Raw genomic sequence first — 70,412 nt, 5'->3', positions numbered from 1 at the left:
TCTTTTGATTCGAGACGTTTGTTACGATTTCTCCGATAAAGTTAAGTTTCTGCGGTTTCATTGTAAATCGAACGGACGATCCCACTTGATCGAGAAATCAAGAAATGGTTAGCCGTGGCTTGCGGAGGATTGTTATAAGGATAGTCGAGAGTGCATAGTTTTACGTCGTATCGTCGTTTTGGAAGACTTTGGACGTTTCGGAAAATGGTTGATGCATGTAGCGACCGAGCTTCGTAAGGAGCTCATGTGTTGGAAAGAAGAGATCTAGTTTGGGAACGTCTTACGCGTTACTCATTAGATAAAGATGGTCCTTGGTTTATGATTGGAGATTTTTATGAAATCACAGGTCATCATGAGAAAGAAGGAGGGAGATAACGATCAGATACATCATTCCTTTAGTTCAATCAAATGATATCTGATTGCGGGATGCTCGAGTTCCCATTTACTGGAAACCAACTCTCATGGGTTGGCAAACGTCCAAATGGCACCGTCCGCTGCCAATTAGATCGCGCCCTAGGAAATGAAAATTGGCATGAAAAATTTCCACATTCAAAAGTGAAATACTTAAGACTATGGGGATCAGATCATCGTCCAGTCATGGCTGAGATACTTTCCAAACCAACCAGGAAAAAAAGTCGTTCAAATTTGATAAGCGTTGGTTAGAATGTGAAGAAATACAAGAAGTTATTATGAATGGCTTGAATTCATCTGACCTTCCCCAAGATGCTGATACAATGGATCATATCACAAGCTGTAGGAAAGTACTTGGACAATGGAAGAGAGATCGAGATTTGAACTCTGCAAAATTGATCGAGGATCTTAAGTCTAAGGTTGATAATCTCCATTCCGATGATGAAGCAACAACGAAAGAGATTGGAGAAGCCATTAAAGAATTAACTGATGCCCTTAAGGCAGAAGAACAATTCTAGAAACAAAAAAGCAGAGTCCTATGGCTTATGGAAGGCGATCTGAATACCAAGTTTTTCCATGCTATCACCAAACAAAGGCGTGCCAGAAACAAGATTACCAGTCTCATTGACTCAGGAGGTAATCTAGTAGAGGAGCAGGAAAAACTAGTAGCCTTTGCTACGAGTTATTTTAGGGAGCTATTTCAATCATCCAATTCTGAACTTATTGATGAAGCTTTGGCAAATGTTACCTCAACGATAACGGATAGATTGAATGAAGATCTCACGGCTCCGGTATCAGAATGGAAGATAAAGGCAGCTCTCTTTGCGATGCACCCAAAAAAAGGCTCCAGGCCCTGATGGGTTCACAGCCTTGTTCTATCAAAAATTCTGGGACATAGTTAAGACAGATTTGACATGTATGGTTAATGAATTTTTATTTGATGGAATAATGCCAAATGGAATAAACGATGTAAATATATGCCTCATACCAAAGAAGGAGAAACCGAATGAAATGTCTCAATTTCGCCCAATTAGTCTATGTAATGTCAGCTACAAGATTATATCCAAAGTCTTGTGCCAGAGATTGAAGAAAGTATTGCCGGATAGGATATCTGAGATCCAGTCAGTCTTTGTTGCTGGAAGACAGATAACGGACAACAGTTTGATTGCACAAGAAATTTTTCATGCTCTTCGCACAAATCATGGGAGTAGAGAAAAGCGCATGGCAATAAAAACAGACATGAGTAAAACATACGATAGACTAGAGTGGGATTTCATCATGGCAGTTATGGAGAAAATGGGATTCTCTCAATTATGGATTGGATGGATAATGAGATGTGTATCATCGGTGAAATACCATGTCATTTTCAATGGTCAGCCAAGAGGAAATATAACCCCAGAACGGGGGCTATGTCAGAGAGATTCTATGTCGCCTTTCATTTCATCTTATGCACGGAAGCGCTCGTTAGCCTTCTAAATCACGCTGAGAGTCAATGTAGGATAACGGGGATGCGCATCTCACGTGATAGCCCTCCGGTATCACACCTTCTTTTTGCTGATGATAGCTTATTCTTCTGTAAGGCGGAGCCCTGTGAATGTGATGAAGTAACGAAAGCTCTAGGAATCTATGGCAAAGCCTCTAGACAATGTATTAACTTTGATAAATCATCCTTACTCTTTGGTAAGAGGATACCTAGGCATGTGAAGGAAGCAATAAAGAATACCACTGGGATCATAAATGAAGAAGGAATGGGATCATATCTTGGTATTCCAGAGGACATAAGTGGATCAAAAGTGAGGCTTTTTGCATTTCTGAAAGAACGGCTACAAAACTGTGTAAACGGATGGACAGGAAGATTACTATCTAGGGGTGGAAAAGAAGTGCTTATAAAATCGATACTGCTCACACTGCCTACATATGTAATGTCAACCTTATTACTGCCCTTGGAAACTTGCGAGAACTTAGCTAGTGCCATTGCACAGTTCTGGTGGAGCTCAAGCCCTCCAAAAAGAGGCTTTCACTGGGTTTAATGGGAGAAGATTTGTAAGCCCAAAGAGGAGGGAGGGATAGGAATTCGATTAATCCATGAATTTAACATTGTGTTACTTGGCAAACAGTTACGGGGATTAGTGCAGTTTCCAATTCACTACTGGCTAGAGTTCTAAAAGGGAGATATTTCCGTTACAGTACACCATTGCGTCTAAACAAAACTTTGAACCCTTCATATGGGTGGACGAGTATTATGGCTACAAATCCATTAATAGTGATGGGTATTAGACAAAAGTTACACTCAGGGAATGAAATTAGAGCCTGGGAAGATATTTGGATACCAACGGTTCCAGCGAGACCAGCAAAATCGAAAGCCGCGGCTATGCACCCTATGATGCCAGTATCAGCATTTATAACAGGTAATCCAAAGAGATCGAATACAGAGAGACTTGAGAATTATGTTCATCAGGATGACATTGCACTGATCAAATCTTTGGCCATAGGCCAAGATTACTGCCGAGCGGATATTGTTGGAGCTTCACAAAGAACGGGATGTACTCTGTTAAATTAGGATATTGGGTAGCGATGAACTTGCTGAGAGAGGGAACACCGGAACTGCCAGAGCTAAGTATCACAAAGCTTCAAGCCTTTGCTTGGAAGCTAAAGACTCCTCCGAAAATCAAACACTTCATTTGGCAAGCTATATCTGGACAATTAGCAGTGACGAGTAATCTAATCCATCACCATATGTGTTTTGATAATCACTACAGACTTGGGCACATATGACAACTCCAACCCCACCAATGTTGTTTCCTAGCTATAGTCATTTTACAAATATGGATTATCTCTTCTGGAGAAAGAATGATATTGAAGACCCAACACTGGATAAAGATCCATACCCTTGGATTCTATGGTACATATGGAAAGGAAGGAACGATAAGCTATTCAGAGGAGTACACAGCAACCCTTTGGAAACTGTCTGACATGCTGAATCTGAATTCCACGCTTGGTATGCATCAAATCTAAAAAGCAAAGGACCGACCTGAATACAGTCTACTAGTCAGCCGATCAATTCAGAAATATGTTTGATTGATGGATCCTGGACACATGACACACTCTTTAGTGGTTATCGGTGGACATGAAAAAATCCATATGGCGGAATCCTGCTAATGGGGGCGAGGAACCAAGATAGGAGGGTATCACCTTTACACTCAGAATTGGAGGCACTGAGCAATGGGATGTATGTTACAGTACTCATCATGTCAGATGTTTGAGACAGACTGCAAAGATCTAATCTCGATGTTACAAGACCCTGCATGGCATGGCCGAGCTTCTCTACTGAACTGAAGGAACTAATGAAGTTGAAGAGTAGATTCGCAGAGTTCTCTATTGTTTTTATTCCTCGCACTGAAAATGTATCTTCTGATTCACTAGCTAAGATAGCGAGATCCTTTCATAGGAGTCTGTACTACATTGGTTGTTCTGTTCTGGTCTGATTTTCCAAATCACCTCAAACTTGAGTAATAGAACAGCCGTTTGGAAAAAAAAAATATACCATCCATGGAGAAAATGATGAATCAGAGAATTATGGTGGAATATCTTCGAACTTGAGTTCTAATTCCCTTACGGAATTAAGCTATAGCCCAAGTTTCCACCAAGAAATCGAGCTTCTTGTCACCTTGCTTTACTCTTCCATCATCAAATATCCGTTGTGGCTGAGTTCGTCTCCTCCATGATTCATCTCTGCGTTGAACTCCTCAAACAAAAGATTTACTTGTTGTTGCCTCATCCCTCATCAATCAACTACGCATTACTCTTCCGCGCTCAGCTCCACCATTTGTGATTGTCTAGAATCGTTGCCACAAATCCTCTCTATCGCAAACTGAATAATGGTGAAGTTCCTAGTTTTCACGTGTTTGTTCCTTTAAGTTTTCAGTCATTATCAGTTTGACTACAAACTCTCAAATGATAAAGATTTCTCTTCAAATTCTGCCTCAAACTTTCAAATGAGCACTCCAACCCTTGATTTATGAAATTATATATGTAAATGCAATATTAATATCTGATTGCAACGTAAAATGAGAAATTAAACCCACTGAAATTATGGGATATCTTATAAAATTTATGTTTTATTTTGAGTATCTTAGCTTATCTTCTGTTAAAGCAACATAGATTCAATGTGTTCTAAATTTTTTTTTATTAAAGACTCAGTTATTTAGAATACAAAGACCATGAGCAATCAATCAGGTACACCATTTCAAAACTCCACATCGATATTGCAACAGAAACAAACCAGTTTTATTCAGTTGATAAAACATGATGACTTTTAAAGAGACCTTTAGCCAAAGAAACCATGACTCGTGTATATCTTCAATCTAGAACCATGTACAGATAAAGAGACCTTCACCAAACACCATCTTCAAACGATTCTTATGACCAACACGTTAAGAATGAACTCGCTGATTTGAGTGTTCTTTCTTTAGTCTCCATTCTTCTGATGATAACAACTACCAGCGAGTTCACTTCCCCATGTTCATATAGTGGTATGATCTAGTTACTGATTCAATATGCCAAATAAAAAAATTTGCTGTTTCCATTGGATTTGACTTCGTGTATCTTCTTTCTCCAACGTTGGTGTCTTCTACCAAGAAAGACCATCATCTTCATATTCCTTGTGTGATGTTGCAATGGCTGAGAATTTTTGCTTCTCCTTCAAATCTGGGAATCCTTGAATTATTGTTTCAATACACCAAGATATCCTATGAGTCTTCTCACCTTGCACTTCCTCTCTCTTCTTCTGTTAAATCAAATAGCCAAGGCCCTGTGAATCCTCTTGTTGTGCCTTAAAGATGGATTATTATCATAATAATTTGTGGGTCCTCTATCTTCTGCCTAGTTAATCATGCTAAGACCAATCTTATGAAAAGGGAGATAATGTTAGAGAAGTGCATAAGATCAAAGTCTAATCTAGACATATAGTCAATCCACAAGAAAAAAACTTCAGCCAACAATTAAATAATTTTTGATGTGAAGATAGAATGTAGACATAAAAGAAGAATCTTTAAAGAAATTTCTAACCTATCCTTGACGCTTCAACAAAGCTCCATTGATTTGAGCTTGCATCACTATATGCCACACATACATCAGTGATTCTATATAGATACACCATTGGTGTGCCTCCAATCATCTATGATCAAAATCAAAACTCTATAACTTTAACAGTCTATTCATTAATCAGAAAAGGACTAATCTTTCTATAAGAAAATTTGTGTTTTTGTCCAACAAAGTTAAATCCTTTGGATTAATAAAACTACAATTGGATTCAGTAAAATCAAAATAGCAAAAAGGATATGAAATCGAATTTTAAAAAAACCGATTCTAATTAGGTTATGGAGAAGAGAAAGTTTATTCAGCATAGAGAGAGGTTGATCCTCAAGTCTAATCTCGTCACAAGGTCTGTTCAGTCAGGGATGGTGGCAACTTACCGTATCGCGAGAGTGGAGATGGGAGCTGGAAAGCTCTAGAATATTATAGGAACCATCAATCTCTATCAATTTTGCTCTTCCCTTTCATTGAACACTGATTCTGCCTTGGGCTCGTAAAAACACATGACTTAAAAAAGCCAAGCAACATGTTTAGTTTGATGATTAGGTCAAATGTATGGTAAAAGACAAAATTACTATTAATGAGTTCAGTGTCATAAGATTGTAATTCTATAGGAAAAATCAGGGTTATTTCAAATTTGTACTCCTGTTTTAATAGCTTAGATTGATATACATATATATGACATTTATTGCGGTGAAACTAATATGTCCAAAGCATATGATCGGATAGAGTGGAGATATTTGAAAAAATTGTTGACTGCTCTGGGTTTCCATAAGAAGTTTGTTGATTGGGTTATGTTCTGTGTATCGTCAGTGACCTTTTCGGTTCTGATCAACGGTGAGGAGAAAGGGAAGATCGTTCCACAAATAGGGCTGAGGCAGGGAGATCCCTTATCTCCTTTTCTTTTCGATCTATGCACCGAAGGCTAACCCATATTCTGAACAGAGCAGAGAATTTGGGGACTATCGAAGGTATTCGTCTTTCTGAGGCAGGCCCAGCGATTCATAATCTTTTTTCGCAGATGATTCTCTGATCTTGGTAAGAGCTTGTGAAACACAATGTATGGAGATTCGGCGTTTATTGAAAGTTTATGAAGAGAACTCTGGCCAGATGATTAATCTTGCTAAATCTTCCATAACCTTTGGGAAGAACATCGAGCTGACAAGGAAAACAAAAATAAAAGAAATCCTAGGTATTGCAGCTGAAGGTGCTGAAGGTGGTACTGGAAAATACCTTGATTTACTTGAATGTTTCAGTGGTTCAAAAGCTGAAATGCTTCGCTATATACAGGAGAAGATGAATAGCAGATTCCATGGGTGGTATGGCAGGTTCCTCTCTGCTGGAGGAAAAGACATCTTGCTCAAAACTGTGGCAATGGCAATGCTCGTCTACGCCATGTCAGTCTTCAAGCTTCCTAAGAGTACATGCAAAAATCTCACAAGTGCAATGTCGAACTTTTGGTGGAATGTTCAAGAAGGAAAGAATAAGATTCACTGGGTTGCATGGGAGAAGATATGTCTAAGGAAGGATCAGGGCGGATTGGGGTTTCGAGACATTGAAAAATTTAACCGAGCCTTGCTGGCAAAACAAGGTTGGAGATTGTTGATGAAAAAATTGACCCCAACAGTGTCTGATTTAAATGATATAATTTGACAGTGTCTTGAGTGTATTTCTTGAAATGGTGTACATCTTTTTTTTGACACTAGTGTTAAAATAGTTTACTCAAATACACGATTTGAAGTGGTGTACATCTTGGTTTCCTTTATGGATGAATTTTGAATAATAAAATACTATTCAATTATCTCCTTAATTGTGTGAGTTTTTGTGTAGGAAAAGTTTTAGAGCAATATATGGAGACACAAATAGCTTTGAACAATGACGATGCTTTGAGATGTGAGAGTTTTAAATGTTTTCTACACATTTGTAATATTCACCTTGGTTGATGTCCATGTGTACACCAATCTCACCGTGTACATCCATTTGATTGTGTATATCATGGAATACGTGTACATATTTTATCGTGTATAAATCCAAGTTTTTAACGTAAAAGCAAACACTGGAATTCTATACACATATTTTCATGTTTGATAGTTATGGATAGCAAATTTAGTATCCACATGTACACATATTTCTCATACATCGTTTAACACATGTACTATATACATGTACACCTTCCGTGTAAAGGAAAAACAGATTTAGATAAGTTAAATCTCACATGAACTTCACACATATCTTGTTGAGTGATTATACACTGTCTTCCTTATTTGTATTATGCTCATTGTTCTTTCATAACCGAGAAATCTCAGCTTTCATGTGTGTACAAGTAAATAACAAAAATCAGCATGCATAACACCGCCGTGTGTACAATTCATATTTTGAGGGCTAAAATTTGTGTCTGCCATATTCACTTTTTCTCATCCTCTTCTGATCCCGCCGCAAACCTTATAGCTCTCTGCAAGAGGAGGAAAAAGTAAGTAACTAATTTTCATGAGATTTTCGATCATGAGTCTGTTGTTTTCAGCAACAGAACTACTACACATTGTTTGAATAGTCCATTATGGCACTTCCATAGGAAAAATATCACATTACTCAAATCATATGCGATAAAATAAATCTTTAAATGCAAGCCAAGAAGATAAGAACTCTAAGTTGAAATTATCCTCTGAGATTACCTGTTTGAAAATGGTGTCAAAGCTAAGTGAACTCTCTGTCACCCTTCGATGAGCTGGCAACGACGGTCAATACATGTACCTCACTTCAACGCGGAGCAATCGTCAAGGGTGATCTGACGGATTATGAGATAACACATCAAGCTGCCGTCTTCTCTGTCCTCGCTGTCGTCGCCGTCTTCATTATGAATGCCATCATCGTCTCTGTCCTCATCTTCTTTTCCTATTGGTTCTATATGAGGCCGACTAGGGACTGCAAAACTCGAGCTCCATAGTCATCATGTTTCTCCTCTTCATCTTGTTCTCAACATGTTTTATTTTACAGAAAAAAATTGTATGAGGAGGACAAAGTAAAAATTTGAGAGATAAGGAAAGAAAAGGAGAAAAATAAAATGATTTGTGGCCACATAAGGTTTCAACTAGAGATAACAGGAAAAATTATGGGTTTTATACGTTGGGAACAAATAAGAAGGTATTGAAATGAGAGAAAAAGTGTCTTGATAGGGGAAACTGTTTCATAATGAAATAATAAACTAAAAAGTGATTCTGAGTGTAAATCTTTCTTTTTTCCCCGCCATCATTAATAACTAATTTGGAGCTTTAAAGGCACAAAAATTGAATTTGTGCCTTTTATTTCCTCGTTCTACACCAACTAATTTTTTCTATTTATTTTCATCTAAAAACTTTCATAAATTTCATTTTCAAGAACACTACTTTCATATTTTTTTTGTTCTTTCACTTAGAAATGGTAAAACATCTTTTATTTTGGTAATATTCGAAGTTTAGACGATGGAATAGTCTAAAAACAAACTTACACAAGAAAAAGTAACTAATCACCTGACTTTTCACTGTTTAAATCTGTGTCGCTATAGCTAAATCGCTAGTCAGTCAGTCAACACACGAACATGTTAGGTTTTTCGACTGACCAATTTTAAATTTTTACATTGTAGAGTTCACGAGAAGGTTATCCATCTACTTTTGAAAACACAGAACAAATCTAGTAGACTTACTCTAGAGACTAAAATAAATACTATTGAGACTTTTTGTAAAATCTTTGCGATTAATTTGACTTTTGAGAATTTATAGGTAGTCTTTCTAGATTTTTTTATTGTTTCCACATGTGTGTTAGTTATTTCTTTGATATAATTATGTATTATAATTATGTGGATTCAATATTTTGAACAACTGAACAGCCACCACAAACATGAGTTGAATCGCGTCAACATACTCAGGCAAGGAAACACTAGCTTGTGACAACAACAAAATTTCAATCTTTTTCATACCTGTTACCAACAACTTGAAAGAGACATGACCCCATAAATAAGCAAGAAACTCATCAAGGTCATGAATCATATCGACATGATCAGGGATGATTCTAGGAAAATGAGATGTGGTTAGTAGAACAGATGATGTTATGTCGAAGCATGCGTCTACGCATCGTCGTTGATCTTTCTTTTTTTGAGAATTTATATAACATAGTCGACTATGCAAACTTCAAGGATCCAAAGAGTTCCCACAGCAGAGTTTCTCCCTTATTGTGTTTTTCGTTTTTCGTTTTGAATTCTTGGAAAGTCTTGCGCAGTTAAGACTGGTAGCAGTAGCAAACTCATGTAGCAACATTCTCTCGTGATTCTTGTTGGGGTCGAAATCAGACAAGGCAAAGTTGGCATCCAAATTTCCGTTAAAAATTATTTACTTAAGAATTTCTACGTTTTCGTGAAAAGAAAAATTATACGAAAAACTTGCGGAAAATCTTGTTTTATGACAACGATTCTCTAAAACAACGATTTCTTAATCAACGATTTAAGAAATCAACGATTTTTAAAGCAACGATTTCTTAATCAACGACTTAAGAAATCGACGATTTCTTAATCAACGCGACTTAAGAAATCGACGATTTCTTAATCAACGACTTAAGAAATCAACGATTTAAGAAAGTAACGATTTCTTAAATCAACGGTACGATGTTATCAAAGGTCCAAACATCCGCAAACAATCATCCTAAGAGCATCGTAGTCTTGCAATGGTTTCGGACGCTTGGACAGTTGAGTTCAGACCACGGCAGAAACCCGATCGCGATGGCGATCGGGTCACGAACAAGAGCTCGGTTGCTATAGCAATCGGATCACGAGACCACGCTCGGTCGCTATAGCGACCGAGCTCCGTATAAGAGCTCAGTCGCTATAGCGACCGAGCTGCGGACAAAGTTCGGTCTCTATAGCGATCGAGCATTCGTACATCGATCATTTTCCGAAACATCCAAAGTCTTCCGAAACGACGATACGACGTAAAACTATGCATTCTCGACTATCCGTATAACAATCCTCTGCAAGCCACAACTAACCATTTCTTGATCTCTCGATCAAATGGAATTGTCCGTTCGGTTTACGATAAAACCACGGAAACTTTACTTTATCGGAGAAATTGTAAAAACGTCTCAAATCAAAAAGACGCCCCAAAAGGGTCCCAATCTTGATTCGAAGCCCACTTACGATTTCTTTAAAACCCATCAACCTTATGACAGTTTATGCTTGGAGGATAAGCATCAGTTACCGCGGATAAATGGAAACTTTCCGCAGATAATCATGAAGATCGGAAAAAATGGAATATTTCCATTTTTCGACTATGACGGCTTAAGGGCAAAAGGGGGAAGCGTAAACCGACCTTCGAGGGAATATATAATGAGTTTAAGGCGAGAGGCATAGGGAGAGACTTTTTTTTTCAGAGCAAACTAGCACTTAGAGCGATTTAGGAATTTTTCCGTTTTTGTTATTCGAGCTGCGACTCAATTAGGTTTAGCCATCTTCGGGTATTAGACTAGGGATCTCGCCGACAGCTCTCGTAGCCGAAGCACGTTACCTTGTTGTTACGCTCATACGCAGATTCGGAATAAAATCTCTTCTTGCTCTCTTTTTACGATTTCTTATTTTATTTCCCGTTATTATCGTGTTCTGATTGCTTGGCGTGTGGTTTCTCAGAAATCCGGGACCTCTGGGAAATTAGGGTTTTCCTACTTTTCTAAAATATATGAAATATTGATGGTGCGATTTTCGGTTTCCACAGTTTGGCGCTAGAAGGAAGGGGGTACGGATCAATCTTACTCACGACCAGCTCACGCTCAACCAGACATGACTAACGACGACTCAGCGAACTTGCAAACTCCTCTAAATGGAGCACCCAAGGACGCCTTGAACACTCCAGCAACGGATGTTTCCGCGGCCAACGCACCTGCTAACGCCGCGTCGCTCGACGAGTTCAAGAAGCTGCTTTCCGCCTACGAAAAGAGGCCGGAAGAGCAAGATAAACTCGTGAGAACCCTGATCAAACAGGTTCAAACCCTAACGGCAAGGTCCCGCGCAGTCCTCCCTCGCGGAGCCACGAAGCTCCGCGGAAGGAGACTCGAGTTCGCGACCCCACACGATAGGCCTGGAACTTCGCAGGAACGTCCTTCCGGACAAAACCCTAGTGAAACATCCCGTGTCAAGAAAGGCAACTCGGAAAACCCTCCGCCGTCCGAAAAGGACATCGAGGTGGATGAAGCCGAGCGCATCGATTTGGAGCCCAGGTATGACTCCGAGGAAGACGCCGACGTCCATCCAAGAAGAACCCGCAGCCGTTCGGCTCGGGCGAATTCTCCGTTCGACAAACCCATGACAGAAGAAGAGGAAAACCTCTATTGGGTCGAACAGGAAGAACTTACCGAAAGGAAAACCGAGATTACCCGCCGCGAACGCCGACAGGCTCGGAAACCGCAGGCGAGAATCCGTATATCCGCGATCTCCGTGATTACATCACCAAGACCGCCGTGGTTTAGAGCGTCGAGAATGGATTTAATCCTTTTGGGCTTGTAATAGGAGTTAACTCTCTCTCCCTTATCGGTTCTTCACTGGCTGAAAACACGCGGTTGGGGAGTTTGATTCCTTCCCTATGCAGAGGAAAATTGGTGTTAAGAGGGAAAGATAAATCGGTCTCTATCAATTTGAGAATATTTTGGATTTTACTTACATATGAGAAGCAGTTGGGAATCTTGGTTGTGCAAACCCATGACTAGGGTGGACGTTCGGATATCCATTCGTATTTTGGCCAGATATTTCATATATTCAGGTATTTCGGTATACGAGTACAGAACCCGTTTGGGTATTTTTGACATTTTGGATCGGGTTCAGGTTATTTCACTTCAGATTCAGATATTTCGGATATATCTGATATCCGAACTTCAAACAAATTTTTGAAAAACATGTTTTGACCTGTCTTGAAACCATTCCTGAAATCTTATACAAATATCAAACTGAGCACAAACAAGTAAATCAAACCAAACGTCTAGTGAACACAAAAAAGTAAACCACGTTTCACTCCTCTACTTATAATAAACTTTAAAACCAAACATCAAACAAAATCGACAAACTTCTATGCATCATACAAACATAATCAAACTTCTAATCATCATTCAAGCAAAATCAAAACAAAAGAAAGAAATTGAAAAAAAAACGACAATTACCTTTGTTCGGTTTCTCACGTCACCGAGTAAGAAAAAGAAAAGAGGAGCATTTAATATTTCCAGTTGTTAAATTATGAGATTTGATCTTAAGTACTTAATAAGAATCTAGTAACAAAAATTTTTGGGATGATGCTTGGGTATATTGCACAACACAATTTTGGAAAAGGGAATAAATCATAAATGATAAGATTTTGGTTAAGTTCGGTTATGTTTGGGTAGGCTCGGGTGTCGGATAATAACTGATTGGGGTTCGGTTAACCGGGAAAAGGATAGGATGAAAACCGATCGGGTATTTGACACTAACCGAACCCGAATCAAACCACTTACTTTGGGTCGGATTTGGATTCCAATATCGGTTAATATGTCCACCCCTACCCATGACTCTTCGTTATTTTTGTTTATATCTTAGAATGGAGTCTCTTAGATTTCTTCTCTCTTTCTTCTTTTTAGTTTTAAAAAGCGTTGGTTAATTAGTGAACAAAAAAACTGCTAAGCGTGTTAATATGTCAAGCTTTGACAAGAAATCTAAACTAAGGATTCAAATGTTACAATCCGCTCCGCACCGAACCGCATTTAACAGTAAAAAGAATCTCTACATATACCATATATCTATACGTTTTTATAACTGTTAGAACCACATTGAAGTTATACCGCTTTTCCCGCAACGCTCAACCCGTTATTGCCATTCAGAACCTAAGATTATGTAGGTGCAGAGGCGGACCCACGTTGATGGGTATGGGGTCACGTGTCTCCATCCAATTATATAACATCTGCATTTATTAAGGTCAAAGTTTACTTAAGTATCTCAGTATGTCCCCTTCTTTAAATTTTTATTAGAATACTAGATTCTAACCCACCTTTTTAAGGGCGGATATATATTTTTTATATTTTTTATATTTTTTTAGAAATCTAATTTTCGTATATGTATTTTTAAATCATGTTTTGTTTTTTTAATCATATTTGTGAAAATTATCTATCTATCTTATTAAAACAGAAGTACACATATAGAATACTCCTTAGTTTTCATTGTTATTTACAATTGCATGTCACTGAGAATTAAATCGAATTTCCTATTTTAATGCTTGTCTTTTTCAGTTATATTAATGTGTTTTTTTTTTTATTTTCCTATTTTAATGTTTGTATTTTTCAGTTAGATTAATGTGTTTTTTTCTTTCCTATTTGAATGTTTGTCTTTTTAGTTAGATTAATGTATTTTGTTTTTTTATTTTTTAACAATTAATGATATTTTAAAGTTGTCATTTTTGTCAATTTAAAATTGTCTAAACTATCTGAAAATATAAAAAAAATAGTTAAAAGTAAACACATAAAGTAATGGAGAGGGAAGGAAGTGGCAGAGTATATTTTGGCGAGGGATGTGGCGGATAAGGGTCTCTTCAAACCCAGTCCAACTTCTGGCTATATGGAGGAGCTTATCGGAGTTTGATAACATCGTGAAGGTCAGGCAAAAGTGGAGAAATAATGGACTTAAACATTGGTTTATAACGAAGGCTATAAGGGAGAGTAATTGGGCTTATTGGGATACTATTTGGACTATATGGCAAAAGTATAATTGTGGTTTCGAAATTGATCAGTGGGGAGGGATTTGGATTATAGGTACGAGATCAGACGGCTCTATACATAGACGGGCTCTGATCGGATGGAGTAAAAGGGTTTTGTTATTCTTCACAAATGTTGGATGCTATTTTATTAGGGTCTCATTACACCCGCTTATATGTTCGAAATAATACTCAAATTAAATGAAAGTGCTAAGTTGGAATTGTAGAGGTACTGGTAGCAAATGTACAAATCAGTTATCTTCGGAAGATATGGCATAATCACAAACCGGAATTTCTTTTTCTCTCGAAAACAAAGCAAAACTTAGGTTTTCTTCAAGGGTTTCAATCCCATTTTGGCAATGATAATTTGGTTACGGTGGATCCTATTAGAACAAGTGGGGTTTAGCTCTATATTATAATAATGAGTATCAAATTCAGGTTTTATATACGAGTAATAGAATGATTGATGTGGAAGCAGTAATTGTGGGGAAAAGAGTCTTTATGACTTTTGCATATGGAGATCCAGTACAGAAACTGAGAGATCAAGTATGAGAGAGATTGACTAGATATGGATTGGCAAGATCGGACCCGTGGTTTATTATTGGTGATTTAAATGAAATAACGGGCAATCATGAGAAAGAAGGTGGTAATCTACGAAGTGTAGAATCGTTTGTCTCATTTAATAACATGATTAGGAATGCTGGTTTATTGGAATTCCCAGCTAGAGGAAATAAAATGTCCTGGCAAGGGAGACGAAACAAAAAAATGGTTAGATGTCGGTTAGATCGTGCTCTAGCGAACGAGGAATGGCACACACTTTTCCCGTGCTCTTACACAGAATATTTACGAATGGTGGGTTCTGACCATAGACCAGTCGTGGCATATTTGGACAATAAATTTCAAAAGCGAAAAGGCCAATTTCGGTTTGATAAAAGATGGATTGGTCAGGAAAGTTTATTAGAAACAATTGAGAGAGGTAGGAGGGAAAGGGCAGGGTCAAACGCGGACAGGTCGGGGGTTTTGGTATCAAAAATCACAAATTGCCGTCATGAAATTTCTACATGGTGAAAGAATAATCCACCCTACGGAAAGGAAAAGATTGGAGAACTTCAAAAGGCGTTAGAAGAAGTACAAATGGATGATAACAGAACTCAGGAAGATATTATAGAGGTTTCACGAAATTACAAGAAGCTTATAAGGATGAGGAGGAATATTGGCACCAAAAAAATATGAATATGTGGAACACATCAGGGGATCGGAAGTACGGCTTTCTATCATGCCCTTGCAAAGCAGCGCAGAACTAGAAATAGGATTGTAGGGCTATATGATAATAATGGTAACTGGATAATGGAGGAACAAGGGGTGGAGAAGGTCGCGGTGGATTACTTTGCAGAATTATTCGACACCAGTTCTCCGAGTGGTTTTGATGACTTTCTAGAGGAAATAACACCCACTATTACGCCACAGATTAATGCTCGTTTGATGAGACTGGCGACTGAAGCAGAAATTAGGGAAGCTCTATTTATGATGCATCCGGAGAAACTCCGGGTCCAGATGGAATGACTGCTCTCTTTTTCAACACTTTTGGCATATAATTAAGAAGGATTTACTGGATATGGTAAATAATTTCTTGACTACCGGGGAATTGGATGAAACGTTAAATGTTACGAACATATGTTTGATTCCTAAAAAGGAGAGACCCACCAAGATGACAGAACTTAGACCCATCAGTCTGTGTAATGTTGGGTACAAGATCATATCGAAGGTCTTATGTCAAAGGTTAAAGGTGTGCCTCCCAGCACTGATTTCGGAGACTCAATCGGCATTCGTACCTGGACGGCTGCTTTCAGATAATATTCTTATTGCTCAGGAAATGTTTTATGGACTGAGGACGAATAAATCATGCCAGGGTAATTTTTTGGCTATTAAAACGGATATGAGCAAAGCATATGACCGAGTGGAATGGAATTTTATTCAAGCGCTCCTTTTGAGGATGGGTTTTGCGACTCACTGGGTTGAGTTAATGATGGAGTGTATTTCCTCCATTCAGTATAGAGTACTCTTGAATGGTCAACCAAAACGACACATAATTCCAAAAAGGGGGCTTAGACAAGGGGATCCCTTATCTCCCTATTTGTTTATTATGTGTACTGAAGCTTTGGTTGCAAATATTAAGAAGGCGAAAAGAGAAAATTTATTGACGGGTATAAAGGTGGTGCGGTCCTGCCCACCAATTTCTCATCTGCTATTTGCAGATGATAGTATTTTTTCTGTAGAGCACGGAAAGAAGAATGCCAGACAATTTTTAGAATTCTGAAGGAGTATGAAATGGTATCAGGACAACAGATAAATTTTGAGAAATCATCAATTGGACATAAGATTGAAGAGACTATCAGGCAGGAACTTCGGGATATCCTAGGAATTCAAAATTTAGGTGGTATGGGTTCATATTTGGGAATTCCGGAGAACTTGGGTGGATCAAAAACTCAGGTTTTCGGTTTCGTCCAAGAACGAATAAATAATAGGATAAATGGATGGAATTTTAAGTTCTTTACTAAAGGGGGCAAGGAGGTGATTATAAATTCAGTGGTAACGGCCTAACCAAATCACGTAATGTCTTGTTTTCGTATTCCTAAGACAGTCATAAAGAAGCTCACAAGTGCAGTTACTAGATTTTGGTGGAGTCCATCGGAAAATACAAAGGGTATGCACTGGCAATCATGGGATAAAGTCTGCAGACCCAAAGAGGATGGTGGTTTGGGTTTTAAGGACTTCATGGATTTTAATACGGCTATGTTAGGAAAACAATTATGGAGACTAGTAGAGAAACCAAATTCTCTATTCTCTAGGGTGTTTAAGGGACGGTATTTTCGGAATGCTTCGTCCTTGGAACCCATTAGATCGTACTCGGCGTCCTATGGATGGCGTAGTATTATCTCTGCTAGATCTCTGGTTAGCAAAGGACTAATCAAAAGGATGGGATCCGGATCATCTATCTCGGTATGGAATCATCCGTGGCTCCCATCCACTCGCCCGAGACCAGCAAATAAAAATAATCATTCTCTTTATCCGGATATTACGGTGGATGCTCTTATTGATGCAACATCGAGAATTTGGAATCTTCAGGCTATACGGACATTGGTGGATCCACAGGATGCAAAAATAATTGAGAGTTTGCCACTGAATAGAACAAGATTGGATGACCGGGATGGATGGCATTTTACGGTGAATGGAAAATATACGGTTAAATCTGGTTATCAGATAGAACGGATTTACCCGGATAGAGATCGAACACTACCAGATTATGGTCCCTCGGTCTCTCCTCTAAAGGCTTTCTGCTGGAAAATAAAATGCCCACCAAAGATGAAACATTTCCTATGGCAAATAGTTTCAGGATGTATAGCAGTAAAAAAGAATCTTAAGGCAAGAGGAATGAAGGGGGATATAGCTTGTGATAGGTGTGGGGCATCTGAGGAATCAATTAACCATGTGTTTTTTGAGTGTCCACCGGCAACTCAGATATGGGCTTTGTCGAAAATCCCAGCCCACCCGGATATATTTCCGACTCAGGCAATGTTTTCAAATATATATTATTTATTTTGGAGGATCCGGCCGGAGTTGGAAGATCATCACTTTACGTGGATACTATGGTATATATGGAAAGCAAGAAATAATAAAGTATTTAGTAACTTGGATATGGATCCATTGGATACGCTTAAATTGGCGGAAACGGAGGCGTTGTTATGGGCGGAAGCTCAAATTACCCAGCCTCAGGGAGCAGATCGCCTTAGTCCACGATCACAGGCTATAACGCCTATCATATCCGGCAGGTGGTGCTTCACGGATGGTTCATGGAAAGATCATGAAAATTTTTCGGGACAAGGATGGTATAGTACTTTAGAAGGGTTTGATGGACTTATGGGAGCGCGAAATACAAGAGCGGCTAGTTCGCCATTACATTCAGAGATAGAGTCTTTAATTTGGGCTATGGAATGCATGAGGAATTTAAGACAATATCCAGTCACTTTTGCAACGGATTGTGCTCAGTTGGTGAAGATGGTTTCGGAACCAGAGGAGTGGCCAGCCTTTACAAGTTATTTAGAAGAAATAGTTTCTTTGAAGAGGAGTTTCACAAGTTCAGAGCTTTGTCATATACCAAGAACACAAAATAAAAGGGCGGACAGCTTAGCACGCAGTGCAAGGAAGCAATCGTTTTTTGTCGTTCATATGGATACGGAGCTACCAGTTTGGTTTACAGAATCTATATGAGTCTGTATGTTGTTGACAAAAAAAGTAGATAAACAATAATCAAACACCAAAAATATTTAAAATATATATTTACTCTCCATCCAAATATTGAAGTTCAACATGTTTTTTAATTTTTTAATTTAGGTATTTTGGCTTACATTATTCAAATTTATATGTTTTGAAAAATTTAAAGTATATATAAATTTTGAAAATTTTAAAATAATTCAAACGGGTAATCCGTATCCGAACCGAACCCGTAAATACCCGAATCAAACAGAAACCAAAATTTATAAATATTTAATTGTTACTAAAATCTTTAAACTCGGGAATCTCAAACCCAAATAGATTTTAACCGAATCAGTAGGTATCTAAATACACATCCCTAACGTAGTCAATGTAAAACAATCAAGTATTACAAATACATCATTTAGTATAAATAAATAAAAATTAAAATAAAAATTAATACCCGTGCGGTCGCACGGATCAAGATCTAATTTCTTTTAAATGATTAGTGAGAAGTTTTAAAATATTCTATTATAATAGTTAGACTACACTTATATCAATAGATCATGATGTTGTTTTAATAGAATAGATTTTGTACCCTACCATATTATTGCGGTTATTGAGGTCCACGTAATTGGTTTTCGTTTTGTGCATTTATTTTGTTATGCATGATTTTTTTTTGTTTCTTATTCTTTGAAACTAGTTCATAGTTCATACGTTCATTCATTTTTTATATTAGAGCCTGTTAAAAAAATTCTAAAACATCTAAGAATTTTCTTATGAACAAAAAAAATATAGTATAGTATTTTAAAATAAATATGTAGTTATTATTTAGCTAATATACAACATTATATATAAATCAGTATTTTAATTATGAATACATTTATAATATTGTGCTTCTGGCTAAAAAAGTTTATAGATCCGCCATTATGTAGGTAGGTAGATAGATAAATTTTATCCCCTATATATTAAAGAAGAAACATTTAAAAAGTTATAATATATAGTTTGTACTAATTATAAAGATGTTTTGTTGGGTTGTCACGTGATTGAAATGCTGCTTTTGTATACGTGGCGGTTTGAGAATCAAATGAGAATTTTGTTAGTCCAAAATTAAATTACTAGGAAATGTTATATTATATAGTATATCCATTATAGACCATTCATTTATCAAATTGAAATTTATTATTTATTATTTCTTTAAATAAAACCTAGGGAATTATCTAATGTGATTAATATATATATATATATATATATATATATAGCAATTAATTATTTTAAATAATTAAGATTTGCTAACAATCTGTATACTTTATATCATTTTAAAATTATTTATTTAAAACAAACTACACAATTACATTAATCATATAATAAAAAATTAATTTTTTTGTATATGTTGCATTTTGAATTTTTCAAAACGAGTATAAATTACTAAAACTATTAAAAGTTTCACATAAACTTTTGTAATCAAGGTTTAAATGTTTTTATGTGATAAGATACAATGATTATAAAACCATATGACTAAATAATTTTATTTTAATAAGTGTTTATGTTAATATATATATATATTTCATATCGTTTAAATTAAACTATACATCATATAAAAATACATACTTATATTTTGATATTTGAATTGAACATATATTGAAAAGTTAATATTTTAATTTTGAAATCTTTATTGTTTATTTAAATAATTATAAATTATTGAAACCACTAAACATCCACATTAAAAACAATTCATTGGTGTAAATTTTTGTTACACAAATATGCAAATAATCATAAAATCATATGAGTAGAAACCTCATTTAATAAATATCCATGTTAAAATTATACTATTAGATATATAATTAATATCATATAAATTTAATTATACATCATATACATAGATAAAATTGACTGTTTTGATGTATTTACCCTAAATGATTGCGAACAAACAAGAGTGATCGTTTAATTTATATGTGCACGTCAATTTGTTACATAATTGATTTCTTAGTTATTTTAATATATAATTATTATTTTATTATTTCATAATATGCAGAAAAACATAAAATACGTTATAAATATAAAATATTTATTTTGCACAAAACGCAGATCTTAACCTAAGTATGCATTTTTTAACAATTTAAATCTTAAACATTTCTAAATCTTAGACCAAAACAAAAGAATAAAATGAAAATAAACTCCAAAATTAATATTTATATCGAGCAATAACCAAAATAAAAAAACGACATAAAAAGAGAAAAAATATTAAAGATAGATATGATTGACACGTGAACGTAAACTTCTTATAACCATAATTAACTTTTAAATTGCTAAACCATGATATAAAACCGAGTTAACATAGTTTCATTGTAACCAAATAGTAGACCTGAGATTATTCAGCCTAAACGTTAGGTTCTTATGTGACAAGTGATTTTTTACCTAAAATATTTTAAAAAATAAGATCAATTCACCAGTAAATAAATTTATGTAATTAACAAAAAGGGTTTTAAAAAATTGTTTAAGAGCCAAAAAATTCAATTTGATCAAGAATATAAATTTTATTTTTCATACAATATTTTTTAAATAATTTTATATATATTCATCATTGCACAAGACGCATATTTTATCCTAGTAATTAATTAATTCGGCATACGATAAATTTCCAAACATGTCATTATAGCGTCAATATATCTCTACTAAACTCTAGCCATGACAAGAACCAACCACTGAAATGCAATTTTCACCATTGATTAAACAGACTAAATAGTTACACAATGCTCTATAATCTATTCCTTCCAAAATGTACCTGTTTTCCTTTTTTTTTTTTTGAAAAAATGGCGTTTTCCCTTTTTTCTTCTTCTGTGTTTCCTAACGATTGGTGTGATACATATACCAGAATTAACCTTTAAACGAAACCTAGATTTAAACAAAGTTTGGTTCTTGAAATTAAACCCACAGGTTATTATTTTCCACTATATGGAAACTAACAAAAAAAAATTAACGCTTGATATATTATGCCAGTGGCAGAACCGGAAAATTTTGTTACCGGGGTCAATATTTTTTTGAGCTCAAAAATATAATCTTTATAATATATATATACTATATAATCTAATATTTTATTATTATACATTTAAAACCCTTGTAGTTTTAATGCTAGTGAACCAATTTCTAAACTAAATTATAATTTGTTCTTCATAATTTAATTGGATTATTAAATACAAATAGATATTATGTAGTAATTTATATATGTTATTGTATCCAATTTTTAGTATTAATATTTAAACCTTTTATTATGATAATATAAAATCAATTGAAATTTAATAAATAAATATAGTGAAATGAATTTATCCTAAGAGGAAGATAAATACTTTATTCAGGAAAAATAAACATTCACAGAAAAGAAACTGTTTTTTTTTCTGCAATCATTTTTAACTTTTCTAACATGTACATGATTACTTTAGCAATAAACCCTCACGCGGCCTAATTTACTCATAGGGATTTGGTGGGGAGAAAATAATGTACGTGGGTTTGGGTTAGATTTAAAATGCTTCTTTTTTTTTTTGAAACTGATTTTTTAGATTTAAAATGTTACAGAAATTGTTTTGGTTGAAGTAAGGTGGATTTAGATTGTATAGGGGCCATTAAAAACCTTTAATTGGGGTCAGGTATTACAAATTTACAGAAACTATTGTAAATAATTAAATTCTATAGGGGTCAGCTGACCCCACTAGCTCTCAATTGCCTCCGCTCATGTATTATGCTATTACAAACTATGATAAATATTACAAACGATTATACAGCCGACAATTCTACATGCCTGATGAGGATTCACGTCTGACTGCATCACCTGAACCGTCTTATCGGATCCATGCTAACTGATACTCCTTGTGCTATGCTGCAGATCTCTTGTAAACCGTTTCTCCATTGATTCGTATATTTTCACATTCTCTGAAAATTGAAATCCATATCTCTACTGTAAAAGTATTAATGAACTCTTGATCAAACCACTGGACCAAAGAAAATTCTACAAGAAACTATTGGATAGTGTTTAAGAATTAGTTCAAAATTTATTTGGTGTAGAAATCGTAACTGGTTACGTCAGATGTGACTCCTTTATCGTTTTTAACATTTTCATAAACCGAGTTTGCGTAGTTTCAAACCAAATCGGAAATAGACCGGACCGAAACTGAAATGTGCTTGTAGGATCTGGTCAGGCAATCTGAGTATGTTTTTTTTTTTTGCAACTTTTTTTCATCAATCTGAGTATGTTACATTTTTTGAACGTAAAAACCATTCATTAAAATTCAAGTCAAGTCGACCGAGTCAATCCATTTAAATCCTTAACTAGACAAATAAAATTAATTTTTAACTCCTTGTAGTTATTATACATTTTTTAGTAACAGATTCATCATAGTTCGTTGGCAATCAACGACTTCGAACATTTACTACATATATAAAAGAGAGAAACTTTGAGCATGTCAAACATATTAATAATCGAGCTATACATCTGTAGTATGAACCTGGTCAATACGTAAACATATGAATTAGAGAAATTCTTGGGTTCACCCCTAGAGTGAACCTTTAGGTTCACCCAGCCAATATGATTTCGTTATTTTATATTCTGTATCTTTTAAAAAAGGAAACAAAATATTGTCAAGTTTTATTATATTTTTAAAATAAAAATAAAAAATAAAAAATAATAATAATTGTAAACAAAAACACGTTTAAAAAATATATTTTTAATACCGTCAACCAACACTAAACCCTAAATCCTAAATCATAAACCCTTGGGTAAACCCTAAATCCTAAATCATAAACCCTTGGGTAAACCCAAAACCCTTGGTAAATCCAAAACACTTGGATAAATTCTAAATCCTAGAGTTTAAGATTTATCCAAGGGTTTAGGGTTTACCCAAGGGTTTAGGGTTTAGTATTTAGGGTTTAGGGTTTAGTATTTAGAGTTTAGTGTTTTGCCGATTGGTTAAAAGTGTATTTTAAAAAAAAATCAAAAGATTTAAGATTTATCCAAGGGTTTACCATAGGTCTAGGGTTTACGATTTAGGGTTTAGGGTTTAGTATTTTGTTGACGGTATTTTAAATATAAAATCTTTTTTTGCTACTACTATTATTTTCTATTTATTTTTTATTTTAAAAACATAATAAAACTTGACAATATTTTGTTTCCTTTTTTAAAAGATACCGAATATGAAATAACGAAATCCTATTGGTTGGGTGAAACTAAAGGTTCACTCTAGGGGTGAACCCAAGTATTTCTCAATGAATTATGAATCATAGAAGTCAAAGTCAATATAAACTTCATTAACACGTTATATACTTATATTTGTAGAGAAATTTTTGGGTTCATCCCTAGAGTGAACCTTTAGGTTCACTCAACCAATAAGATTTCGGTATTTTATATTCAGTATCTTTTCCAAAAGAAATAAAATATTCTCAAATTATATTATATTTTTAAACTAAAAATAAATAAAAAATAATATTAATTGCAAACAGAAAAACGTTAAAAATATATTTTTAATACCGTCAATCAAAAAAACTAAACCCTAAACCCTAAATCCTAAACCCTAAACCTTTGGATAAACCTTAAACCCTTGGTAAATCCAAAACACTTGGATAAATTCTAAAATCCTAGGGTTTGGGATTTATCCAAAGGTTTAGATTTATCCAAGGGTTTAGGGTTTAGTATTTAGAGTTTAGGGTTTAGTGTTTTGCTGACTGTGTTAAAAATATTTTTAAAAAAATCCAAAGATTTAGGATTTATCCAAGGGTTTACCATGGGTTTACCATGGGTTTAGGGTTTATGATTTATGATTTAGGGTTTAGGGTTTAGTGTTTTGGTGACGGTATCTTTTTTTTTGTCGCTGGATTGTATTATTAAGCTTTTAAGGCAAAGAGTTCTAAACAATGTGAACCAACAAAACAACATAGAAAAAGAATACACGAGTAGGGATCCAAAATAAACTAACACATCTATTTTCCGTATGGATGACTAAAGATTTTTCATATAAAAGCTTCATATTTGCTTCTAGAATAGATGAATCTCAAAAGAGATAATCTTCGTATTAATCCAAAAACACCATGCTTCAGAGTGAGTTGAAAACGATTGTCATTCTCTTTTTATTACTCCAGTAGGAGCCACCGAGATAAAACAACTCTTTATTTTACTCTATTAGCAGAGTCAAAGTAACCATAGTTTGCAGTAAGAACTCCATCACCATCGAATGAAGAACCATCAATGATTGAAGCTGGTAAGACCCGTCACCACCATCCGCAGTAGATCTGTCAATTATCTTTTCTAAACAGTTCAACTGAACCGAAAGTTTTGTCTTTCCAAACCAATTAGAAGAAGCATACATAAGAACAAAAAACATTGCCAGATTCAAAATAAATTGGCAATAAAACAGCGACTGGAAACAAAATAGATCAAAGAAAGAGAAGCAAAATGAATTAAACAAGCCGATGTCGGAGCTGGAGAAGCCTCCGATCATCGGCTTGAAATTATGAAAAATCTCTCTTTTTCTTTCTTGACGGCTAGGGTTTTTTCTAGTGATGGTATCTTAAATATATTTTTTTTTCTTGCGATTACTATTATTTTCTATTTATTTTTTATTTTAAAAACATAATAAAATTTGACAATATTGTGTTTCCTTTTTTAAAAGATACTGAATATGAAATACTGAAATCCTATTGGTTGGATGAACTTAAAGATTCACTCTAGGGGTGTACCAAAGAATTTCTCATATTTGTATGGGGAAACCTCGGTAAGGCAAGAAAACTATATATACATGTTAGTGGGAATAACTGCATGTAGATATTTTGCTTAAGATGGAGATCTGGGTAATACTCATCATAGCTGCTGGTTCTTTTGTTGGTGTTTTGATATTTTTTGTGGCCTTAGCTGGGGGTGGTGATGGCAGAGAAGGAAAGGGTGGTGATGGCAGAGAAGGAGAGGGTGGCGGAGGCGGAATGGGAGATCTAAGAGGTAGTGATTATTCTGGGGGTCATAGAGGATTTTCGAATAGTGGTGGCGGAGTTGGCGGAGTTGGCGGCTGGTTTGGTGGTGGGGGTGGAGGTTTTGATGGCGGCTGTGGTGATGGTGGTGGTGGTGGTGGCGGCGGCGGTGGTGGTGGTGGTGGTGGTGGTGGTGGTGGTGGAGGTGGTGGGGGTGGTGGAGATGGAGGTGGTGGAGGTGGTGGCGGCGGTGGTGGCGGTGGTGGTGGAGGTGATGGAGGTGGGGGTGGGGGTGGAGGAGGCGGAGGTGGAGGTGGAGGAGGATGCTGAGATTCGGTGTTTCAGATCATTTTAGAAAAAGCTTATGTTCTGAAAACTCCTATATTTATCTCTGTGAAATTCTTAGCTTTGTGAACTGTGAAGTAAATGAAATTTGGATGGTGTATTTGTTGATTATTATTTATGTGTATAACATGGTAACTTTGTGATAAGGCGGGGCATTTTATACGTGAAATTTGATTCGATTTGTTATCTGTTGCGATTGATCCGAAAATTTCGGATATCCGTATTAAAATTCATTATCCGTTAAAATCGAAGTAAATCACAAAAATTAAAATTTTGGGAAGTGGATATCCGATCCGATCCGTCAATATATAAATACATGTATATCTTAATTATATTTAAACTTTTAAATGTATAAAATTATATAATTATTATTCTAACATATGATCTAATAGATTCTATTCACACTATTACTTATATAAAAATATTATATAAAAAACATTTATGACAATTGTAATTTTTTTTCTTAAGTTTTGTGTTATTATAATTGTTAACTAAGTTTAAAAAAATACAAAATATATAGATTTAGTGTTTCTTTTAATTTTTATCTTTTATATCATGTAAAAAGTATTTTATTGTATCTAACTTTTAAGATTATTTGTATTGATCAAAACAAATGAAATATCCGTAAGTATTCGTAAATATCCGCAAATATCTATTTATTTTCAGGATATCAATTTTTTCCAAATATCTGTATTTTTACGAAACAAAGCAAATCGGAAAATTAAATATCCATAACATTCGAAACAAAATAACAAATATCTTCAAAAACCCGGATATTTGATCCATGCCTACACCTACATTGTAATAGCACTATCAGTCTATCAGTAACGCAGTTTAGATGAATATTTTAAACCCAAACTAAACCATAGAACGGTGAAATTATTGATCATTTCGGTGAAAGAGAACTTCACCTATATTTTTATATGCATACATATGATAATGACTACATCTTACCTGATGATGACTTACCAAATCATCACTTGGTGCAATATCCTATTTTTTGCCTTATCTATAGTATTAAAGCATATGACTGTTTATGAATCTGCCCCTGAAATAAATAAAATCATATTACGGGTTAGAATTATTTAGAGTTTTCTAAAATATAGTCATATTGAAAATAAAAAAAATAAGTCATATAAGTAAATTTAGGACAAATTTCATAAAAAATTAAAATATATAATTTATCAAAAATCATAATTTTTATTATGTAAAATAATTTTCCAACAAAAAATATACATGTTCTTTTTAGGACGGATCAAAATCTAGTCTATTATATTAAAAGAGAAGTCATGACTTCTCATCCATGTGTGATATTTAATAAAATAGACCCTTACTAAAAATCAAAATTCATTCATTCATTAATGATATACATAGACATATTTGTTTTCTTACTAAATTATAAATAGATATTCCTAGATTTTCTCTTAATTACATCCAAACAAAATCTTTTCAAATCTATTTATTTACTATATAAATATATATTCGTATTTATTTAAAATATTAATGTTATAATTCATTTTTCACTTTACAAATCTTTTAAATATTTAATTAATTTCGTAATTAATAATAGACTAGATGTATATTTATTTTTATTAAAATAAACATTTTAAGTATCTAATTAATTTTGTAATTATATTAAACTCATGTACAACTTTGTATTAGTTTGTGATATAAATTAATATAATATTTTCAATTAAATCTTTGATCTCTAACAATTAAGATTTGTTAATATTTGTATCACATGATTGAAAAATATGTCATCAATATGAACAATAGGTCTACAAATGCTATTTTTAAAAGTGCATTCAGTTTCTATTTTAAGTGCTATTTTAAATGTTATTAACTATAATAGATGGTTTTATTTCATATTTCGATAATAGAAGTATTTGACTGTTTCGTTTACAAAAATATAATCAAGTTTATTTTTATATAAATCATATTCATATACTATTCATTAATGTGATTGTTTTGTATCTTTTATCTTGTGCAATTTTGAAAATACAATAGATATTATACCAATTTTTGTCATTAGCATAAATTACATTTATTCAGTCAAATATTTAAATCATACAAATAATTCGATTAACATATATGTATGATCAAAACCTAAAATACAAGTATACTTTAAAAAAATTAATATATAAGTTAATATTAATTTGAATGGATTTTACCGTAAATATCAAAGAATGTAATATCTTAATTAGTGTTCATGTTTTAATAAGGGAAATATCACTAATAATTTGAAACAAAAATAAATAAATTACTGTATGCAAGCTATAAAATTGTTATATTTTAAAATGCTATAAAAATATTAATAATTTGGTAAATATTAAAATTATATATCACTAATGTAAACTAGATAGTTACATGTATAAAAATGAAAATAATCATTCGTGCGGGTCGAAATCTAGTATTCTATTAAAACAACAACTGATCTATTAATATAGATTTGGTCTAATTATTTTAATGCAATTATTAAAATATTTTATTAATTATTTAAAAAATATTTTATACAAATATGAAAATTAAGTTTCCAAAACAATGTAAACAAAAAAATATATCTGCTTTTTGAATGGCGGATCAAAATCTAGTTTTGATATTAAAACAAAATGCACAATTCATGCTCCAGTGATCGGGTAGTTGGCCAATTATGGTTGCAAATGTGTATATAAACTTTAATTTCTCTAAATCTATTGTAAATATGGCCTACTTAGCTAATATTTTATGTTTTAAATAGGTTAGAAAAATAAAACCGGTTAATTCGAATCCCGGTTCAGCGTCTCTATCTCTAGTCATATGTGAGTAATTTAATAGACTCTGTTTATTTGTGTTTCAAAAAAAAAAAACACTCCCGATCGTACTTGGTAGAAACTTTTTCTCAAGGATGATGGATTTGACGAACCTTAGTGAAATCAGAAGCTTAATCGATGAATGCAAGCTTAATCGAGGAAGACGAAGAGCAGTGTCTGATTGTAAAATTGGAGAACGTAGATCTTCAAGGAGAGACTGTGGAACCTAATTGCGATCCTATTCATAAGGTATGATGACCGAGCAGAGCAAAACGTAAGTCTCTTTCCTCTCTTAACTCCCTTGGGTTTTGGCACAGGAGAGGGATCTATCAGACGAGAATAGAGAAGCTGCTCAAGAATTAAAGGGCAAAGCCATTGATGCCGTTTCTGAAGGAAAGTTTTATAAAGCAATTCTTCATTTAACTCGGGCAATTTCGATGAATCCTACATCAGCTATTTTGTATGGAAACAGAGGTGAAATACAAGTTGACTCTATTTTGTTTCACTTCCATTATTAGGGCATTTTTTGTAACCTAATTGTTTGTATATTGTGTTTCACAGCTTGTGTCTACATTAAATTGAAGAATCCAAAAGCTGCTTTTCGAGATGCAGTCACTGCATTGAAGGTACATTTGATCTATAAATTTTCCAAGGAGTTTTGTTTTCTAGTTTTAAAATTCAGTCTCTTTTTTCATTTTGGGCTTGCAGATTAATCCTGATTCTGCCAAGGGATACAAGGCACGGGGCATTGCTCGTGCCATGTTTGGAGAATGGGCAGAGGCTGAAAAAGATCTCCACCTTGCTTCTATGATAGACTACGATGCGGAAATTAGTGATGTTCTCAAGGAGGTTTATCACGGATTTATTCATAAGTTTAATCCCCCTTTTTTATGCATAGACATTGCATTAGAGTTGATCAAGTTACATTTTTCTTAAAATATGTAAATTGGCCCTCACATTAATAAGATCGAAGAGCGCCGGAGACAACGCAGCCATGCTGAAGCTCAGGTATAGCTTCTGATAACGTTAGCCTCAAGTCTATAAACACTATCACTTAGCTAACTATATACATATGCGGTTTACTTGAGAGTCGTTTTAAAATTTGGTTGGGCTCATCCATGTCTCTTTTGTGCAAGGCTGCCTACGTTAAAGCTAAGAAACAAGAACAGTCATCATCAGCCAGAGAAAAAGCTAAGAAAGGACATTCATCATCAAACAGACACAGGCAAGAACCTAGGAGACAAGAACAGTCATCATCGAGCAGACAATCAAGAGGTAGTTCTCCTGGCAGTTTCCCCGGTACGTTCCCAGATGGATTTCTTGGAGGTTTCCCGGGCAGTTTCCCTCCCGGCGATGATCAACGCGACCAGAGTGGTTTCTTCGGTTCGCCCTTCGGTTCCTTCCATTCCTTCGGTTCCCCCTTCGGGTATCAAAACTAGGCTTAATACAGACACTAGCAAACATATTGGTATGTTCTATGAGGATGCTTGCTTGAGGCTTTTACTTCTAATAGTTGTGATATTTTAAATAAAAGCCATCTGCCTGCTGGCTTAAGGGAAAAAAAAAACCCAAGGCAGAAAGTGGTTGGCGCTGAGTGTGTGATTTTATGAAATAAAAGTGTGTTTGCAAACGTTTTACGTTTTGGCCAACAAAGATAATACCAATATCTACATACAAGGGACGATTCAATTAGTCAAACTGATGGCATACATTTAACGTTTAGTTGTACCTGCGCAACCTAGGTCCATTACTGAAGAAGAGACTCAGCATTGTTTGTTATTGTAGTTGTCATTGTGTTTCTATAAGAGGTATACGTTTGATGACAATAGTGTTGAAAACTCTTTGCATCTCTGATTTTTCTTTAGGTGTGATGAAAAAGCATGGAAGTGCTTCTACAGGCGATGATATACACATGAATATTCCAAATGATATATGCATCTCTAAGTTGCATACACACTGTATTAGTCACTCATACAAATGTTTGTGAATCCTTTGTTCAAAAGAAAGCCAAAGATTGTGGACATAACCTTTAAAAGGAAAACTCAGATGCCTTGTCCGTCGTATGACTTCCATCTTTCTATCACTACTCTAAACTCCTCATCTCTTCTCCTTACCTGTAAATTGAAAACAACAAGTTATAAATTAGTCCACACAAGTCAAATCAGTACCTTTTAGAACATCATTATGTACCTCAACCATGGGGTTCCTTCCTCGAAGCAACATATCAACACTCTTTTCAGTCTGCACAACAAGAGTAAGCGAAATAAGGTATTGAATATCCACAAGATAGAGACTGCAGATGCAAGAACGGATATTTATGAGAAAAGATACAAGTAGGAAGCATACCTGATGTGCAATCCAATAATCTCTTTCTCTCATCTCGATCAAGAAATAAAAAGTTGGGGGAGCTTTTCTCTCAAGAATGCTCTTCTGGCTTCTTCTCGCCCGAGCTTCTTCATCTCCAAGAGTGACGGTCTCAATACCACCAATCTACAAACCACCAATAAGAAAAAGCTTTGTGGAAACCAGAAGCAAAGGACAACATTTCATTCCAGAACAAGTGATTGTTTATACCAAGTCCGAAAGAGTAGGGTTCTTTATGATGTTCTGGAGCTGCTCTCCATGAGCAGTGCCAATCAACATGACTCCCCTTTCAGCAATGGAACGACATGCAAGCGCTTCCGCTTCTGTGCCGATCTCATCAACTATAATCACCTGAGGCATATGGTTCTCCACCGCCTCGATCATCACTTTATGCTGCAAAGACGGCTTCGGCACTTGCATTCTACGCGCACCTCCAATAGCTGAGTGCGGAATATCTCCATCTCCTCCAATTTCATTGCTCGTATCGATTATCACCTAAACACACATTTCACAATAACCAAATCACTTTTAAAGACAGAAACTTTCATTACTAAGAAACAAAAGTTAACAAAACCAGGGACAGAGGACCGACAAGTAGCAACAGGTGACTAGTCTGGACCACTTATGTGGGACCAGGATACCTCTTTATAATTAAAAAAAAAAAAGTTAACAAAACCCACCACTCTTTTCTGGAACTCATCAGACAAGACACGAGCCATCTCTCGCAACACAGTGGTCTTTCCAACACCAGGCCTATGGGTTATTAACAGGATCAAAGACAGAGAAAGGGAATGGAGTGTGATAAGAGAAGGGAAAAGGAAGGTACCGTCCAACGAACAAGATGCTTTTGCCGTAGTGAAGAAGATCATAGAGCATGTCAATGTGACCACTCACAGCTCTGCCAACCCGACAAGTAAGACCAACGACGAAGCCTTTCCTGTTGCGAATGGCTGATATCCTGTGCAGTGTACCTTCAATTCCAGCTCTGTTGTCAGCCCCAAACTCACCCACCAGCTCTTGAGCATCCTCTAGCTCTTCCATCGATACCTAAGCTAAGTATTTTCATGGACACAAGAATCAATCACACCAACACAATAACAGCAAATGAAATGTGAAGAGATTGGTTTTACCTCGATGTTCCTAAGATACTGGCCTCCTCGTTCTCCGAGATAACGTGCTTCAGGTGGTCTCCCCAAGTCCATTATCACCTTAAACCGATTAAACAAAATCATCATCTGATTGAGAAGAAGAAGAAGAAGAAGAAGAAGTGAAGAGTTAACAAACCTCTACGAGCTGGTTTCTGCGGGGATCGTTGAGAAGACGGTGACGCAGATCTCTGGGGAGAATCTACAGAGATGAAAGCGTTTAGGCGAAAAAATAATATGAAAGATATTAATAGTGTACAAGAGAGACCTCCAGGAATGCGCTGAGATTGTCGTTGACGATCATAGATGATGAGGACTTGTGGAGAGCGAAGGAAACCGGAAGTTGACGGCGGATTGGGAGAAGTAGGCGGCATGGGACGCACACTCCGGCCATCTTTCACTTGCAACCACCGAGTGGATAAGGAAAAAAAATCCCAAGAAAAAAAACTGAGAAAGAAAAATTATTAAAATTATTATGGGCCTTTGGGCTATCGAAAACTCTTTACGAAATTAGGCTTTTCTTCAAATAAAAGCCATTTATTTTGTATATTTCTCCTGTCCTATTTTTAAATATCACTTTTCAAACATACCCCAAAATAAAAATAAAAAATATTAACATTTGGGTTTAGAATTTTTCTTTCTTTTTGTAAATTAAGGGTTTATAATTTAGTGATATTGTTTAGGGTTTAGTATTAAGAGGTTGGAGTTGGGTTTATAAATGTTCGAGAAATATTTTTATAAATTAGTTTAGTGTTATTGTTTTAACAAATTTAGGTATTTGTGAAAATACTCATTCAATAATGGTAAATTTAAAAAGTGATATCAAATTTGTGGTAGAACTGAAATTTTGACCTACACTAGAGGAGAGGTACTTGTTATTGACGATCAATGATAATACGACACATCATTGATCTAACCTTTTCAAGCGACCACCAAAGTGCTTTCGTGCATAAGAGCATTTCCAAAAATACATTCTATTATGAAGTTTCCAAAATTTTATATTTGAAGTTTGAAAATATTCTTCTCTAAAAGCAAAACTTTAAATTTAATTTCAAACTATTTGTATTTTATACTATAATCTTTATATTTTTCATAATTAATTTAAACTCATAAAACTTTTGTAAATAACTAGCACATACATAAACATATTTTAACGATATTAATTAATAAAATGTAATGTTAAAATATAAATTTTCAATAGAAATCACATAATTAATATTAGACTTCAAGCAAAATACTATATTATTCCACAAAATTATTTTAAGTAATGCATATATGATCAACTAGTGAATTTCGAAGTAAAAATGATTCAAATTATTTTTAATTTGTATATTACAAACTAAAAATTATTGGAATCGGGTGATCTTAAACTTGTAAATACATAAGATCTGAACAAGAAGGTAAAAGAGGAAAATAAAATTTCTAAAAGACTTAGCTTATATCAACCATATTAATACTCTTGAATACATTCGATCTAAATAAGAAAGAATAGTATGAAAAAGACATCAAAACAACAACAAAAACCATATTCGGTTACACAAAATTTGTTTGGACAATATTTTAAAGATTTTGAAGGTTCTGGATCAAATTGACCCGACTATTAGTGTTTCTGTAATATTTAAATTTGTGTAATAGTTATGTCTTCATGTAAATTTTTAAAAGTTTTTTGTGTTGTTAAGTTTCTTTTGTATTGTGGTTGTCTAAATCTATATTAAATATATTTCAAATCTTATTTCAAAGTTTTATTTAATTTTATGTATAAAATTAAACTTATCAAAAAATGAATTTCTATGAGATATAAATTTTTTAAAGAATAATTTGATAAACGAAAAAATATTTTAGAATTATAAATGTGATGTATAATTATGAACCAAAATGTAAACAAAAATATGAAACTTCAAATTTGAAAATTTGAAATTCTTTTTTGCAAAAGAAAAAACTTCATATTTGAAGCTATAGAGTGTTTTCTGAAAATGCTATAATATGAATGAAGAAGACAGGCTTCAGTCACTAATGGCAATGATTCAGAAAATCAAACATGGAATTCTCCATAAAGGATGAATCTCTTTAAGGGAATATCATGGATTGAGCGTATCCAAGATTAGAGTGATGAAAAATGATATTTCACATACCCCTGAACAATCCAAACCCACAAAATATGCCTTGCTTCGTCACATAAACATTCCATCTTAAGAAAACCAAAATGAAACTGAGACACAATGAAGATTAACCTGCAAACATAAGCTCTATTGTTAAAACATAAAATCTTAACGAGGAAAAGAGAATGAAAGCTCAAAAAGAAAGCTAAGCCTTAAAGGAAGCACAAAACAATAATAATTGACTAAACCATGTAAAAGGAAGAAACAATTACACTCAATAGCAGTTTTCAAGTTTTTATTACACTATAGAACAGTTTATGCTATTAGGGTAATTTTTGTTAACCAATCTCATTTTCCATCTTAATATCTAACTAAATGAACTTAACCAAAGACAATATCTAACTATATTTAATATGTATTTTCCTTTTTGAAGAGATTTAAATACAACCACAATAAAATGGGTCCATGTATTTCTCTTCATCTTCTTTCTTCTCTTAAGCTTTGCATCTATTTTGTAAAATAAAATTTGTTGTTTCAGTTTATACTTTCTGAAAAAAATTATAGTTATTTATTATTTACATTTCTTTTCCTATCTTTTGAGATATATCAAGCTACATCTTTAATAATGTTATAATGATATGCATATGTCACAGTCGTAAAAAAGGAGATCATTTCAACTATAGGGACTTTGGCTTCCTCGCTGTCTTATGCTTCTGCTCCGCGAGCTTGAAAAAGTTGAGAAGCAAGTCCTAGTCGCAGCTCTTGTGGCCGAGTTTAGAGGCGTAGTCGCAGCGGAGCTCGTGACCGTAGATGACAACGGATTTTCTCAGTGTGGCTCAATTCTCTGTATTGTGTCTCAGCTCTTCTTTTCTTGTTGTGATTCATCATTCATGTGATCTTCGTTCCTCTTTAGTGTCTCCTTAAACTGGCACGAAAAAACTTAAGAGCAGTAATGGCTAACTTTGATATTTTAAACGTACAGATTGCTCCTTAAGTTTACTTCTAACTTCTAAATTTGCGTTTTAGTCTACAAACAAATGCAATTTATACACCTAAACAAAAATAAAACGAACTAAAATAAGATACTAAAAATCATTAGAATCATTAGAATCATCAGATATCATAACTTATGCAATATACAAAGAACCAGTGTATATGTGATTTTTATAAAATATTGTACATGTGGACAATGAAATACATGTTTACACGTTGACGATATTTGCGGCGATAATATTTTGTAATCTCTGCTTTGTAATCGGTGTACACTTTGTTTTTTAAACAATTGTACATGTCGAGTCAAGATTGTGTACACATGGACAGTCAATCATCGTGTACATCATGTACATATAAATGTTAATAAATTTTATACTCTACTGCAACGAAAAAACATTATTTATTTTTGTTTGTACATGTTAGATGTTCAACATATTGTAAAGTTGTGTACATTCGTTAATGTACATGTGTACATTGAAAGTTGGTGACATACATGTGTACAACAAATATGGTAGTGTACATGTGTACAACACTGAAAGCTTGTATATATATCCTGATCGGAAATGCGTTAGGTGTAACTCGTGCGGCTGATCCGGGCCTAACGAGTCGAGAAAAAATCGGAGATTAATCGTGGATTAATCAGAGATTAATTTTAAGGGTTTATATATAAATATATATATTATTTGTAAACCAAACAAGTAAGTGTGGCGTAGTCTGATGGTTAGTGCGCCAGTAGTTTTCAAAATACAAAAAGTAAAAATGAGAAAAATGGACAAATTAGTTGTATACCAAAGGGATAATAACCTAATTTGTTTTTTTTTTTTGGTTATTTTCCATAAATTTTTTTTCCTGTGTGCTGTCTTGATAAAAAAAAAGATCTTTAAAAAAAAAAAATTGAGAGAAGAAAATTGTCTATATATATTTATTTTTATATAAGCCTCAGGACTTAGCGAACACGAAACCATAGTCTCATCTTCATGACTGTTTTGTGAGCTGCGATGATCGTGTGAATCAAAACCTCCAACTTTCGAAATCGTATGTCTGTGACCCTTTGCTCCATGGCGATCTCTCTTTTCTCCCGACCTTTCATCTCTCTCCGCACAACTAAAATCTTCAACCTTCCACCGAGGGTTTTCGCCCTTAGGCTATCATGCTCTTTTTCATCTGATGGGTCCACCGGAAATCCATCTTTCTATGCTGCCACTGGTGACATGTTCATCCATATGGCCTCGAAGCTCTTAAAGAAATCCAACCAACGCTCGCCTCGGGCTGATGATGGAGATAGAATAGGAACAGTAACTGAAGATGAGACTGAGCCAGGGATGATATGGGAACAGAGCGTCAAAGATGTAGAGGCTGATGAGAAAGAGAGGAGGGCAATAATCACAAGCCCTGGTTTTAGCTTCTCTGCTGCTGGTCTTTTGTTCCCTTATCATCTTGGTGTTGCTCAGCTACTCATCGAGAAGGGTTACATTACGGTGCTTCTTGACACTTTTCTATGTTTATATTTTGATGAATCAAGAAAATGTTCAAAGGTGTGAGAACATGCTTTTGTTCTTGTTTTGATTCATTCAGGACACTACCCCTTTGGCAGGAGCTTCTGCGGGTGCTATTGTGTGTGCCACAATAACCTCAGGAGCATCTATGCAAGAAGCCCTTGAAGCTACCAAGGTTCTTGCTCATGATTGCCGACGCAATGGCACCGCTTTTCGTCTTGGGGTAAGGAACCTTTTTTCTTCTCAATATGCCTCTTAAACCATGGTGTTGTATAAGTTTCTAGGTGCTTCTCTTCTTTTTTTTTGAAACACTCTAGGTGCTTCTCTTCTTTAATGTAAAACCCATTCATCAACATTGCTTTAATGTTAATGAGTGAAACACATGACCCACTATAAACAAATGTTGTAGCTGATCCAAGTCTCTGTGGTTTTTAGGCTGTGCTGAGAGATTCTATGGAGAGATTACTGCCGGATGATATTCATATTAGGTCCAACGGCAGAGTTCGTGGTGAGAAACAACAAGTTTACTCCTCAATATGGTTTACTTTTTCCAAAGGAGTTTTTTTTTTGCTCTGATGTCTCTGATCACTCTACTGTATTGTAGTTGCCATCACACAGGTGTCCTGGAAACTCAGAGGTTTACTGGTGGATCAATTCGACTCCAAAAGCGACCTTATTAACGCAGTTATTGCATCTTCCTTTGTTCCTGGGTAAAATAATACGCACTTGCTTTATAAACTTTATAGTTTCTCTAGAAACAAAAAAAAAAAGACTTCTAATTATAATATTTAAAAAAGTGAAGATATCTTGCACCAATGCCTGCAACAATGTTCCGTGATCGAGTTTGTGTTGATGGAGGCTTGACATTGTTTATGCCACCAACCGCTGCTGCTAAAACAGTATGTACATGAAGATGCTTCTTGCTTTCTTCTCCTTTTCTCTATCTTCTATGTCTGTCACTTACCGCCATTTCAGGTTAGCTGAAGAGTGTCAAATATTTTGGAAGGCCTTTCATATGTGAATACCAAATCTTTAACAGGTTAGAGTTTGTGCGTTTTCGGCGAGTAATTTCGAACTAAAGGATATTGGGATCAACCCGGATTGCAACCCTCTAAACAGGGCAACCTCAAGACAAGTAAATGTTCAGTTTTTTTTTTTGTCTAGTGAGATCATTCTCCTTTGAGTGTTAAGTGTGCTAATCTTGGTTGTTTTTATGATGTACTTAGCTATTGAATTGGGCAATGGAGCCAGCAGAGGACGAAGTGTTGGAGAAATTGTTTGAGCTTGGATACGCGGATGCAGCTGCCTGGTCTGAGATGAATCCAGTCGAGGAACTGGTGGTATATGATGATACTACTTCAGCACAAGAGATTCAAGCCAGTTACTAACACATAATAACTGCATTCTTACATTTCTTCTAACCATATATAATAGTCTGTTCACTGTCCTATAACAATGGATTCTGATTGTTTTCCCATAAGCTGGCCTTTGTAAGTTGCAGAAAACTTGTAGTTCTTAGATAAAAACATAATCCAATTGTACATCACTGAATCTTGAGCTCCACGTGCTTCAAAGAGAGACTTGTGTAATTCGAAAAAAAGTTGGTCACATAAATATTCAAAATTCTCTTATTCAGCAACATAGATCATTCAAGTTCAAAAAGCTACAAACATTATCCATTCTCACAAAGCTTTTGCGCTACTTATTGGGTGTGTGGGCAAAAGCAAAACAGTTCTTTGAATTCAAACATTTGAGAACTTTCCTATCTGGTTAAAAAGCCCATGCTCTCTCATCAGGCTAAGGTAGAGGCAACGCATCTGGTACTGGTACTGGTACTGGTACTGATACAGCCACAGGTAAACTGTCGTGCATATACGCCATTACAAAGAAGGACAACATGGCGATAGAGAGGAGTAGTAGCGGGCCTGATGGGACCGGTTTCCGGGAAGACGCCAAACGAAACCCTGCAAGAAAGAACATGAAAAAAATCACGTCCAATGAGAAGATATTTCGTCTAGCATTTGGACATATATATATATATAGCACACATCTACTTGTCCAAGAGGAGCTTACCAAAGACAGAAGAGAAGAGGAAGGCAGAGCCAAGTCCTATGGTATCGCCGAGGACTCTTGTCTCAGGAGACTTGGTAAGGAAGTAGGCCTATATAGAAATTTTCAAACAATGGAATGCTCAACCAGTCTATAATGATTTCAACAGCTAAACAAAGAAGATGTGTGTGCTTAACTTTTGCTCAACAGAAAGCACAAAGAGAAAAAAAAAAAGTTTTGTAGATTACAAACTTTAGAAGAACAGCATCAAGAAGATAATATACACCACATAACATTTATTTTTTAAAAGGACCTATGTAGGTGAAATCAGACAGGCTTCCTTAACATCTTAGTAAGTGGGGTTGGTCAGACCATCAAATCTAACCCTTTCAAAAGGGAGGAATGAAGTAACAATCTAACCATATGCAACCGATGCAAAAACAATCACTGGACAGTGCACTTGCACTTGGTTCCTCACTTGGTTCAGATTTAAAAGGCTATACAGGAACAGGAAAGTAACGAGAGAGGAGAAGGATCTTACAGAAGCCATAAGGACAGAGCCAGTCAAACCCCCAAAGAGAGAACCCTTGCTTCCAGATTTGCTATCTGAAGGAGACAGAATATATAAACAAAAAGTCAAACTTGTAGTGAAAGTGAGCAAAACAAATCCAAAGAAAAAACGTCAGTAACTTACAGGCGAAGAGACCGCCTCCTAGAAGAAGAACACCATAACCAGCAGAGACGGCGGGAGCTAGCTCCGACAGCTCCGCCTTACAACATAAACCATACCCTCGTCTGCTCCTCGATTTAGGAAGTCCCGACCAATTCCGGCAGGAGTCGCTGACACTCCGCCCCAGTAGTTTAGTGTTCCGCACCGACACCACCGAAGGAATGTGTAACGTTAGCGCAAAAGACGACATTGCTTCAGCCGAATGTTTCGTCAGAGAAGAGAAAGGGATCACAGTTATTATTATTAACGCAACAAGAATCTGGTTCAAAGACTTATTTGTCCTCGAAATCCATTGGTCAAAAAAGTAGACTCCTTTGTCCTTTCCATTTTTTTTTTTTTGATAGTTGGAACAAATTACGAGCTGGGCCTAGTAGACATATCATAATCATGTTCTACAATTGATGACGTTGATCTATATATCCGATAGGGGGTGAGCAAAAACATCAGATCGAACCGAGTCAAACCGAACCAATTGAACCAAAATTGGTCTAAACCGAACAAAAAGATATTATCAAATAGTTTGGTTTAATATTATTCCAACCCGAATCAATCGAACTAAAACTGATCTGAATCGAGTTAAACTGAACCAAGAAATCAATATATTTTTGTTATTATTTAAACTAAACATACTACCGATATACAATATACTAAAATTGTAAGACTATAGTCACTATTAAATTTATTAACGATGTTCAATTCTTAAAGTTTTTATTAACTTCAGTTAACTTTCATCTGATTGTGTTTTATAAACTTTTTGTGGTTTTTAAGGTTGTTTCAGTTTATATTGGATTTAATTTATATAGTTTATTTAAAAAAAAAACATTACTAACAATTTTTTTTTCATTTTCTATTTAGTTTAGTTAACATTCATTTTCTTGTGTTTTTATGACTATTTTTTTAAATTCAGTTTTATATTAGATTTAATTTATATAATTTATTTTTCATTATCACCAATATGATGATTTCAATTTTCATGATTATACATTTATGTTTTAAAACATTTCTCTTCAAAAATTAAATTAAGAGAGCCCGTTAAACCACACGAAAACACAAACCAAACTGAATACAAAACAAATCAAACCGAGACCGATCCAAACTAAACCGATTATAGTTCACTTTAGTTGGAAAAAATATAGAGTCAAACACAAATTGAACTGATAAAATAACCGAAGTGCCCACCCTTAATATTGGAAGATACAGATGCACATAAATGGCCACTTTCTTCATGTAACTTGTAAGAGTGAATGGAAATTTCTTATACATTTCAAGAGTGTAAGTATAACGCTCCGACCATCATCAGCTAAGGGATCTTATCATGTGGGTCTTATCCCATTTGATAGGCGGGGCGTTAATTTTTTGGAAGCTCGAATGTTATGTTTACTGATTCTGCAATCACCACATGATTTTTTCCGTGATTTGGTCTCACTTACACGGTATCGTGAGTTACTTCCTAATAGATCACCATCCTTCCATTACTCCAGCGCAGACATGCTTAACTCTGGAATTATAAACGGATGTGTGTAGGAAAAGGTAAGCGTACTTTGATGATATAGGTAGCCAAATAAATTCTCGTAAGTCTTTTCGTATATCACAATCCAGGATGTTACAATTCATCTCCATTCACAAAGCGCAACGCCCCTGTTGCGCACCACGACAGTTTTTAAGATGCTTCTTGAGTCAAAACAGAGATGGCTAACCATCTCTAATACCACTTATAATGCCCTGAACGTTCACAGTTATTGGGTCTCCCACGCCAGCTCACTAGGCTCTTGGGCCCCATCCTATCCAACGGATGGTGCGTTAATTTTTTGGAGGCTCGAAAGTCATATTTACTGATTCTGTAATCATCACATGATATTTCCATATGTTTTGGTCTCACTTACACAGTATTAATTCTGGAGTTCGATGTGTGCCAAAAAAAAGTAAGAACATTTTGATAACATATATAACCAAATCAATTTTCTTAAGTCTTTTCATTTATTACAACCCGAAATGTTACAATAAGGCAGTTCATAATGTGTAATTACTTGTAAGGCCGTATCCTAAACCTTTCTAAAAGTTCAAACCCAAAATCTTACTCTAGCTGGCTTAAATAAATTGGGGTAGGAAACAAGAATATCGTAGCGCACGTGTTTCGCGGAACGAAGATCAGATGATCCAAAGACTGATCAGCTTAAACCATCAGATAAATCAACCGGGTTGGATATACTGAAAAGAGTTTGCCAAAATTGAAGGGATCGGTATAAGTGGAAGAAGAATCATATCAATGTCTGATAGGATCAGACTGGATGAACCATGGCTGAACAATTAGGTTTTATTTTCGTTTCTTGTTAACGAGTAGTATCTCATGTATAGGTGGTGAGGTGATTCGAGCAAACTTATATAATTTTTACTGAATGTGTTCTTTGTTTTTTGTTGTAATGCCGCTTCTAGATGAACCGTCATGAGTGATTCTGTCTTTGGAACACTCACACTCGGATTTGAAATAAAGTACTTAGCTCTGCTGTTTGTTTTTCGTTTTGTCTTGTTATTTTCTGCATTTTTTATTATTTGTTGTTGGTTCTACAGAACATCCGAACTTCCGTTAAAATGCTTCGTTTTCTTTACTACAAATTTGACAATTCGAATTTCGGTTCTCACAAATACAAAATTTTTAATAGATAGTATACATAAACATATTTCCAAGTTGTTAAGAAAAACATTTTTAATAAAAATACCTCAATATCTTGGGTTGACTGTACTTATAATATTTAAATTATCCCTAGTATTTACATCTATATTATTATTTGAGAATTAAATTTTCTTATTTCTCATCTTCTCATTTATTTTACGATACATCATTAGTTTAAATAATATTGTTATTTAATTATATTTTAATATGTATATATATCATAATATTTAAGATAATTAATAAAATTAGCTTATTCTACCTAAATATATACTATTATTTTTTTAAAATATGTATTTTAATATGTATATACTTATCATGTTAGTTAGGACATTTAATTAACAAATAGATATTAACAATTGATATTAATTAACAATATTTACCGATAATATCATAATTACATTTATCTTATTTTTACTTTATGATTTTATTGACTAATATTATTACCATCTTCTCTAATTCTTATTGGAAATATTGAACCAAATACATATTATTAAAATATCAAAGTTAAGATTAATGGTAAAGCATTATAGAAAATATGTCGTAAATATAAATTATATTCTTATGTTAAATATTGTATATATATTTAATATTAAAACAATTATATTTCTAACCTATGATAAATTAATTTTTATTTGTACATGAAGAACATCACAATCAAAAGTGAATTTACATTAATAACTATTTTATCCACAAAATCACAAATTTTTATCAAAAATATATATTTAAAACAAAAATAGTGAATATTTTATAAACGGAAAAATGAAAATTTAAGAAAAATATTAAAAATATAGAAACATGAAAAACTAAGAGTAGAACATTAAATAACAGTTAAATTTTATAAAAATAATACAAAACATATAAATATAAGAAAAAATACACTAAGAGACATATTCTCTATTTCCAGTTATAACTATAGTGATATTGCACTTGCAAACATTTTTAATTGTTATTTGTCCATTTTGTCCTCAACTAAACTTTCACTATCTCGCTATTTTTTTCTTGATTAAATGGTAACAAGATAAAATTAAAAAAATTAATAATATAAAATCTCATTAAAAAACTCAAACATCACACTATATAAATAAAAAATTGATAGTTACATATAATTAAAAAGTCACCATTGTTTTTCCACCATCAACTTTTTCCTTTTTTTTCAAAACTGTTAAACATGTGTTCTACTTCTCTTTTGACTCAAACCATCCAAGGTCACCCTTTTTATTTACTTTCAAATAGAATTTTGATTCGATCTCTCAGCTTGATGATCGTATTAAAAATCTGAGATCATCACCATGTTCCTCTCTATGAAAAGAAGTTGTAGCCGCCGACCACGCCTCAAACAGAGCGCGGTCATGCCCGTAATCGCCATGTGAAGCTTCACGGGAATCAATATTTTTCTCCACTTTTGAGTAGAATTTCAATTCGATCTCTCAGCTCGTTGATCATATCAGAAATATGAGACCGCCACCGTTTTCCTCTCAAAGAAATAAAACTGTAGCAGCTGACCACGCCTCAAACTGAGCTAGAACGTGTCCATAGTACCATGTGAAGCTTCGCTGGAATCAACCATTTGCATTCACATTTCTCTGTTTCGCAATACTCCATTTTATCACTCAGATACTCATTTATCACGCTCTATGATTATGTTTTAGTCTTAATATCGAAGTTCAATATATCTTGTGCACAAAAACATGTAAGTGTCGTTATTTTATTTTAATTTTTTGTGTATAAAATATTATGAAAATTTTATAAAATTATGTGAATAATATTTTTTAGAAAATCATTGTGCTTGTTGTGGAGAGGGAGCTGCCGGAAAAATAGGCTAGTGTTGATTAGTGAAATTATTGAAAATGAACCTGCAAACATAACGTGAACCCATCACGAACTCATGTCCATGAAGATGATTTGCAGCATAACGTGAACCCATCACGAACTCATGTCCATGAAGAATGATTTGCATGTTCATTTTCAATAATTTCACTAATCAACACTAGCCTATTTTTCCGGCAGCTCCCTCTCCACAACAAGCACAATGATTTTCTAAAATATATTATTCACATAATTTTTATAAATTGTTCATAATATTTTATACACAAAAATAAAGTAACGACACCTACATGTCTTTTTTTCTGAAAAAGGGCATAACCTACATGTTTTTGTGCACAAGATATATTGAACTTCGATATTAAGACTAAAACATAAACATAATATGAAGTCAAGCTAGGTAGGTATAAAAGTACGTTTGTATTTGTGAAAGTGTTATTCAAGCCATATGCGTATCTAGATAGGTATAAAATAAAGTCAAAAAGTGTCTAATATGGTAATATACTATAAATTTAGTGTACGAGAATACAGAGATCATGTTTTGTAATTTATTATTTTGAATTTTTGTCTCACTGTTTTTAAAATCTAAATTATAGATGATATATAATGTTGATGTCTTATGGGTTGTGATTGTTTATAATCATTTTGGTGCCATTGAATTTTTTTCAGTCCACAAGTATAATACACGTTAAAATTTCAAATCCAAATTCCATAATTTAATTAATATTATAGAAAATATTTTTTATCCAAAATCTACATCCTATAAATAAAACTAAGAATCAAAATAATATAATTTAATATATTAATTACCAATATGATTGTTGAAGTTTTATAATTTATAATATTAATGTGATAACTTTTTTAATTTTCTATATTTTTTATGATGATTCATATATTTATCTTCATTGGTTTTCTTTAGGGTTAGGAAAAAAATTACTGAATTTGAAAACTCAAACTAAATAAACTTGACAAATGAATTCACAACTAACTGAATCCAGCATAAACATGGGTCTTGTTTATGATATTTGAGATTTTGGATTTATCGGAACCTAATACAAAACCAAATAGATATCTACAAAACAGTTGACAAAAAAAATATCTACAAAACTTCAAAAATAACTTATACATAGCTCAAACTCAATCTGAAATAAATACTAAAATATTGAAAAAAATCAATGAATACATAACCAATTATTTATAAATAAATAATTAAATAAAATATTTAGTTTAATATATATATTATTAGTTGGTCAAATATTAAAGTTCTTATGTTTTGACTTTGCATTTAAAACTTGATTATGAATAAAAAATTGTGAAGTTTAAACAATGCTGCTTATATTTTTAAGGATGAATAATATTTGCTATATATGTTTATTGAATTGTTAGTTACTAATTTTAACTTATTTATGTTTCTCAACTATCATTTGTAAGTATAAATTGTTTAAAGTTGACAAATCTGTAAACAAAAATGTGTACTTTCGATTCATAAACAAGTATACTGTATACCTAAGTACTGTTTGACGACAAAAAAAAAAACAAGTACACTATTTGGGTAATTGGGTTGTAATGTGTTACTATATCCAATCCAAACGCAAAGAAACCATAATCAAATCTGAAGTTCTGAACCAAACTTTAAAAATATTTCAACGAAGCTTTATGTTCCCGAGAAATCAAGACTCGTTTGAACACAAACCAAACCTGAATAAAAACAAAATCGATATCACGAAAGTCAAAGAACTCTGTGAATAACAAGAAAACGTGAATTGGAAAAGAATAGTTATTTATAGCCATTCGGTTTTCCGAAACCGAACCGAATCGAACCGTCGTTTCGGTTAATCGAGATTTTGAAAATTGATTCTGAAATGAACCGAATGAAATTTTGGTTCGGCTCGTTTATCGGTTATTTTTGGTTTCATTTCCGGTTTTTTTTTGTTTTCGGTTAATTTCGGTATAATTTTCCGAAAAAATTGAATATTTTTGGTTAAATTCGGATATTTTGGTTAAATTCGGATATTTTCGGTTTTCTGGTTAATTTTGGTTCTGTTTTTTTGTTATTTTCTATTATTTTCGGTTTTAAATCTTTTTTTTTGAAAATTAAAAATCGCACCGAACCGAAAACCGAATAATTTTTCAAAATCCTACCGAACTGAACCGATTTGAAAACCAAAATCGAAGCAAAAACCAAAAAAACCGGTTCGGTTCGGCCCATTCGGTTCGGACAAAAACCGCAAGCCTAGTTCTTTATATCAGTCAGACATGATTTCATTTCACATTCGAGTTAGGAAGATTCTCAAACATTTAGAAATCTATAAATATGCTTTAGGGCGTATAACAAAAAAATGAAATCTTTTGTACACCTGATGTTCAATATATTTGGAATAATGTAAAAAATCCCTAATATGTGTGTTTGTAATAGACGTGATTTGTTTTTAATTTTTGGGAGGACAACAGATTCCAATCATTTGTATTATACATCACACACCAATGTTTACAAAATCCATATTTCACACGAATTTTTGTATTTTGTTAACTATATACATCATTAACCAGAAGAAGAATTTGAATCTACCTTCTTTCTTTTTTGGGGTTTTGCAGAATCTCCTATACAACGGAACTCAATCTTCTCAGACACCGTTCAGAATCTTTCTGCCTCTTATAAACCTACTAGACTTGCACAACAATCACTAGACGCTACCTAAACCTCATCGTCTTATATATGTATCACTCTATCTTTTTCACAACCGAGTAAAGACAGAGACGGGATCTTCTGGACAAGAGTTTGAACTACCTGAGAAGCTGAGGGTCTGAGAGATGGCCGGCTGCGAAGACAGGAAGCAGCCACTCCGAGCATTGTCTTAACATCTTCTATATCAAGACTACTATCCCTAGACAACCTCGGATCCAAGAACCGTCTCACCTTTTCTTCTGCAATATTGGCACCTAAATCACAAATATCATGGATCAGTGTAGCTGCCGTATGCACCAGCATCGCACCATTCTCAGCGCTAACCGCTTCTTTACCGGAAACCAACTCAAGAACCACCACTCCAAACCCATACATGTCCATTTTCTTCGACGCAATCCCAGTTCTCAAGTAATGAGGATCAGTGTACCCTGGAGACCCTATCATCCTCACTTGCTTCGAACGAGGTGACGACATGGTAGGAGAAGGCTGGACCATAGATGAGAACCCGACTCTGGCTGATCCGAAGTCGCAAAGCTTGCAGTTGAGGTTTTTTTCAAGAAGTATGTTGGAGGATTTGATGTCACCGTGCACAATCTGAGGGCTACATTTTTCATGAATGTGTTCCATCGCTTGCGCAACTTGAAACGCGATGGCGGTACGGTTTCTCCATGGCAACACTTGTTTGCTGTTGTGATTGAGCTTCTCTTGGAGGTTACCTTGAGGAAGGTACTCTAATAGAAGCGCGCCAGTTTCTTCTGGAAGATCAGAAAAATTAACACTATAAAAAACTATTTAACAATTTGATATCATTTGTAACAAATAAATCATTTGGGGTTAATATATTATAAAAAAAACTATTTGGGTGAAAACATGAAATAACAGAAAGAATTTTAATGAGGACAAGGCAAGAATAAAGTACAACAACTTGCATTTATAAAATCTCATAGCTTTTGTTATTTAAAGTATTTTGACTTTTTTCCATGTGTGATGTTAATAATTCAAAGGACTAATTGGGAACCTGAATCGTCAAAGTAACCGAGAAGCTTGACAATGTGAGGATGTTGAAGACGAAGCAAGATCTCGAGCTCAGATCTAAACACCTGGTAAAGACGGTGGCTACCGACATGAACCTTGAAAGCCGCTTTTTTCGTGCCAGACAAACGAGCCAAGTAGATACTACTGTAGCCACCGGAACCGATGAGTCTAGAGAAATTTGAGGTGAGAGACTCTACATCGTCCCAGGTATAACATGTTATGCCGGAGACAGAAACAGATCCTGTAATCTTGGGTTTCTTGTCGGTGGTCGAGTCATCGAAACGGACACAACTTACGAAACAAGACATTCTTGAAACAGAGAGAGGGAGAAAAGAGAACTTGTGAAGTTTGAGTGAGGACTCTCTGATTTAAGTAGGAGATAAATGGTGGGTTTCTGCGAAACACAAAGGGTTTGTAACTGCCGACAGAGAAGGAACAGGAGAATCGGAGAGTGGAGATCTGATTAGGAATGTGTTTTGTATTTGGTGGATTATGAATTAGAGAAGAAGAGGAAGAAAGAGAGGCAGAGTTTGACCGTTTGTGAGGAATGAAGAAGTAGAAGCCTTCCCTAGAAGCTGCACTGACGTTATAACCACTACGGCTTCACTCTATATATTTTTTCTTTTGCCCATATCTTTTTCAATAAATTGTTATAAAGATTTGAGTTTTATTTATTTAAGGGGTAGACAAAACTCATGTTTCATCCCATTTCCAATACCAAATTTCTTTTATATATTTAAATTCACTTTCATATGGTGTAATCTTGTGTATCATGTTTGGGAATCAGCTGGAAATAGAATTTATAAATAAACCTACTTAAGTTTTCAATGTAATCAAAATTATACGTTAACTAGGATAAGACATGCGCATTGCGCAGAGTGAATTTTATGATAAATATTTAAAATATATAATATTGACAAATGATATCAAATCAACAATATTTCAGTTTTATTAGGGATAAACATGTAGGTTTAACTATATGTTTAGATTTTGTTAAAAAAAACTACAGGTTTAAGTTCGATTTGGTTTATTAAAGTTTAAGAGACTCTTAACCAAAGTCAATTCAAATTAGTTTGGTTGATTTGTGTTCGGTTTTATTTTGATTTGGATTGTGCTCGATTCAATTTGAATTTAGTTTGGTTTGTGTTTATTTTGGTTTTGTTTGTGTTTGTTTAATTCAATCGAATTGATTTTTCTAGTATTGTTTTAGTTACAAAAATATAATTTATAAGAACATAAACAAATCATCATTTGACACTAAGACATTATTTTCTTCATTAATATTAGTATACATTTTTAGTGGAACCTTCGAATAATTCAGATATTGATAAATTAATTGCATGATTTTAAATTTTAATTATTTTATACCTTCTTCGCTTATTCACCAATCTTTCTAATTAATACAAACATTCTTTTTACTGAAACTTATGAAAATTATATACTACATATATCAATTGCATGCATCATATTGTGCAATATTTTATATTTACTACTTATTTTCTGTTTTTCTGCAAATTATGAAATTATAAAATAATAATTATATATATTAAATAAATAAGAAATCAATTATTATATGTAATAAATTGGTGTGCGCATATAAATCAAACGATCACTCTTGTTTTTTGCAATCATTTTAGGGTAAATACATCGAAACAATCACTCTTATTCGTATATAATATGTAATTAAATTTAAATGATATTAACATAGATACTATTTTTAATATTGATTTTATTAAATGAGGTTTCTACTCATATGATTTATGATTATTTGCATATTTGTGAAACAAAATTTTACACCAACAATTTTTTTTAATGTGGATGTTTAGTAGTTTCAATAATTTATAATCATTTAAAAAAACAATGAAGATTTCAAAATTAAATATTAAATTTTCAATCTATGTTCAATGCAAATATCAAATATTAGTATGTATTTTCATACAATGTATAGTATAATTTAAACGATATGAAATATATATATATATATATAAACTTATTAAAATAATTTTTTTTATTCATACGGTCTTATAGTCATTGTATCCTAATATAAAAAAATTTAAACCTTGATCACAAAGGTTTATATAAGATTTTTAACAGTTTTAGTAATTTATACTCGTTTTGAAAAATTCAAAATACAACATATACAAAAAATCTATTTTTTATTATATCACTAATGTAATTGTGTAATTTATTTTAATAATAAAGAATTAAACAAAAGTGATAGAAAGTATACAAATTATTATCAAATCTTTATTATTTAAGATTATTAATTGTTGTATATATATTTAATCACATTAGGTAATTTCGTAGGTTTTATTGAAGGAAAAATATATGCGACTAATGTAATGTTAGAGAGTATAATTTTTAGACTATAGTTTATATAAGGTGCTTTAGAATTCTTTGAAATAGGATTTGGAAGTCATACACAAGTACCATATAGGATGAGGTCTTTTTTTAATTCTTACAAAACTAAGGTTCATATTTTTAAATGATTCCCAAATAAAACATAGGGGATACCATAACACTAAAAGACATTTTTTTTTCAAAATAACACATGCAAGATATTATTCTATTAAAATAAATAAGTAAAAATAAAATAAGCATAGACAATAATGATTTTTTGTAAATTATTTTTCTATGTAGAACTTTGTATAACCCGTAAACCCGTGCATGTGAGTTTTATATTGAAACAAACGTAAGTGTGAACACATTTATGTAGAGTTTGGCCCAGAACCCTCTGCATGTGACACGTAAACGTATTTGTTCTCAAATTGCTGTGAAACGGCCACGTGGCAAACGTAATGTGAACGCATTAAATGATAATGCATCTACTTTCATATATAGGGGATGACACAATTTCATATTAGTGGTTGAAGAGATTATGAAATAATATACAGAGATGAAGAATCATTTTTTTGTCAATTCATTTGGTGTCAATTGATTCTGAATTGGAATATATGAATCTAATATATACTTCTTCTACTTCATTTTAATTATCGTTTAAAATTTATTTATACAAATTAAGAAAATATTTAATTTTATATATTTTAAAATAAAAGAATCATTATTTATATATCTAACTATATTTTAACTAATATAAAAATAGACTAGAGAATATAAGATATCCTATAAAATATAAAATTAATAAATTTTCATATTAAAGTTTTACAATAATACTTACTTTTAATAAAAAAATATTTTACGATGACAATCAAATTTAAATGGATGGAAAATCAGAATCAACCGATGTTGGTTTAATCTATAAATGCACTTCTATTTTTATTTTCAAAAAAAATCTACTTAAAATAACACTAATTGATGATAGATAGATCCTTCAATAATAATGGCGTTGTGACTCTAGTAAATGCACTTCGGTTTAGTTTCTCAAATGACCATCGCAACTAGGGCTGGGCGTTCGGGTACCCATTCGGGTTTCGGTTTAGTCCATTCGGGTTTCGGGTTTTCGGGGTCAAAGATTTCAGCCCCATTCGGATATTTCTAAATTTCGGTTCGGGTTCGGTTCGGATCTTTGCGGGTTCGGTTCGGGTTCGGATAACCCATTTAAAATGTTTTTAAGTTTTCAAAATTCATTATATACTTCAAATTTTCAAAATCTATAAGAAAGATAATATATTACATATAAATTTTCATAACATATATGTCAAAACACCTTAATTTAACATATAAATTGGTTTTCTTTGAATATTTGGATAAAGAATCAATAGATATTTAACTATTTTGGTGTTTTCAGTATACTTTAGCTATTTTAAACATTTACTTTTGACTATTTGCATATATTTTCCGAGTATTTTGGAAAACTTAAAGGTATCTTATATATTTTTAATATTTTTAATATACATTATATATAAAAATAATGTATATATTTAAGTATATAAATTTATTTCGGATACATTCGGGTATCCAAAATATTTCGGTTCGGATCGGGTTCGGTTTCGGTTCTTTAAATACCGAAATTTTGAACCCGTTCGGATATTTAATCAATTTCGGTTCGGGTTCGGTGCTACTTTTTCAGATCGGGTTCGGTTCGGTTTTTCGGGTTCGGATTTTTTGCCCAGCCCTAATCGCAACCGCCAAATACAGTATAAATAACCTCTTTAAATTAATAATTTATAAATTAATATCTCTATAAATTAATATAATTTCATAGTCTCAAATTGAGTTTTTGATTTAATTAGTATCTCGATAAATTAATAATCTATAAATTAATAAAATATTATAGTTTTGGTATAGTTCCAATATTATTAATTTATAGTACAAAATCAAAATTAATTGGGAAGTTTTAGGATAGGGACCATAGTGATGTTGCAGCTCATATTGAATGTAAATCATCTCTCATGTTACTATAAGTATGACTACACCAGCAATGCGATGTAGATATATATTTTTCCGTTTCACAAAAAGTGTCACTTACACATTTTTCACGTATATTAAGAAATTGATTGAAATGCATTTATGTTTTGTTAATGTTGTTAATTTAACTAATATTCCTTTCGTTTTAAAAAATGTACTCCCTCCGTTCATAAAAAATAATTGTTCTGAAAAAAGAAATTGTTTTTAAAAGATGATTATTTTATGTTTTCTATGAAAAATTGCAAACTTTAAGAATTTAATTGGTTTTATTAGATTACTATTAGCCAAAAGTTGTTGAAAATTGAAAATTACAGAAAACAATAAATTTATTATAGTGATTTAATGTATTTTCTTAATATGTGTGAAAACACTAAAATACTATCTTTTAAAAACAGAGAGAGAGTATGTTTTAAAATTTTCATACTTTTTAATAAAACATATTAAAAATTAGTTTGCATTATTTTCTGTAATTTTATATTTCATATACTTTTAAACCAATAAGACTTTACACATTTCAATTAATATTTTTGAATTTCACATTTTTCATCATCAATTGACAAAAACTGTATTGGAGATATAAAAAATGTATCTTTTGAAACAATATTTTCTCTAGAATATACTCCCTCTTCTCATATTGTAAGAAGTTTTAGCAAAAAAAATATTGTTTCAAAATATAAGTAATTTTAACATTTCAATGTAACTTCTGCATTTATTGTATATTGTGTAACCAATAAAAATATGTTACATTTTTTTATAATTGGTTGAATTTATATATTAAATGATACTTTTTAAAAAGTAATAGATTTATAAATATTAGTGGTTTTATCTAAAACTACTTACAAATTGAAACATAGAGAGTGCATCTTTTTGAAACGAAATGAGTATCATTTTAGATAAATAAATTTTTTTATAAGATTAATGCATTTTATAATTAATATCGAGCTGATTAAATATAAACTGCATTGAAATTGTAAATGATATTTTTATGTAATAAAAAATATTAAAACAACACTTAAAATTTTTTTAATATGTCTTGTAAAGGGAGAATATATTTTTTGTTTAGTTCTTTTTGAAAATTTTAATTTATGTATTTGAATTTTTTTCTAATTATATTTTTGTTTAATATTAATTTAATTTGATAGAATAATTCCTTAAATAAATAAAATATTTCAGACGTTAAAAAAAATAAATAAATAAAATATATAGTTGGACATAATATTATCAATATGTTATGGTCTTGTTTTAATATAATAGATACGAAACATAAAAGAAAAATTCTTTTAGATCGCTTGCACGTTTAGATAGATCTCTTGCATGTTTGATGTTTCACATAGAATGATTTACATAGGAATAAAATTTTATCCTTATTTATTTTATGTAATTTAAAATATAGGTAACCGAAACGATTTTCTTTCTTACAAAGTTTTCTAGTTAATAACTACACTACGTTGTTTCTAATTCGTAATAAAGTAACGACGAAATTATATCGTGAAATACTAGCAAACGCAAAATATCAAAACTATCTCTATGTATTTAGCAACAACACGTGGTCAAGAAATTCGGTAAAGTTGCCCACAATCTGGAAATATTTTAGCAACAGATTAGAGAGTAGTGTTTCAGCCTGTCGGTTACTAATGAGTAATGACTGATTGCACTAAGCAACAACCAAAAATACTAGTGACAAATTGCACTTAGCCACCGACAAAAAAAAAACTAAACACTAATTGCTACCACCAAAAAAACTTCGCCTAACACCAAAAAAACTTCGCTTGCTTTATCTTTTTAACAAAGTTCGTAACTTTCTCTTTTGTAGATCACAATCATAACTAGAGCAGCTTTTCTCATGATTTCATCGAAAAATCACACATGCGCTCTCCAAATTGGTTAAACAGGCGTTAGGCACCACCAACCAGACTGACATAAGATTGCATGGGTACATGCTCTTCACCCTCTAACTCTTAAATCTAATAGTACAAACAATATAATATTGAACAATGTATATACATTAATTCAACGGCGAGGGAGCGGTAGGAGAATCATTGTCCCATGTATATTCAAATAGTACTCTCTTTTCTATGTTTAATTAATTTTGAATCCAAAGATGTCGTCAAGTATAGATGTTAGATGTAGTGTCGTTTTCTTTGATTTTCAACACGCTAAAACGTGGAAGATGCTCTTATTTTTGCGTATTGTATATGTACATACTCGAATTTCTCTTGAATTGACCCCAATACACCCAACCAGTCACCGACACATTTCTCTTGCTTCTTTTAATTTAATGCCAATGGTACTATTATCACTTACTTACCGTTTATCATTCAACACATACATTTCTCCTCGTGATTTGTGTTTGGTGCTGATCGTATTTATGAGCTGCGACAAACAAAGCATGCGGCAACAACCAGCACACGGGCAAAGTTATTCTTCGGAGATACCGATGTTTTTCATGCGAGTTAAATTCATTCAAGTAGACTCCTAGATCGTCAACCATTACTCGAGGTAGAAAATTGATTTTCTGATTGCCTAGGATTTCTGTACACCAAAGGTTAGTATTGCATGTATAACATGGTAGGATATACTGTTAGATCAAATGTGTTAGGATCAAATTTGTTAGCACCATGATATAAAATTTTAAAATAAATTTACTAAGCTGTCGTTTTTATATGACTTGGTCAAATTTGATGGTTTTCGACAGGTCAAGATGTCAAGATCACATAATGAAAATCACAAAAAACGCTACATATTGTGATAAATATGAGAATGGACAGAAGAAAGAAACTATTATAATTTGGTTGAGGTTAAGCTGTCATATTATATTACGAGACTGAAGTGAGCGAAGATAAATTTTGAGTTGTTAAAGTACAACAGCTCTCATAGATTACGCCCCATTTCTCTTCTTTCTACTCATGAACCATTTAATTTAGATTTTTTCTCTCTGGTGGCTGAGCACTGCCCCAACGTCAAAGATATTAAACCCAACAGCACAGCCATCTCAGCAAGGCTCAACCAATGGTAGTGGACCGTGCACATTTCCAGAAGCCTAAGCAGATGATTATTTCACAACAAAAAAAACTAGAACGGTTTCTATCTCAGTCAAAAGTAGAAGCAGAGGAAGCGTTAAAGAAGATAAGTGCACAGCCAATATACCTCAGCAAATACAGCTTAATAACAGATTTAGAGTGCTAATGGATCAGTACGAGACTACGAGTGATGCCAATGAAAAGAAGGCATCAATGGTTGACCATGTGCTCAAGAAGATCAAATCGACTAATTGAAGAAACTAAACTATCAGATGTAAGTGGTCTACCAAGTGGCCGAGAAGGCTGAAGCAGTCTATATTGAATATATGAAGCGATCACTTCATTGTCGTTGGTTTAGTGTATTACTCGACCACTTTAATATATGTTCTCCTAATGAAGAAGCATAAGCCAAACCTTATCTGGATATGAAGCCTAGCCTGTATAAAGATCCAGGAAAGAGATTTCCAATCATGATCCACCAAAGAAAAGCACACACAGGCTGTTGACAAGAAGTTAAAGAGAAGTTAACAATGTTTACTAGTTTAATTTTGTGAAGGAAGAATTTAGTAATAGATGCTATATAAGAGCATCTTTAGCAGTTAGTATGTCAAACAAAGTATCTTACAAATCAAATATTATTAGTTTTAATACAATGTAATTAATATTTAAATTTTAAATCATAAAAATAAAGTAAACAAATTATCTTGTAACACGTCACACCAAAATATCTCTGACATTTTTGTTGAGCTTCTCGCAAGCCAACCTCACTTTCTTCTATCACTAGCTTTTAGTTTTTTTTTTTACCTTTTATGTTTAGATACTCTCCTATAACTTCAAATGAGGTTGCCTTAATAATACAAAAGGAAAGTCAAAAGTAGCTATTTAATATTTCTACCTGAACAGAGCTTTACTTCTAGTTTAGCTAATGGTTTTAGTGTTCATCAGAATCAAGTGGGCCAATAAACAGACATTGTCTAACCATGTAAGTCATTCAAGTTGTGTATTCTGTATAAATATGTAACTTTGATGAATGAAACTTAAGAAAGCTGAATGAGCTCTTTCCCAATATGCAAATGGACTTCACCAGGTATCTTTAGAGTTACACACCTGATTATAGTCCATGAGAGACCAAGCTCTCACTAAGCTTGTTTTACTCCCACACTAAATCGTTTCTACTTCTCTTAAACACAAACTTTGTTTTGTTCTATTTCACAAACATTCAAATACAATTAAAAGGTTTGTTGGCGATTCATATATACTCACATTTCATCAAATACTAAATCTAACAAATCAACAAAGTTAGACTCTAGTGATTCTGAAGAAAAACAAGGGCAAGTTAATGGATTGTTCAGCTCAGGCGGCGGTTCTCCGGTGTATCGTGGATCATCGTTGGCTTACCGACGTCTTGCATGGTAGGAGAGATTTTTGTTCCATCTTTTGCGTAGGAGAGAAGTTGGATGTGTTTATCAAACTTGTAAATGACGTATTGGGTTGGGCCCAATTCATCACTTGTATAGCCCACTAGGGAGTTTCTCTTTCGTCTTGCGAGGTGCTTTTGTTCTAATTAGTGCAGAGATCTGAGTATAAAGAATTAATAATTCCAGAAACGAAAGAAACGGTAAATTGGGGGACTAAAATGAAAGGGAGAAAAAAAAAACTAAAGCGACGGAGAGAGAGAAAGAGAAGAGAGAGAGAGAGAGAGAGAGAGAGAGAGAGACGGCGACATCTCCCCTTGCTTCCTTCGTGGCGATCGAAACCCTAATTTAACTCCAAAAAAAGAAACTTAACGGAACCTAGGTTTCGCCGCCGCCGCTGGGCGGAGGAAACATGCGGTTGGGGAGATGCGTTTAATCCTCACCGTCATGCTCTCATTCATCCCTTACCTCTATTCATCTCCTCACCGTCCCTGCTCTTCCCCCGTCTCTCGTCCTCGCCTCCGTCGCTGCCGTCTCAGTCGTTTCGCCACCGCATTGGTCGCTACATCCGCTCTTCTCCTCGCCTCCGTCGCCTGGCTCTCCCTCGTCTTCTCACCCGCCACTTCTCGCTGCTGGCATCTCCTCAGAGATTGGGAAGACGCACATATCTGGAACAGACGCTACCATCCTCACATCCCTACCGAAAGAGAAATCGAAATCTCGCCGCCAGCTCTCCCTATCTTCGATCACGACGATGAGATTATCCAACCTAGGAATCGAACTCTCGATCTCACTCTGAACCACTTGATGTTTGGCATCGCTGGATCTTCACAGCTCTGGGAACGTCGCAAGGAGCTCGTGAGGCTATGGTGGAAGCCTTCTCAGATGCGCGGCCACGTCTGGCTCGAAGAGCAGGTTTCACCAGAGGAAGGGGACGATTCTCTTCCTCCCATCATAGTCTCCGAAGACTCTTCTCGTTTCCGTTACACAAACCCCACTGGCCATCCTTCCGGACTCCGAATCTCCCGCATCGCCATGGAGTCTTTCCGCCTCTCTCTCCCTGGCGTCCGCTGGTTTATCCTCGGAGACGACGACACCATCTTCAATGTTATCAACCTTCTTGCTGTCTTGGCCAAGTACGATCCTTCCGAGATGGTTTACGTCGGAAACCCGTCCGAGAGCCACTCCGCTAACTCCTACTTCAGTCATAGTATGGCTTTCGGAGGCGGGGGAATCGCCATTAGCTACCCTCTTGCCCAAGCTCTCTCTCGCATCCATGATGATTGTATCGATAGATACCCTAAGCTATACGGTAGCGATGATCGTCTCCACGCTTGTATCACTGAACTCGGAGTTCCTTTGTCCAAAGAGCCTGGCTTTCACCAGGTACTGTCTCTCATCATCTCTTGTTTCTTCAGTTCACTCTCAACGTTTGCTGATTTCATGAGTTTTTATGGCAGTGGGACATTAAGGGAGATGCTCATGGCATCTTGTCCTCTCATCCCATCGCACCTTTTGTCTCTATTCATCACGTTGAAGCTGTTAATCCTCTATACCCCGGCTTATCCACATTAGATAGTTTGAAACTCTTCACAGAAGCTATGGTTTTGAGCCCCAGGAGTGTTTTGCAGCGATCCATCTGTTACGATCATACTCGCAAGCTGACTTTTTCCATCTCTCTTGGTTATGTTGTACAAGTTTTCCCCAACGTCCTCTCGCCACGGGATCTTGAGCGAGCTGAGCTTACCTTCTCTGCCTGGAACGGGATAAGACATCCCAGTGAGTTTGATCTTGACATAAAGCCTCCTGTTTCGTCTCTCTGTAAGAAGCCTATACTCTTCTTCTTGAACGAGGTAGGACGTGAAGGCAATGCGACCCTTGGAACCTACTCTAGATCATTGGTGAAAGATGATTTGAAGAGGAAGCTTCTGTGTTTTCAACGCTCTCCTCCTCTGCCTAATGTGGAAAAGATCCAGGTCTTAGGGCTTCCTCTGAGCAAAAATTGGCACTTGGTGAGGTTCTTGTTGATCACCTAATGTTTATGTCCTTTTCTTTATGATTTGTAGTTTTTGATTCTTCCATTCTTTTTTCGCTGCTCCGATCAGGCACCAAGACGGTTGTGTTGCAGAGCAACTCCAACTACTAATGAGCCTTTCAGATTAACAGTTGGGCAGTGTGGAAAGATCATTTTGGGTTCCACGATTAGTTCCCAATGAACACTTGATACTGGATCTAAAGCATATGTTCTTTCAGCTCCATCCTGTGGCTTGTACATAGGTAAGATCCGGGACCTTAACTGTTGTCTGACCTAGAATGCTAATGCCCAAAATTTGAAATATTTTTCTTTCACTGTCACTCTTTTGTCTATTCCTCGTTTCACTTTATTTTTTTGTACATCTGAGATTGGTCAAGAACTCAACCCTTCCTGTTGAGAAATCGAGTGCATTGTGTACAACATTTGATCTTAGCACAACATTGAAACTTCTTATCTATCTCAGTAATTTGTTTTACTGATACTGTGTGAAAATGGGTCTATTTTTTGTTTTCTCCCTATCTACTGCACTGTCAGTCTTAACAACCACATAATATTTGTGGGTTTAAGTTCGTTTGATATTTTTTATAAAAAAGGTATATATCCACTAGTAGAGTGGTCCATGGGTTGTGGATTTAGTGCGGATTTAAGGAAATGTCTTTGGTTGGATAGATTTTTAAGATGTTTGTGTGTTCTAAAACTGCGGGTTTAATCAGAGTGTTGTGGTCTGAGTTGGCTTGTCATGAACTCTCTGACACACTGGCAAGTGAGCCCAGGTTTGCTACTTGTTTTGTCGTAAATCCTGAAATTGACATTATGATGAGAGACCAGTTGCATCATTGTGTGGGGTCAAATAGTTAATGCAGTGATCACACAAAGTTAGCCCCAAAGTTAGTTTTTTTTCCTAGTGTAAATAAATTTCTGCAACTAGTTTCTGATAGCTTGACAAAAATTGATGGTGACTTGTTTTATTTGGCAAGTCCTCGTATGATATACAAGTTGGGAAAGTAACGAAGTTCGACAACTTGCCTGATGAGATCAGATTTGTAGTCAGTTTCGATTGGTAGAGAGCAGACGTTTTGGATTTTATTTTGTTGGTTTTTTAAAGATTAAGATAAAAATGATTACGTGTTAAATCAAACACTATTAAGATCTAGATTCAGAAATCAATGAACTAACTCCGCGAGCATGTTATTACCACCTCTTTTGATTAATGTATTATTCTGTCTTGCGTTTTAGTTTAAGAATCAAAAGAGAACACAACACATCACATGTAATTAAGTAATAAATAAGTGCAAAAAGAGGTTAAGGAGAGAGAGCATGTGAAAGTGGGTAAGCAGAACAAGAGAGAATACAGCTGTTTACGCCGCTCCTCTATTTCTTTCCTCTTCAAGAAAGTGCTCCACTTCCACCGCCCATCTTCTCTCTTCATACATTCTTCATATCTCTTTTTAGTTTTTTATCTATATCATCAGCTTTATGAGCTAGGTGGTTCTTTAATTTTATTTATTTGTATAACCCAATTTCACTCTCCTTAATATTCATGATTTTTGTAAAATACTGTCCTTTTTATATCTTAAAAACCAGCGGTGTATATTTGTAGAATGATTTGGTAAATGAAAATGAAATATTGCAACCAACAGTTATAGTTTTATGTAGGTGAGGCTATTTATTAATAGTGTATAATATGACAGTGTGAGTGTCTCCATCGACGTCTTCAGTTTGCAGCTAATTTTAGATATGATGCTATTTAATTCATGCTCATTATAACTTTGTAACTCCTATCTTTCTTCACCACAACTTTTAATATCTTAAAATGTTCCATTATTTTGCCTAATTCTTATAAGGTTTTTATTAGATTGCGTAATGTTATATTTTATGTTAAAATTAGGAACGTGTCTGGCGCGAAATGTTATTTTATTATTTTAAATATGATTTTCCGGATGATGTAATTATATAATCGTCTTTATTTTTAATAGAATTATTTCATATTTTGATTTTTCAGTAATGTGTTGTTGTATATGTAGTAGTATTTATTAGTGGTGAATTGAGTTTATGATGTAAGTGTAGATTCAAAGATCAATGGTTTCATCGTCAAATTTATATTTTATTTTTCATATTTTAAACATTATTTTTTTAAAATGTTTTCTCTCTCCCCATATTTTTACTTTGAACTATTATTTATGTATTTCATTTATCTTTCTCGTGTATGGTGCTTTCACCATCATCAGAAAAAGACTCACCTACGTGCTCTTGTTTTCTTTCGTCATTTTCTGTTGTGAGATTATTTTGTATTTTTTGAAGATCAGGTTTATGAATTCCCAATTATATGACTGTTTTTTCATGGCGTTGTAGTCTCTTCCAGTTAATATTGACTGTCTGTTTTTCTTCTTATATTTTGGTTGATGTTAGGAACTGCATCTCCTTAGGTTGGTCAGAATTTAGTCATCTTTTATGTTATCTTCTTTAATATTGGTTTGTCGCCGGTAGTCCTTGTTCGTCTTAGTTTTCAAGATCTTGTGTTTGGTGAGCTGATTTCTATGCTTTTTTCATAGCTTGAGGATGACTTCACAGTTTAGGTATTTGTTTACCTGCTTCGTAGTGATTTAAGTTTTCCGGTGATTATTCTTCCTCTGACTTATTTATTTTTGGTTTTTCTGTTGGTGTTTGATCGTGCTCTTTTGTGTTCCAGATATATTTTTATTTCAGATTTTATCTTTCTACTTTTTTTCTGATCACTGCTGGTTCTCGGTAAAATATTCTATAATAAGGTGAGGTAAGTTAGTCTTCGTTTTTGATCTTTTTTCAGCTCTAAACCTTTATTGAGTTAGGACTATTATGACATTTTGTTTTCTCTATGACTAAATTTTAGATTTAGATTACGTGTTGTGCTTTGGTTTCTTCTTCTTAGTTAATAGTAAAATAAATGTATAATTTGTAAATGAATCAATAGTAAAAAATAATAAAGTATTGAAAATCTATGTTACTTTTAGTTGTAAATAAATTTAATATTTAAAATTTATTTATATTATTTTATTTATTATTTTATTCATCTTACATTTTAGTGATCAGTAAAATAGATTATAAAATTTCATATGATGATGGTTAATGCGAGGAAGATTAGATAGTGCATACTTAAAAATGATTGGAAAAATTGTAGTAATCTAAAAGGCAAATAAACTAAAATGTAAAAAAGAATGGAAAACATAAAGACACATGTCATCAAATCCCTATTTTACATGTCATAAAAAAGAAAAAAAATCTACATTATATATATAGATTTCTGGCAATTTCCAAAACAAGAATTATCTATCCTGATTTTTATTTCAATATTAGATCAATAAAAATGAAAAGAATAACTATTATGAACGATTTGGCAAATCAAACTATCAATGCTGAATTAGAAATTAAAAACAAATGACACTCATGTTCAAACAAGGTATTCAATATTGAACAAGAAAATAAGCCATAAATCATTGAAATCACATAAGAGCCAGATGTAAGATTTTACTTTTCATAGTATAAAAATACATTTACAATTCTAGAAAACAAAAATCCAAGCAAAATTCATATTTATTCATGTTTTATAAACAATATAGACCTACTTAATAATTTGTTAACATCTTTTCCAACACAAAACTTATTTATATTAATATTTTATAATATATTAAAACATATGCAAACATATATATATATAATGATAGCTCTATTGAAATGTTTCATCTTAGTGTATTTAATATTTAAGTATGGACATAATCATATTCAAGATTATATTAATTTGGAAACTTTGATTTGGAGATATGTCTACTAAATTGTGAAATTGTAGTGTCCAAATTTCTTTCCTAGTTTCATTATCCGGATGAACCTTGTTGAAAATGGAGAAGATGAATAATAAGTAGATAAGAGAAAAATTAGGTCGGAAATCTCATTTATATTAGAATTAAATCGAGATCAAAAAGAGGTTATAAATGTGAGGTGAGTTCGACTATTGAGTTTGCTATACAATAAATATTGAGGTTACTAAGTTTATCTCTATAAAATATTTTTCGAAGTTTTGGGGAGAAAAACCGGTGATTTGCTCAGTCGATTATGCTTTTCTTGTTAGCTGCATAATAGCCTGAATGCGACAAAGACAGCTCGTCACCGACGTTATATATTCGAGCTTGTCAGGTGAGGTCGCATATTCCCTACGACGCAGGTGTAGCTAGCTTCGTACCAGACATTAAACGCAGGCCAGACTGCACCGTCCGTACTTGTTGACCGAGTAAACATGGGTCCCTTCAAGTATGTGGGCAGGCTCGTCATGTCGCTTTTGTCGTAAGGTTTTGTCTTCTAGCGAACTAGGCTTCCATTGTCTTTGAGCCTTCCAATTCAATGGACCATTTCTGAAACTTGGCCAGACATTGATACGGGTGTGAAGCACACCTCCAAACAACAAGTCTCTCCTTCCTAGAAGTTCGTTGCAGAGTCACAAATCTGATAAATTTTGCTTTGAAAACACCCAGTGAGTTTTAGGGTTTTACACTTGAAGGAAACATTTTTGGCAACACAAAGCGTCTGTTGGGTTTTGTTCTATAAATATTCATGGGTTTATGGTTGTCTCCCATTTTTCTGCTTTTGTGGAATTTGTCTATTAGTCTTTTTGCGATATCGCATCATGCTAGGTTTCCAAGTTATCTGATTACATTTGACATCCAACCAATTCCTTCTCGTGCTCAACTGCTCATCCATTGTCTTTGGGAGATGTTTCGAGTAAGAATCTTTCATCTTCTGCAGGTATTACTCCTCGTGTTACAGCCAACTTGGCTGGTCCTTTCGTGGTCTCGATCAAAATTACCACGACATCGGTTGGGGCACACTGGAGTTTGTGTTGGATTTTACTAGGTACAAGAAAGTTGTCTTGAATCTGACAATCCACCGATTATGCGCCACGTTAATACAATGTCAGCCTCAGAATCAGATAGGGATTCCCTGTCAAACTATGCAAGCTTCTGATGATCTAAGTGAGCCCGAAATTTGAATTTTGACCGTATCAGAGCGTCCTTGGGATACTCCTCCTGTTTTATGGCGCTTTAGAAATTCTTCTTTGTTGATTTTGGGCTGTGGTTCCCGCTGCCTAAACTGTTAGTAGCTCAGTGCGAGGAATGTAACATTGCTTTTATGTATCTAACCGCTTATGCTATGAGATTTTTTTGTTGGTACTCTAATCTTGGCCTTTGAGCTCGAGATCGAGGTGAAGCCTTGGTTCTTTTTTTAGATTACATGAGTTAGTAAGAACAAAGTTCTTCTTGGAACTTTTTATTGAAGTTATAAGCTGGGATCTAGATTGATTGGGGAGGAGACTTCGACTAGAATCGTTCACTAGTGGCTGATTACTTTTATATTTGGATTAGTGTGGTTTCTTTTTTAGACCCAAATCGAGGCTACCGTTCTTCCTGGAACTCTGACATCAATAGGTGTTTTGTTTTTCGTGGTTTTATCCGAGATTTTTACCCTTTCTTTTACTCTCCTTTTTTTAGACTGAGATGCCTCGTTTTATCTTCAGTCGAAAGGTTTTGATGAGGATGGTGTGATCGATCTCTGCAGTCGTGGAAGGATGTTTGCTTTACTTGTTTGGATCAGCATTTGGTCCGTCTTTGAAGTGCTAAACCTTGTATATATACGTACTATTCCATCCCCCTCCTTTTTTTAAAAAAAAGAAAGAAAGTTTGCCTTGCTTATTCTATAGCGAGATGGGAAATACTACCACAATCAGTTGGTAGAGGTGATAGATTTGATGCCTATTTTGGAATGGCGTGAAGAGGTAGTGTCAGGTTCTACCTCTGGTCAGTTAGGGTGATCATCGACTAAGGAAGGTGCCGCATGAGTCAGCGGTTTCAGCTCTATAGGATTTTTCAACTCGTCCGGCTAAGAAGAAAAAGAAGGAATGCCCATGTTCCACTTGTCATATCTTTAATTATGAGTACAAGTGTTGTTTTCTTGTTGGTCATTTTAGTGTTGAAGGTGAAGGTCCTACTAGTGATTTTGTCGAGAGGCGTTTTAGTGGATTCTCCTCAATCTCTTCCTGGTGAGGCAAAGGGATTTGATGCTTACTTAGGTATAATACCCAAGATTCCTTGGAAGTGTACTTTCGATGATGGTGTCGGGGACTACCACTGTTTGGCCGGTGACGCTTTGCTGGAACATCGTTGTTTGACGGTTCCCCTACTATTTACTGAAGATTCGTTTTTTTATTATGACGGGCCTCATGTCTTTCATGTGAATAAGGTCGCTTGTGAAAAGTTGAATCACATTATTACTCCCTCTTTGGGGCCTCGGGCTGGGAAAGTTCGCTTTTCGTTGGAGGATGAGTTTTGGGTTGCATCAGGGATGTCTTATCGTGTTAGTGTTCCACTCTAATTTGTCTTTTCTCTTTCTTTTATTTTTATTTGTTGATTTGCATGTTTATCGTTGTTTGGTGTAGGTTGCCATTCAGTAGACACATCTTAGATATGAGTATAATGGTAAAGTTAAGGAACTTTGCAAGGAGAGACAAATACTAGAAGCAGATGACTAGAGTTGTCATTAAGATTCTGTCGAAATGTAATTGTGACATGAAGGAGGCTATGTTGAGTAGGGCATCACTCACGTGTAAATTATCCAGGTAGGTGATAGTTTTCAAGTGTCTGAGAGTTCCTGCATTGTTGTTTTGCGTAATGTCAAAGCCAAGAAGGCTGCTCTCGAGGATGCTCAGCTTGTGAACTTGAAGTTGTGCAAACGGCTTGATCGATAATCACTGAGAATGCAGTTTTGAATACATGCGGAAGTTGAGTTTTGCCTATCTCGACGCAAATGGAACTTTGAGAGCATGGTCCCAGTCGCCATGCTATGAAAACTAAGTGTGAGTCTCTTTTTGAGAAGATTCGTAGGCATGTTTTGGAAGTGAATGTTTCTCTTTTATGTCTGAGCTTCGTCACGTTGTTGGTTCTGTCTAATTTTCTTAATGGTATATTGGTCAAGAATGATGTGGTTGTGTCAAAGTATAGCTGAGACTGACATTGTGGATGTTGAATATAAGGACTTCACTTTCTTTATTTTTGGGTATTCAAATTAGGCTTTTTCTGGAATTGGGTCGGAATTGATAGGAGTATGAAGTAACTTTCAATAAACATGTATTATGTATTGTGTGATTTTAAAAATCAATCTTTTTGAATCTATCAGAAATTTAATAAAAAATGATTAAGAGAGCAGCATAGACTAGAATGATTTTAAGACTACACAATGCAAAATACCAGTGTTCTAAAAAGCAGCTTAGGCGGCTGCCTAAGCATTTCAAGACTGTGACGATTTCTTTTTAAACCGTTTAGATAATTAAAATATTGTAATAATAAATAATATAAATTTATTATTCATAAATTATAATAACTAGTATATTATAATATATATTCTTATGAAAATAATTTTTATCATATATAAATAATAATTTTTACTATTATTTAGTACTCCTTCCATTTCTTTTTGTATGATGTTTTAGAAGATAATATTGTTTCAATTTGTATGATGTTTGAAATTTTCTATGCAAAACTATTAAAATAATTGATTAAAATATTAAAAGTCAATATATAGTTTTGTCTTATTTATTCAGAATAGCAATAATTAAGTACTTTTACTTACTTTTTGTTACTTTTTTGTTATGAACAAGTGATTTCATTAAACTTTTTTTTTTAATTTGTGTGTTTAAGCTAAAATATCTTACAAAAAGAAACATAAGGAGTATAAAACATTACTTTATTTAATACACTGATATAATTTTTGAATGCCTAAACCGCTTAACTAATAACTTAAACGTCCGTTTAATCGTTTTATGCGCTAGGCATTAAGTCACTGTCCGCTTAGCGCCAACCGCTTTTCTGAACACTGCAAAATACACTCATTTAATTAAGAGACAATAATAATAATAATAATAATTATTATTATTTAGTGTAACTAGAAATTGAGAATTTATTTATGTTGTAAAAAGACATTTGGTTCTAAAAATATTTTACTTAATTAGGGATTGATCTGTTTTTCGCTCAAAAATATTATTCTAATATTTATTTTTATTTTGATGTTTTTGATTATGTGTGAATCATTATTCAGTGATTGTTCTTTTTATTGAGCTTAAGACTCACTGCGGTTAACCAAAACTTTTAATATGATAGTTGATATGTTTATTTTATTGTAAGTCGTCAAATTTTTATTTCTATTTTTATAACATATTATTTTATTTTGTGTTCTCGTTGGAGTATGCAACTATATGATTTTATGATAATTCTTTTTTTGAAAAATGTTTTATTAACATATTGATACTTTATTTATGTTCAATCAGTTTTTATAAAGTATTCATATGACATAGCCTTTAAATAATCTACATTTGTATAGATATGATATTCTAAGATATCTGGCTCATATGATAAAAAGTAAAACAATTTTTTTGACTTAAGTAAAACAAATTTTACATTTTCATTCTTATGTTTATTTTTTATTTTTATATTTTGGTTTCCAAATTTTTGATTTTTATTATCTAATAGTCCTTAATTGTGATTTTCATCTATAGTTCCAGTGAACTTGAGTTTATTGATTAAAAAGGAAAACAATGAGATTCAGTTTTGTATTATTTTTTGTTGATCTCGGTTTGATGAAATATGACAAATAAATAACGTGAAGGGATTACCTATTTTTAATCCTACGATTATTTTTTCGTATTTTTCAAAATTTGTGTATTATTGTTATATTATGTATTTTTGAGTTATATTATGATTTTTACTAAATTTTATTGTTTTCTTTGGGTTATATAATATTTTTTGTTTATATAGATTCAGTTCATTGAGACAGTTGGGAAATGCTCAGTTTGAAGAAGGGCTTTGCAATTGGTTAGCTTCAAGACCAATAAATTGATGCTTTTTATTCATAGAATATAAACAATAAAACCTTAAATCTTCTTGGCATATTTGGGATGCAAAAACGCTTTTCTGGGCTGAACAAATTTAACATTCATACAAAATATAATACATTTATTGATCTTTGGTTGTGGTATTCCATATTTTTTCAATTTTTCTAAGTTTAAATTTTAGTAACTAAAAGAAAAAGAAAAACTTTCCTTTACATTTAATTATTAATATATGTTTTAGTGAATTTAATCAAATCTAAAAAGTAATTTCATAAATGTTGTTTCTTATTACTTTTCATATTTATTGTTAAATTTTATGTATTATTGAATTATATTAACTACTTTAACTAAATTATATACTGTAATTAAACTATTATTTACTGACTAAATTTTTCATCAAGCTCAAACTATATTATATTATATTATATGTTTTCACTAAATTTATATTGTATTATGTGTTATATTTTGTTCTCCTTTAAGAAATCAATTACCTACTAATATTTTGTTATGATTTTCATTGTTTTGTTTTTGTTAATTTTTCCAAACTTAAGTTTCATGAAAACTTTTTTGAAAAATAATTCTGTGAGATTCATTTTTTCTGGTTGGGGTTGATGAAACGTAGAAATGAATATCGTAAATAGATTTTTTATTCAATTTTATGAATTTTTATTTTTTAACAAATTTTTTTTTTAGATTATATTATATATTGTACACTTAAATATATATATTTTGGATTTATGTTAAATATTGGTTGGATTAAAATAAGCTATTGTTTAAAATGATTCATATATTATTTATTTTTATTAATATATTTGATATAAAAATCATAGATTCTTTTTATTATTAAAAATTATCTGTTTGTTCTTGAAATTCTATATTATTGGAATATATCATCTATTTTAACTAAACTATTATGACTAAATTTTCATCAAACACAGATTATTTATATATTTCACTAAAGTTTTCTTGTACTATGTGTTATATTTTTTCTCGGAACTGAATTTTCAAAAATAAATCATGTATCAACATTTGGTTATGGTTTTCTATCATGTTTTGTTAATTTTTCTTAACTTGAGTTTCATGACCAATAATTAAAGAACAATTCCGTGAAATTCATTTTCTCGTTAGTTTAGGTTTGACGAAATGTGAAAAGAATATCATAAATAAGTTTTCTGTGTTTGTTTTAGTGAATTTTATCTCTTCATTTTAAAATTTATGTATTTTTTTAGATAAATGTCAAATTTTTCATATATTTTAGATAAATGTCAAATTTGAAATTTATCTAAAATATATGTTCATCAATAATATATGTTCATTTAAATATTTTGAGATAAATGTCAATTTTTTTGGATTGAAATAAATTATTGATGAAAAATGATTAATGGATAATTAATTTTATAATAAATTTGGTCTACAAATAAAGAGACTGGCAATTTTTTTTTGAGTAGTTAATATTTTTTTAAGAAAATATGATTAACTATCCAATTTTTACAAAATGTTCTGATGAGGTGGAATAGTGATAAAAGAAGTTACAACTTTATTAATATATAAATGCTGTGGAGTTATCAAAAATAAAATATTGTATCCATTAGATAAATTAATTTGGAACATTTAGATAAAGAAACTAGAGTATATGAATTACATATTCACTAGAGTACATTAGGTATGGTTTAGAATCATATAAAATTCATTGGCGTTAGATTCACTATTGTTTGATCTGTTTTTGTTACATCACTATTATTTAGTCTGTTTTTTATCTTGCATCACTATTTGTTTGGTCTGTTTCCATAACTATATTACACAACAAAATTAAAATTATAAAGGAGAGAGAGACTGTTGAATTGGAGAGGAAAGAAAGTTGGAGAAAGATGTCAAGGCTGGTCCAGCTCAAATCGGGTAAAACTATCAAATTCCAACTTTGTCCTCCGTCTTGCGAAAATCTGATTGTCACAAACCCTACCAATAAAACAACGCCACGTGAACACAATAGGCATGGTGGTGGGAGAGGACAACAACATGGGATAGGCACATGAAATTGTGTTTATTTTATATATTATTTTCAGTTTTAACCAAAAAAATAAAATAAAAATAAAAATCAATAGGTTCACTGGCAATGAGATGTATGCGGATCCAAATTTAACTTTTAAAGCCCTCCTTCCATATAATAATAATAATACAAATAAAATTTAATGTTAATAAGAATATGTGGACCCTTTTAAATAAATAAATAAATAAAAAGAAAAAGAGAGGTGAAGAAAAGTGGGTTTAACAATTATTTGCTGCAAAGTTAGAAGAGGCTCAGCTTTATTAACTTCTGTTTGCTTTCATTCTCTCTATCTATCTATCATCATCCTCGTAATCCTCATCTCTGCTTTCTAACACCTAGTTGCAGTAAAAAAAAAGGCTGCTTCTTTCTCTTCCTCTATAGTCAATGGTTATATGAAGAAACCGTGAGCTTGAAGAGAAAGAGAGAGAGAGAGAGTGTGTGTAGAATAAAAGAGTGGTGGATTCAAATCAGGATTGGTGAATCTAGAGATGGAGCAAGGAGTTGGCGGTGGTGGTAATGAAGTGGTGGAGGAAGCTTCACCTATCAGCTCAAGACCTCCGGCTAATATGGAAGAGCTTATGAGATTCTCAGCGGCGGCGGATGACGGTGGAGGGTTGGGAGGAGGAGGAGGAAGCTCGTCTTCTTCGTCAGGGAACAGATGGCCGAGAGAAGAAACGCTTGCTCTTCTCAGGATCCGATCTGAAATGGATTCTACTTTCCGTGACGCCACTCTCAAAGCTCCTCTTTGGGAACACGTTTCCAGGTTTCTCTCTCTCTATCTCCTCCATTACTTCTTGAGTTCTCTCATCAATGGTGCTTCTCAAATCCAAAAGATAGCATATAGAGATCCATTTGCATGTGTTTCCAACGCTTACTTTTTATTTTCTTTATTTTATTTTTCTGTTATATATAAATAAATAAATAATATATTCGAGATCAAGCATCTTCACCATCCCAAGAAAATTAAAGAAC

The 70,412-nt window shown here is 33.4% G+C and overlaps 9 protein-coding genes and 1 long non-coding RNA gene across 12 annotated transcripts in view; 6 read left to right on the top strand and 4 right to left on the bottom strand.

The window, feature by feature from the left end:
- Positions 1–2,677: 2,677 nt before the first annotated feature.
- On the top strand, positions 2,678–3,383 carry LOC130497080 (uncharacterized). Its single transcript, XM_056989986.1, has 3 exons — positions 2,678–2,819; positions 2,972–3,120; positions 3,171–3,383. Exons 1-3 carry the CDS (start codon positions 2,678–2,680, stop codon positions 3,381–3,383), a joined length of 504 nt encoding a protein of 167 aa, XP_056845966.1.
- A 4,326-nt stretch (positions 3,384–7,709) lies between these two features.
- On the bottom strand, positions 7,710–8,735 carry LOC130495175 (uncharacterized). The gene is made up of 2 exons (XR_008934451.1): positions 8,178–8,735; positions 7,710–7,957 (listed from the first exon to the last, which is right to left on the bottom strand). It is a non-coding gene; the product is annotated as an uncharacterized LOC130495175 (long non-coding RNA).
- A 16,566-nt stretch (positions 8,736–25,301) lies between these two features.
- Positions 25,302–25,841, top strand: LOC130497074 (glycine-rich cell wall structural protein-like). Its single transcript, XM_056989978.1, has 2 exons — positions 25,302–25,548; positions 25,834–25,841. The coding sequence occupies exons 1-2, from the start codon at positions 25,302–25,304 to the stop codon at positions 25,839–25,841; spliced, it is 255 nt and encodes an 84-aa protein (XP_056845958.1).
- Positions 25,842–28,601: 2,760 nt separating this feature from the next.
- On the top strand, positions 28,602–30,642 carry LOC108856663 (FAM10 family protein At4g22670). 2 transcript variants are annotated; one of them, XM_056986592.1, is made up of 7 exons: positions 28,602–28,810; positions 28,879–29,035; positions 29,123–29,187; positions 29,270–29,410; positions 29,528–29,569; positions 29,698–30,029; positions 30,427–30,642. In XM_056986592.1, the coding sequence occupies exons 1-6, from the start codon at positions 28,700–28,702 to the stop codon at positions 29,998–30,000; spliced, it is 819 nt and encodes a 272-aa protein (XP_056842572.1). In that variant the 5' UTR covers positions 28,602–28,699; the 3' UTR covers positions 30,001–30,029; positions 30,427–30,642. The 2 variants fall into 2 exon arrangements, with proteins under 2 accessions (XP_056842572.1, XP_056842570.1); XM_056986590.1 differs by lacking the exon at positions 30,427–30,642 and having other exon boundaries at positions 29,698–30,196.
- LOC108856574 (uncharacterized protein ycf45) lies at positions 30,438–32,509 on the bottom strand. The gene is made up of 9 exons (XM_018630446.2): positions 32,339–32,509; positions 32,210–32,272; positions 32,056–32,133; positions 31,752–31,972; positions 31,606–31,678; positions 31,136–31,420; positions 30,908–31,051; positions 30,752–30,802; positions 30,438–30,675 (listed from the first exon to the last, which is right to left on the bottom strand). The coding sequence occupies exons 1-9, from the start codon at positions 32,462–32,464 to the stop codon at positions 30,604–30,606; spliced, it is 1,113 nt and encodes a 370-aa protein (XP_018485948.1). The 5' UTR covers positions 32,465–32,509; the 3' UTR covers positions 30,438–30,603.
- A 3,591-nt stretch (positions 32,510–36,100) lies between these two features.
- LOC108814909 (uncharacterized) lies at positions 36,101–38,160 on the top strand. The gene is made up of 7 exons (XM_018587559.2): positions 36,101–36,640; positions 36,738–36,881; positions 37,094–37,166; positions 37,263–37,368; positions 37,461–37,557; positions 37,698–37,793; positions 37,885–38,160. Exons 1-7 carry the CDS (start codon positions 36,200–36,202, stop codon positions 38,044–38,046), a joined length of 1,119 nt encoding a protein of 372 aa, XP_018443061.1. The 5' UTR covers positions 36,101–36,199; the 3' UTR covers positions 38,047–38,160.
- A 112-nt stretch (positions 38,161–38,272) lies between these two features.
- On the bottom strand, positions 38,273–39,698 carry LOC108814939 (protein FATTY ACID EXPORT 4, chloroplastic). Its single transcript, XM_018587599.2, has 4 exons — positions 39,402–39,698; positions 39,249–39,313; positions 38,732–38,819; positions 38,273–38,622 (listed from the first exon to the last, which is right to left on the bottom strand). Exons 1-4 carry the CDS (start codon positions 39,625–39,627, stop codon positions 38,456–38,458), a joined length of 546 nt encoding a protein of 181 aa, XP_018443101.1. The 5' UTR covers positions 39,628–39,698; the 3' UTR covers positions 38,273–38,455.
- Positions 39,699–46,335: 6,637 nt separating this feature from the next.
- Positions 46,336–48,240, bottom strand: LOC108814922 (probable receptor-like protein kinase At1g33260). The gene is made up of 2 exons (XM_018587579.2): positions 47,634–48,240; positions 46,336–47,370 (listed from the first exon to the last, which is right to left on the bottom strand). The coding sequence occupies exons 1-2, from the start codon at positions 47,956–47,958 to the stop codon at positions 46,640–46,642; spliced, it is 1,056 nt and encodes a 351-aa protein (XP_018443081.1). The 5' UTR covers positions 47,959–48,240; the 3' UTR covers positions 46,336–46,639.
- Positions 48,241–56,662: 8,422 nt separating this feature from the next.
- Positions 56,663–58,967, top strand: LOC108813146 (uncharacterized). Its single transcript, XM_018585614.2, has 3 exons — positions 56,663–57,839; positions 57,914–58,465; positions 58,559–58,967. Exons 1-3 carry the CDS (start codon positions 56,880–56,882, stop codon positions 58,667–58,669), a joined length of 1,623 nt encoding a protein of 540 aa, XP_018441116.1. The 5' UTR covers positions 56,663–56,879; the 3' UTR covers positions 58,670–58,967.
- A 10,706-nt stretch (positions 58,968–69,673) lies between these two features.
- LOC108811094 (trihelix transcription factor GTL1) overlaps positions 69,674–70,412 on the top strand; it is a 3,154-nt gene continuing 2,415 nt past the window's right edge. Inside the window, exon 1 of one of the 2 annotated variants that reach the window (XM_018583158.2) lies at positions 69,674–70,203. In XM_018583158.2, the coding sequence (XP_018438660.1) occupies positions 69,929–70,203 (275 nt within the window). In that variant the 5' untranslated portion in view covers positions 69,674–69,928. The remainder of the gene's footprint in view (positions 70,204–70,412) is intronic. The other variant, XM_018583150.2, reaches the window with a different exon arrangement.

This window comes from Raphanus sativus, chromosome 1, assembly GCF_000801105.2.
Source record: "Raphanus sativus cultivar WK10039 chromosome 1, ASM80110v3, whole genome shotgun sequence".
NCBI classification, from domain to species: domain Eukaryota; kingdom Viridiplantae; phylum Streptophyta; class Magnoliopsida; order Brassicales; family Brassicaceae; genus Raphanus; species Raphanus sativus.
Note: the sequence above shows the minus strand (reverse complement) of the source record. Positions and strands in the feature narration are given on the sequence as shown.

Bases quoted from the DNA above. Each gene is read 5' to 3' on its own strand.
- LOC108814939 (XM_018587599.2), bottom strand. From the start codon at position 39,627: ATGTCGTCTTTTGCGCTAACGTTACACATTCCTTCGGTGGTGTCGGTG. The intron at 39,314-39,401 runs GTAAGTTACTGA...TGTCTCCTTCAG, and splicing joins AGGAGGCGGTCTCTTCGCCT to ATAGCAAATCTGGAAGCAAG. The intron at 38,623-38,731 runs GTAAGCTCCTCT...TCTTTCTTGCAG, and splicing joins CCTCTTCTCTTCTGTCTTTG to GGTTTCGTTTGGCGTCTTCC.
- LOC130497074 (XM_056989978.1), top strand. From the start codon at position 25,302: ATGGAGATCTGGGTAATACTCATCATAGCTGCTGGTTCTTTTGTTGGT.
- LOC130497080 (XM_056989986.1), top strand. From the start codon at position 2,678: ATGGGTATTAGACAAAAGTTACACTCAGGGAATGAAATTAGAGCCTGG. The intron at 2,820-2,971 runs GTAATCCAAAGA...CTGTTAAATTAG, and splicing joins AGTATCAGCATTTATAACAG to GATATTGGGTAGCGATGAAC. The intron at 3,121-3,170 runs GTGACGAGTAAT...TAATCACTACAG, and splicing joins CTATATCTGGACAATTAGCA to ACTTGGGCACATATGACAAC.
- LOC108814909 (XM_018587559.2), top strand. From the start codon at position 36,200: ATGTCTGTGACCCTTTGCTCCATGGCGATCTCTCTTTTCTCCCGACCT. The intron at 36,641-36,737 runs GTGCTTCTTGAC...TGATTCATTCAG, and splicing joins TCGAGAAGGGTTACATTACG to GACACTACCCCTTTGGCAGG. The intron at 37,167-37,262 runs GTGAGAAACAAC...ACTGTATTGTAG, and splicing joins GTCCAACGGCAGAGTTCGTG to TTGCCATCACACAGGTGTCC.
- LOC108813146 (XM_018585614.2), top strand. From the start codon at position 56,880: ATGCGTTTAATCCTCACCGTCATGCTCTCATTCATCCCTTACCTCTAT. The intron at 57,840-57,913 runs GTACTGTCTCTC...TTTTTATGGCAG, and splicing joins AAGAGCCTGGCTTTCACCAG to TGGGACATTAAGGGAGATGC. The intron at 58,466-58,558 runs GTGAGGTTCTTG...TGCTCCGATCAG, and splicing joins TGAGCAAAAATTGGCACTTG to GCACCAAGACGGTTGTGTTG.
- LOC108814922 (XM_018587579.2), bottom strand. From the start codon at position 47,958: ATGTCTTGTTTCGTAAGTTGTGTCCGTTTCGATGACTCGACCACCGAC. The intron at 47,371-47,633 runs GTTCCCAATTAG...CTGATCTTCCAG, and splicing joins CGGTTACTTTGACGATTCAG to AAGAAACTGGCGCGCTTCTA.
- LOC108856574 (XM_018630446.2), bottom strand. From the start codon at position 32,464: ATGGCCGGAGTGTGCGTCCCATGCCGCCTACTTCTCCCAATCCGCCGT. The intron at 32,273-32,338 runs GTCTCTCTTGTA...TCATCTCTGTAG, and splicing joins ATCTCAGCGCATTCCTGGAG to ATTCTCCCCAGAGATCTGCG. The intron at 32,134-32,209 runs GTTTGTTAACTC...AATCGGTTTAAG, and splicing joins GCAGAAACCAGCTCGTAGAG to GTGATAATGGACTTGGGGAG.
- LOC108856663 (XM_056986592.1), top strand. From the start codon at position 28,700: ATGAATGCAAGCTTAATCGAGGAAGACGAAGAGCAGTGTCTGATTGTA. The intron at 29,036-29,122 runs GTGAAATACAAG...TGTGTTTCACAG, and splicing joins TATTTTGTATGGAAACAGAG to CTTGTGTCTACATTAAATTG. The intron at 29,411-29,527 runs GTTTATCACGGA...CACATTAATAAG, and splicing joins TTAGTGATGTTCTCAAGGAG to ATCGAAGAGCGCCGGAGACA.